The 71140-nt window shown below is 45.9% G+C and overlaps 5 protein-coding genes across 13 annotated transcripts in view; 2 read left to right on the forward strand and 3 right to left on the reverse strand.

Moving 5' to 3' along the window:
• LOC109909603 (abl interactor 1) overlaps nt 1-10281 on the forward strand; it is a 115581-nt gene extending 105300 nt beyond the window's left edge. The window contains 3 exon segments of the mRNA XM_031796873.1: nt 143-220; nt 7240-7425; nt 7659-10281. Of these exon segments, the coding sequence (XP_031652733.1) occupies nt 143-220; nt 7240-7425; nt 7659-7825 (431 nt within the window). The 3' untranslated portion in view covers nt 7826-10281.
• Nucleotides 10282-10332: 51 nt separating this feature from the next.
• On the reverse strand, nt 10333-17556 carry LOC109909760 (decaprenyl-diphosphate synthase subunit 1). 2 transcript variants are annotated; one of them, XM_020508778.2, is made up of 11 exons: nt 16952-17556; nt 16315-16370; nt 16080-16212; nt 15795-15925; nt 14488-14629; nt 14106-14217; nt 13136-13245; nt 12956-13036; nt 12721-12834; nt 11565-11645; nt 10333-11297 (listed from the first exon to the last, which is right to left on the reverse strand). In XM_020508778.2, the coding sequence occupies exons 1-11, from the start codon at nt 17093-17095 to the stop codon at nt 11157-11159; spliced, it is 1245 nt and encodes a 414-aa protein (XP_020364367.1). In that variant the 5' UTR covers nt 17096-17556; the 3' UTR covers nt 10333-11156. The 2 variants fall into 2 exon arrangements, with proteins under 2 accessions (XP_020364367.1, XP_020364368.1); XM_020508779.2 differs by lacking the exon at nt 11565-11645 and having other exon boundaries at nt 16952-17201.
• Nucleotides 17557-18162: 606 nt separating this feature from the next.
• On the reverse strand, nt 18163-34668 carry LOC109908845 (uncharacterized). 6 transcript variants are annotated; one of them, XM_031796877.1, is made up of 9 exons: nt 34088-34668; nt 23312-23491; nt 21472-21659; nt 21079-21355; nt 20525-21006; nt 19638-20367; nt 19439-19540; nt 18877-18979; nt 18163-18477 (listed from the first exon to the last, which is right to left on the reverse strand). In XM_031796877.1, exons 2-9 carry the CDS (start codon nt 23466-23468, stop codon nt 18432-18434), a joined length of 2085 nt encoding a protein of 694 aa, XP_031652737.1. In that variant the 5' UTR covers nt 23469-23491; nt 34088-34668; the 3' UTR covers nt 18163-18431. The 6 variants fall into 6 exon arrangements, with proteins under 6 accessions (XP_031652737.1, XP_031652735.1, XP_031652738.1 ...); XM_031796875.1 differs by having other exon boundaries at nt 20525-21256; nt 21290-21355; nt 34088-34634; XM_031796878.1 differs by having other exon boundaries at nt 34082-34632.
• Nucleotides 34669-35032: 364 nt separating this feature from the next.
• On the forward strand, nt 35033-49273 carry LOC109908900 (kelch repeat and BTB domain-containing protein 2-like). 3 transcript variants are annotated; one of them, XM_020507681.2, is made up of 5 exons: nt 35033-35208; nt 39373-40082; nt 44461-44626; nt 47479-47712; nt 47880-49273. In XM_020507681.2, the coding sequence occupies exons 2-5, from the start codon at nt 39910-39912 to the stop codon at nt 49206-49208; spliced, it is 1902 nt and encodes a 633-aa protein (XP_020363270.1). In that variant the 5' UTR covers nt 35033-35208; nt 39373-39909; the 3' UTR covers nt 49209-49273. The 3 variants fall into 3 exon arrangements, with proteins under 3 accessions (XP_020363270.1, XP_020363269.1, XP_020363271.1); XM_020507680.2 differs by lacking the exon at nt 35033-35208 and adding an exon at nt 35240-35545; XM_020507682.2 differs by lacking the exon at nt 35033-35208 and adding an exon at nt 35240-35472.
• A 21562-nt stretch (nt 49274-70835) lies between these two features.
• LOC109909304 (late secretory pathway protein AVL9 homolog) overlaps nt 70836-71140 on the reverse strand; it is a 48801-nt gene continuing 48496 nt past the window's right edge. Inside the window, exon 17 of the mRNA XM_031796879.1 lies at nt 70836-71140. This exon is cut by the window's right edge and continues 163 nt beyond it. The gene's annotated coding sequence lies outside the window, so the exon portion shown is untranslated.

Consider the following 71140-nt stretch of genomic DNA (forward strand, 5'->3'; position numbering starts at 1 on the left):
TGGGTCGGGATAATATTTTCATCTATTGTTGGTGACTGATATCTGTTTCTCTCGTCCTTCTCTCTGTCCTCTCTGTCTACTTTATATCCTTGATTTCTCTCTTTTCGTTTGGTATGTGTGGGGGGGCTTCCCGTGGCTATAGCTGCCCCTCCTCCCCCCATGCCCCAGCTGACTCCACAGATACCTCTGACAGGCTTTGTGGCCAGGGTGCAGGAGAACAGTAAGTCCACACACTCTCTCTGTTCCCCAGATCACTCTCTCTGTTCCCCAGATCACTCTCTCTGTTTCCCAGATCACTCTCTCTGTTTCCCAGATCACTCTCTCTGTTCCCCAGATCACTCTCCCTGTTCCCCAGATCGATCACTCACCCTTTTCCCATAAATCTGAGTAGAACAACCCCCATCTGTCAATCACACACAGCATGCTTTGTGCCTGTTCACTCAACTGTCCTGCCTGTCTGTCTGTCCTGCCCATCTGTCTGTCCTGTGCAGTAGACAGCTCTTATCTATTGTCTGTGTTAATAGATAGTATTCTCAGACAGATGCTTATTGCCATTGACACCCATTGCTTTCTCTGCTATGCAGATACTGAGGACAAATAGTGTAAAAAGTGGCTCCATTCCAAGATTATTCAGGAGAATGTATACAATACCCCATAATGACATCACAATACCCCATAATGACATCACAATACCCCATAATGACATCACAACACCCCATAGTGACATCACAACACCCCATAGTGACATCACAACACCCCATAGTGACATCACAATACCCCATAATGACAAAGCAAAAAATTTTTTTTACATGTTTTGCTCATTTATGAAATAAACAAAACCTGAAATATCACATTTACATAAGTATTCAGACCCTTTAATCAGTATATTGTTGAAGTACCTTTTGCAGTGATTACAGCCTCAAGTCTTCTTGGGTATGACGCTACAAGCTTGGCACACCTGTATATGGCACAGCCAGAAGAGGACTGGCCACCCCTCATAGCCTGGTTCCTCTCTAGGTTTCTTCCTAGGTTTTGGCCTTTCTAGGGAGTTTTTCCTAGCCACCGTGCTTCTACAACTGCATTGCTTGCTGTTTGGGGTTTTAGGCTGGGTTTCTGTACAGCACTTTGAGATATCAGCTGATGTACGAAGGGCTATATAAATACATTTGATCTGATTTTTTTGGGGTGTTTCTCCCATTCTTCTCTGCAGATCCTCTCAAGCTTTCTCAGGTTTGTTAAAGCACCTTTGGCAGCGATTACAGCATCGAGTCACTCTGGAGCAGGTTTTCATCAAGGATCTCTCTGTACTTTGCTTCGTTCATCTTTGCCTCGATCCTGACTAGTCTCCCAGTCCCTGCCGCTGAAAAACATCCCCACAGCATGATACTGCCACCACCATGATTCACCGTAGGGATGGTGCCAGGTTTCTTCTAGACGTGACACTTGGCATTCAGGCCAAAGAGTTCAATCTTGGTTTCATCAGACCAGATAATCTTGTTTGTCATGGTCTGAGAGTCCTTTAGGTGCCTTTTGGCAGACTCCAAGCAGCCTGTCATGTGCCTTTTACTAAGGAGTGGCTTCTGTCTGGCCACTCTACCATAAAGGCCTGATTGTTGGAGTGCTGCAGAGATGGTTGTCCTTCTGGAAGGTTCTCCCATCTCCACAGAGGAGCTCTAAAGCTCTGTAAGAGTGACCATTGGGTTCTTGGTCACCTCCCTGACCAAGGCCCTTCTCCCCCGATTGCTCAGTTTGGCCATGCGGCCAGCTCTAGGAAGTGTCTTGGTGGTTCCAAACTTCTTCCATTTAAGAATGATGGAGGCCACTGTGTTCTTGGGGACCTTCAATGCTGCAGAAATTTTTTTTTGTAGCCTTTCCCAGATCTGTGCCTTGACACAATCCTGTCTCGGATCTATATGGACAATTCCTTCGACCTCATGGTTTGGTTTTTGCTCTGACATGCACCGTCAACCGTGGGACCTTATATAGACAGACAGGTGTGTGCCTTTCCAAATCATATCCAATCCATTTAATTTATCACAGTTGGACTCCAATCAAGTTGTAGAAACATCTCTAGGATGATCAACTGAAACAGGATGTACCTGAGCTCAATTTAGAGTCTCATAGCAAAGGGTCTTAATACTTATGTAAATGAGGTATTTCTGTTTTTTATTTTTAATAGATTTGCAAACATTACTCAAAGCAATTTTCACTTTGTCATTATGGGGTTTACATTGCAAAAAAACAAACATGTAATCCATTTTAGAATAAGGCTGTAATGTAACAAAATGTGGAAAAAGTCAAGGGGTCTGAATACTTTCCGCTGTATGTTAAGTATAATTTCACCCACAAAAAAATCACAGAATGAGCGACACATATTGAAGGACTAAACAGGACGAAACATATTGAAGGACTAAACAGGACTAAACATATTGAAGGACTAAACAGGACTAAACATATTGAAGGACTAAACATATTGAAGGACTAAACATATATTGAAGGACGAAACATATTGATGGACTAAACAGGACTAAACATATTGAAGGACTAAACATATTGAAGGACTAAACAGGATGAAACATATTGATGGACTAAACAGGACTAAACATATTGAAGGACTAAACATATTAAAGGACTAAACAGGACTAAACATATTGAAGGACTAAACATATTGAAGGACTAAACAGGACTAAACATATTGAAGGACTAAACAGGACTAAACATATTGAAGGACTAAACATATTGAAGGACTAAACAGGACTAAACATATTGAAGGACTAAACAGGACTAAACATATTGAAGGACTAAACAGGACTAAACATATTGAAGGACTAAACAGGACTAAACTTATTGAAGGACTAAACAGGACTAAACATATTGAAGGACTAAACATATTGAAGGACTAAACAGGACTAAACATATTGAAGGACTAAACAGGACTAAACATATTGAAGGACTAAACAGGACTAAACATATTGAAGGACTAAACATATTGAAGAACTAAACTTATTGAAGGACTAAACAGGACTAAACATATTGATGGACTAAACAGGACTAAACATATTGAAGGACTAAACAGGACTAAACTTATTGAAGGACTAAACAGGACTAAACATATTGAAGGACTAAACATATTGAAGGACTAAACATATATTGAAGGACTAAACATATTGAAGGACTAAACATATTGAAGGACTAAACATATTGAAGGACTAAACTTATTGAAGGACTAAACAGGACTAAACATATTGAAGGACTAAACATATTGAAGGACTAAACATGGAAGGACTAAACATATTGAAGGACTAAACTTATTGAAGGACTAAACATATTGAAGGACTAAACATATTGAAGGACTAAACATATATTGAAGGACTAAACATATTGAAGGACTAAACAGGACTAAACATATGGAAGGTCTAAACATATTGAAGGACTAAACATATGGAAGGACTAAACGGGACTAAACAGGTCTAAACATATTGAAGGACTAAACAGGTCTAAACATATGGAAGGACTAAACATATGGAAGGACTAAACATATTGAAGGACTAAATATATGGAAGGACTAAACAGGACTAAACATATGGAAGGTCTAAACATATTGAAGGACTAAACATATGGAAGGACTAAACAGTACTAAACAGGACTAAACAGGTCTAAACATATTGAAGGACTAAACAGGTCTAAACATATGGAAGGACTAAACATATGGAAGGACTAAACATATTGAAGGACTAAATATATGGAAGGACTAAACAGGACTAAACATATGGAAGGACTAAACATATTGAAGGACTAAACAGGACTAAAGATATTGAAGGACTAAACATGGAAGGACTAAACAGGACTAAACATATTGAAGGACTAAACAGGACTAAACATATTGAAGGACTAAACAGGACTAAACATATTGAAGGACTAAACAGGACTAAACATATTGAAGGACTAAACAGGACTAAACATATTGAAGGACTAAACAGGACTAAACATATTGAAGGACTAAACAAGACTAAAGATATTGAAGGACTAAACATGGAAGGACTAAACAGGACTAAACATATTGAAGGACTAAACATGGAAGGACTAAACAGGACTAAACATATTGAAGGACTAAACAGGACTAAACATATTGAAGGACTAAACATGGAAGGACTAAACAGGACTAAACATATTGAAGGACTAAACAGGACTAAAGATATTGAAGGACTAAACATGGAAGGACTAAACAGGACTAAACATATTGAAGGACTAAACAGGACTAAACATATTGAAGGACTAAACTTATTGAAGGACTAAACAGGACTAAACATATTGAAGGACTAAACATATTGAAGGACTAAACATATTGAAGCCCTAAACAGGACGAAACATATTGAAGGACTAAACAGGACTAAACATATTGAAGGACTAAACAGGACTAAACATATTGAAGGACTAAACATATTGAAGGACTAAACATATTGAAGGACTAAACAGGACTAAACATATGGAAGGTCTAAACATATTGAAGGACTAAACATATGGAAGGACTAAACATATTGAAGGACTAAACAGGTCTAAACATATGGAAGGACTAAACAGGTCTAAACATATGGAAGGACTAAACATATGGAAGGACTAAACATATTGAAGGACTAAATATATGGAAGGACTAAACAGGTCTAAACATATTGAAGGTCTAAACAGGACTAAACATATTGAAGGACTAAACAGGACTAAATATATGGAAGGACTAAACATATTGAAGGACTAAACAGGACTAAAGATATTGAAGGACTAAACATGGAAGGACTAAACAGGACTAAACATATTGAAGGACTAAACAGGACTAAACATATTGAAGGACTAAACATATGGAAGGTCTAAACATATTGAAGGACTAAACAGGACTAAACATATTGAAGGACTAAACAGGACTAAACATATTGAAGGACTAAACAGGACTGAACATATTGAAGGTCTAAACAGGACTAAAGATATTGAAGGACTAAACATGGAAGGACTAAACAGGACTAAACATATTGAAGGACTAAACAGGACTAAACATATTGAAGTACTAAACTTAGTCCTTCAATAAACATATTGAAGGACTAAACATATTGAAGGACTAAACATATTGAAGGTCTAAACATATTGAAGTACTAAACAGGACTAAACATATTGAAGGACTAAACATATTGAAGGACTAAACATATTGAAGGACTAAACAGGACTAAACATATTGTATGTCTAAACAGGACTAAACGTATTGAAGGACTAAACAGGACTAAACATATTGAAGGACTAAACATATTGAAGCCCTAAACAGGACAAAACATATTGATGGACTAAACAGGACTAAACATATTGAAGGACTAAACATATTGAAGGACTAAACAGGACTAAACATATTGAAGGTCTAAACATATTGAAGTACTAAACAGGACTAAACATATGGAAGGACTAAACAGGACTAAACGTATTGAAGAACTAAACAGGACTAAACATATTGAAGGACTAAACATATTGAAGCCCTAAACAGGACAAAACATATTGATGGACTAAACAGGACTAAACATATTGAAGGACTAAACAGGACTAAAGATATTGAAGGACTAAAGATATTGAAGGACTAAACATGGAAGGACTAAACAGGACTAAACATATTGAAGGTCTAAACATATTGAAGGACTAAACAGGACTAAACATATTGAAGGACTAAACATATGGAAGGACTAAACATATTGAAGGACTAAACAGGATTAAACATATTGAAGGACTAAACATATTGAAGGACTAAACATATGGAAGGACTAAACATATTGAAGTACTAAACAGGACTAAACATATTGAAGGACTAAACATATTGAAGGACTAAACAGGACTAAACATATTGAAGGACTAAACATATTGAAGGACTAAACAGGACTAAACATATTGAAGGACTAAACATATTGAAGGACTAAACATATTGAAGGACTAAACATTTATGTTACTGGCAGAATGAAAGTAACACCATTTTATAGCTGCTTCTTAACGGTACGAAGGCTGTCATTTCCAGTCGAAAGAGTGAAACAGAACCCACTCATCTAGTACCCTGGGTGTTGATGGCATTATGGCATATCATCCTCTGATTAACAACAAACTTGGGAATATCTGAGCTCTTATTCCCCTTCGGTACAATACAGAAATGGTCATGTGTGATTTATGCAGGTAAGCCTCCACGATCACAAATGTAGAGTCTTGATTCAGAGGTCCGTACCGACTATTCAGGCTGCAGTTTATTACGTCGTACTTATTTGTAGGGTTCTTCTTTAATAATTTACAGAAGCAAAGTGTTACGAAATCTTCCCTGAAATTAGTTTTTCCTTGGACTGGGGTCACAAGGTGTCATATAAAATTGGAGCAGGGTTGTTACTTTGGAACATGACTGATAGGAGGACAGGGTTCTCTGCTGCCCTCTACTGAAACTGGTTACAGCTCTGGATGGGCCACTTCCAAATGGTGCTCTCAGCCCTACACCCTGTGCACTTGTGGAGATCTTTAGAAGATTTTACAGGTACAGGCAATCTGGTGGTAGCTCCACCTTGTATTCTGATAGGCTAGGCGGAAGTATCGCCATATTGCTTATTCCAATCAAATCCTCTCATATCTCCACAAGTGCATATGGTTTAAGGGTCGATTTGGGATTGGACCAGTGTGCGTTTATGGTTATAGAGCTGCAATACCCTCTAGGATAGTCACAAGTTCTCTACTGCCGTGCGAACTGTATACTGATACTGTACAATAAACACCAGACGAGAATTCAAATGTAATGGGAAGACAATGGAAATAGAATGTTCAAAACAAGTGCAGCATTACCCAGGTGGCAAAGACACGTGTAACCAAATGACATCTCTTAACAAGTGACTTGAACAAGTGGCCTGGAGGAACAGAATCTCAGGTCAAAATCAAGAAAGGGCAACAACAACAAAAAGCAGCATGCCGACACCTCGCTGTCATGCATTTTATTTGGTCCTTGACCGACTAACCATCGGTGCCTGGCATACAAACACCACTGCATGTTGCTCTTCTCACGATTGCATGGTTTTTGCGTGGTTTTCTCTACTGTTGGGCTTGGTGGCATGCCCTCCCTCCCTCCCTCCCTCCCTTGGCGGCATGCGAAGCCCAACAGTAATGTACTATTGTACAGCTTCCTTTCTCCCAGCGTTCCTAATCTCATTCTTTCTCCCCTTCCTTTACCTCATCGCCATTTGGCAGTTGCGGACACCCCTACTCCGCCTCCCCCTCCTCCGCCCGATGACCTGCCCATGTTTGATGAAGCTCCTCCCCCTCCTCCGCCGCCACCAGTTGACTACGAGGAAGAGGAAGCGGCTGTAGTTCAGTACAGCGACTCGTATGCTGATGGAGACCCCCAGTGGGCGCCCAAGAGCTACATGCAGAAAGGTGTTCCTCAGGGCTCAATACCGACACCACTCTATTTCACTTCTCCTTCCTACCATACAATTCACACAGATTTATTTAAACTAAGCTGAACCAGTCAACTACTTAAGCACATTTTGACACTCAGTAAATTTGTTAAATCTTCAGGCAACTATTTCTTACCCGTTGCATCCTAATCCAGTTTGCGAAGTCTCTCTCTCCCTCTGACGATTTTCCCCCTCCTCTCTCCTCCTCAGTGGTGGCCATCTACGACTACACTGCGGATAAAAACGATGAGCTGAGCTTCATGGAGGGAGCCATCATCTACATCATTAAGAAGAACGATGATGGCTGGTTCGAGGGAATCAGTAGCGGAGTCACGGGCCTATTCCCCGGAAACTACGTAGAGTCCGTCATGCACTAAGCTGACTGGAGGGACCCTACTGCACTCTATTGTGCTTCTACTACAGACGTCTGACCTTACGAAGGATAGGGAAGTGCTTTTGGATATGACAGAATGTTTGGTCTCTTACTAATTGCAAATAAATCTAAATACAAAATATCTATTTACTTTATTTTGTTGGTGGTGTTGTGGGTTGAGGGGCATAAAGTATATAACGAATGAATAGGACAAGGCTGATGATGTACTCACAAGTGCTGTGATGTAGGGATGTTTTCAAAGACCAGGCAGTGGAGGCAGCTGAGGGGAAAGACGGGGCTCATAACAATAGGTGGAACGGAGTAAATGGAATGGCGTCCAAAAACCTGGAAAACCACGTGTTTGATCCCGTTCCACTGATTCCGCTCCAGCCATTACCACAAGCCCATTCTACCCAATTAAGGTGACACCCACCTCCTTTGAGACCAGGGTAACGTTAGCTGAAGGACATCCTGCCTTTACGTGTTCTTCCTGTTTACATATGCACGACATAACATCTGACCCCAACTATTCATCTATTGAACTACACATTTCTTATTTCTTATGAAGTATTAATGTCTTTATGAGTGTATCACGAGAGGTATGCTATACGGAGACGATGTCTGTCAGACGGCATGTAATGCATATGTAAACATGAGGCGATCTTGTGTAGACCTTCAGTGGAAGTGCTACTTTCTGTTAATTGTGTATAATGTGAGCTGTAGCCTGTTGGGTGTCTGTAGTGTAAAATCAGTGAATGTCAATCGCAGTATCTCAAGCAGGCTACTTACCACACAAACACACATGCAAATGTCCTACAGAATATTCTGTTTGATTTCCTTAATTTTTTATTTTATTTAACTTTTTTGACAATACAAAAACAATAGACAACTCGACATTTACATACACACATTTGAACAAACATGAATAACCTCCCCCTTTGCCCCTTGGTCAGACCCACCCCCTTGGTCAGACCCTCCCCCTTGGTCAGACCCTCCCCCTTGGTCAGACCCTCCCCCTTGGTCAGACCCTCCCCCTTGGTCAGACCCACCCCCTTGGTCAGACCCACCCCCTTGGTCAGACCCACCCCCTTGGTCAGACCCACCCCCTTGGTCAGACCCACCCCCTTGGTCAGACCCTCCCCCTTGGTCAGACCCACCCCCTTGGTCAGACCCTCCCCCTTGGTCAGACCCTCCCCCTTGGTCAGACCCACCCCCTCGCCCATCCTGCCAGTCATCCCCTGGACGTCTCCAAAACGTCATGCCATATAGCTTCAAACTGCCCTTTTCTGCATCTCTCTGTTGCCCAAATTGTTCAATATTTAGATAACGCATTTGATTAATTGATTTAAACACTTTATTTTATGATTTGACAATTTTAAAAAAACTACAAAAGTTGTCAGAAGCCTGATCCATTTTGGATATTCAATTTTAAATCTTTTTTGCTTTTTATGAATAAAACCTTTTTATTTCAGTCATTCCTGAAGTCGGAGCATAAAGCAAAATCTAATACAAATGTATAGCCTGTTTAATTATGCTTCCATTTTGTTGTAATACTTTCAATTTAGGCTTATTAAATTGTCTAGACACAAGGCATTCTGGGACGACTTGGTTTTATTTTCAAAATGCTTTTAATTTGTTTTTAAGAATATTCCATTTACATGATAAATTCTTTCATCTGGTAACGCAGTGAAAAGCAACACCATTACGTCGTGACTCCCCAGTTTGTAAATGACACCTTTTCACTATTTCGAGTTCCACGTCTATTTTAAGAAAACGTTGTAGTACACGTCTAATCTGAAATCTGACAAAATGATTTATCTGTAGGTATTTTTTGGGGATCAAAGTATATAATGTGAACAGTATTTATGATCCATTGTTCTTCATGCCATTTTTGTGGGCTTAGTTTTCAAAACCGTTTAGTCATGGTGTTATTGAAAAAAAAAAAAAATTGCCATTTGACTATTCTGTGATAATGGTGATCAACATGACATCTCATAGACCTCAGTCTTCACATAGAAGAAAAAAACAACCTGGATCACATGGCTTTAGAACGGTCATAGTTTTTAACCCATAATGGTTTGAGAACTCAGGTCTGGTTCTTCTTTCATTGTTCCAAATTGACCCCGACCATTTTGTCCATACTCATCTATGGCTGTAGGCTCCTCCCCCTCCATCTCTGAGGAATTACGTTTGACTATCGATCCATCCATGACAATTCAGGTTGGTGTTTTCATTGGTTTAAAAAAAAAAGTTAGTTCCTACATGATACGTCTTTCCTGTCCGTGGAAGTTCACTGCGTTTAATAACCCCTTCAGTATATAGCAGCTAATGCCTTGTTATAGTCAGATACAAGTGTTCCAACTCAATGGGTAGCAATATCTAAGCTCCGCCCTTAATGTGTATATATGTTAATTTGTTTTTGTATGTACAGCCTTTTGTAATAAACCATTCTCCTACATATACAACCTAGTGGTGTGGTGATTGAGAATGAAAACAAAAAGGAGACTTGACTTCAAAAATAAATAAACGTGTTTTAATTTGAGTACAGTGATGGTGGATATTAAGGCCTTGATACAGGAAGCATCTCTACATTGGTACGAGTCACCATGACAATAGTTTGGCATTTGTGCGGTACGGACGGATCTTCGAGCAATGTCTTCACACACACACACAATGATACAACATCTTCGGTCTCATCGTGGAATGAAAATTATTCTGCAGTGGCTATTCCGTCCCAAACCTTGAGAGCAATGTCAACTGCCGTTGATGACCAAATGCAATCTGCCAGTTCAACGTGGGGGGGTGGGGGGGCTGGAGTTACAGTACACAATGAACATTTGATAATTCTGTGATTTTTTATTTTAAATAGTTTTTTTTAAACAATGATCTTGGATGGTCTGTGTCAAATCCTCACTGACATGCCGCTTTGAAGAAAAGGTGGGGGTTGGTTCAGAAACCTTTTTTTTTTTTTTTTCAGGCGGGGAGGGAGGGGGGAGGGAGGGTTCCTGCAGGACCGGCATTGAAAACCCCTGACGTCAATAACATTCTTTGTTCTGTGACCCCTTCAGTGTTTTCCCCAGAGGAAAGGAAGAAGACATAGGTAATGTGAAGCTGTGCATCTCAGAACTCAGTCCTGAAGAACCTGTGTATGCACAGTTTAGTTCCACCTTTATCTTAACAACAAAAACAAACCAAAAAAACTGCATAAACACTGCTCCATCAGGACCCACTGGGAATACCACTGATGAAACAACCACCCATCACCCCCCCTCCTACCCCCCCATGGGGTGGCCTTCCACAGGTACAAGTAGCTGCCTGAAGTGACGAGTGGGGTCTCACTTGTCACGGGTAAGGACCATCTGGGTGAGCCTGATCAGGGCGTCCCGCTCCAGAGAGGGCCTGAGCAAGCTGATCTGCCGGATCGCCTCTTGGCAGTAGTGCTGGGCCAGGTAGTTGGTCTGATCCACACCCTCACTCTGAGGGCAGAACAAACAGGAGGGTGAGTCAGGGTGCTTTCTAAACAGGTCAGTTGTAATTGCTACATGATCATAGGTCCAATAGTATTTCTATACCGTGTTAATGCCCCCGACGCCCCCTCCACCTAGCGACCCCCAACGTCCCTCCACCTAGCGACCCCCCTCCACCTAGCGACCCCCAACGTCCCTCCACCTAGCGACCCCCAACGTTCCTCCACCTAGCGACCCCCAACGTTCCTCCACCTAGCGACCCCCAACGTCCCTTACCTCCTGGACATACTGCCAGGCACGAGCGACATCTCCACTGGAGCTGAACCGCCTCATGATCATACCTTGCAGCTCAGGAAACTAGAGAGAGAAAGCGTTAAGACACACTGTCACAGACTACGCAAATCAGACATTGTGAAGCCAGGACTCCCTGGAAAACAGTAGCAATTGTTACTGAGTGGACTATCCTGGCTTAATAAATAAAATCAATCGACACTGAGGGTATAAAATATTAAGAACGCTCTTTCCATGACAGACTGGCCAGGTGAAATCTCTGATCCCTTATTGGATGTCATTTGTTATATCCAATCAGTGTAGATGAAGGGCAGGAGACAGGTTAAAGAAAGATGTTTAAGCCTCGAGACATTTGAGACAAAAGATTGAAGTGCTTTTGAACAGAGTACGGTAGTAGGTGCCAGGCACACAGAGTTTGTGTCAAGAACTGCAACACTGCTGGGTTTTTCACGCTCAACCGTTTCCTGTGTGTATCAAGAACGGTCCACCCACCCAAAGGACATCCAGTCAACTTGACACAACTGTGGGAAGCATTGGAGTCAACATGGGGCCAGTATCCCTGTGGAACGCTTTCGACACCTTGTAGAGTCCCACGCCTCGACGAATTGAGGCTGTTCTGAGGACAAAAAGGGGGTGCAGCCCAATAGTAGGTGTTCCTAATGTTTTGTACACTCAATGTATATTGAACAGTCACTGTGATTCAACCTAGAAAATTAGACAGTGACCAAGTGAGTCAAACGCCAACATCCCAAATGGCACCCTATGCCCTATATGCTTCTACACCTGCATTGCTTGCTGTTTGGGGTTTTAGGCTGAGTTTCTGTACAGCACTTTGAGATATCATGGGGCGGCAGCATAGCCTAGTGGTTAGAGCATTGGACTAGTAACCGGAAGGTTGCGAGTTCAAACCCCCGAGCTGACAAGGTACAAATCTGTCGTTCTGCCCCTGAACAGGCAGTTAACCCATTGTTCCCAGGCCGTCATTGAAAATAAGAATATGTTCTTAACTGACTTGCCTAGTTAAATAAAAAGGTAAAATAAAAAAATTAAAATAAATTAAAAATCAGCTGATGTACGAAGGGCTATATAAATAAATTTGATTTGATATATAGTGCACTACTTTAGACACACACACACACACCTGTTGGCAGGCAAACAGGACAGGTCCGGTGGCCAGACCCAGCTTGAGGTCTGTAGCTGAAGGCTTTCCTAGTTGGCTGGCACACGCTGTGAAGTCAAGCACATCATCCACCAGCTAGGACACGCACGCACGGACACACACCCCAATAACTTACAGTTAAATACATTCCTCAAAAATGATTAAAAAACGGCACCCATTGATTCAAGAGGAATAACAGTAAATATTAGAAATGTACCTGGAAGGCGATGCCAACGTTCCTCCCATACTGAAAGGCTATTTCATGAACCTCTGGATCTGAGTTCACTAGAATGGATACCTTGAGATGGACAAGAACCCAGTCAACACAAACCAGTAGTGCCCATCGAAGACTTCCTGGAAGTCTGCATTATGTGGTGTGGAGACAGAACGCACATACAGCTTTACAACTGTTGGCGATGAGACTGGCAGTCTTCTTAAACGTCTTGTCGAGGTAGTGTTTGAATCTCTCCTTCTCGTTCTCTTTGGAGCCCAGCTGCATGAATTCACCTGGATCAGCAGCAAATATGTTCATGTGAATAGAAATAGAAAAGAGGAGAGAAAGAGAGAAAGGAGAGAAAGAGAGAAAGAGAGAAAGAGAGAAAAAGAGAGACAGGGAGAGACAGGGAGAGACAGGGAGAGACAGGGAGAGACAGGGAGAGACAGGGAGAGAGACAGAGAAAGAGACAGAGAAAGAGAGAGAGAGAGAGAGAGAGAGACAGAGAGAGAGAGACAGAGAGAGAGAGAGAGAGAAGACCTATACACTTTGGTAATCTTAAACAAACGTGCATTACTCATTTCCCCTTACAGAATCAGAAGCGTTGCGACCTCTAGATACCAAAGGAGCAGTTAATGGTGATTGATAGGTATACAGTAACAGACAGATACAAATCAAAGAGTCTGAAACTGAAATGGACTGCATACAGTGCCTTGCGAAAGTATTCGGCCCCCTTGAACTTTGCGACCTTTTGCCACATTTCAGGCTTCAAACATAAAGATATAAAACTGTATTTTTTTGTGAAGAATCAACAACAAGTGGGACACAATCATGAAGTGGAATGACATTTATTGGATATTTCAAACTTTTTTAACAAATCAAAAACTGAAAAATTGGGCGTGCAAAATTATTCTTTATGTTTGAAGCCTGAAATGTGGCAAAAGGTCGCAAAGTTCAAGGGGGCCGAATACTTTCGCAAGGCACTGTATATTGTGCAATGTGTCACAGGCAGGATCTGAACCAAGGTCTCCCATGGGAGAAACTATAGTTAGGACACCATTACGCCAAGAGGTCATTTAACTCCGAGGTTGACACTGATTTTGAAGTCGCGGGCAGGGCTACCTCATCACGAGACCGTCTCGTGTGTCCTTACCTCGCACCAGATCCTCCGTGACCTGAGACAGGACTGACACCACTGTGTTGTTCCCGATACGAGCCAGAGCCACGGAGGCTGCCGAGAGGATGAAGTCTCCAGCTAAAATGGCCTGGGAATAAGTGACCAGAGAACACAGTCACATGATCTTACTTCTACTAAAGGGTGAACTAGTTTGTCATAACATGCATTACAGAAAAGTGATAATATCGCACCTTCAAGAGAACATGGGGCCATTTTATATGACCTTTCTTCCCTCTCTCAATAACATAATTGCGTATGTTGCAGTTGAGTAGCTTAGTGTCGTGCGTGTATGACAACAGGATTGGCTACTGCTAACAGACAACCAACACCCCCCCCCCGTTCAGAGGACTCGGCTAACCTTTCTCTCGCCCCACACTTCGTTTATAGTGGTCTTCCCCCTGCGCTTGTCCGAGCCGTCGATGACGTCATCGTGGACCAGGCTGGCAGTGTGGATCATCTCAGAGATCATAGCTATGGATCGCTGACCTGGGAGCAGATCTCTAGAGAGAGAGACAGGGATGGGGTAGAGAGAGAGAGAGAGAGAGAGAGAGAGAGAGAGAGAGAGAGAGAGAGAGAGAGAGAGAGAGAGAGAAGAGTTATACCGTTCTCACAGCTTGGTTCACATCATCACTAAGATGGGCAGCCTGGATTAATTAAATGTTTATTGCAGTGATAGTATATGCATGATTCATTTCGACTAATACAGCCATCTTCTGTAACAAAGTCATTAAACAAAAAAAACAGATTTCCCTTTCTAAATCGGTGTATTCTCCCCAGACACGCAAGTTGTTCCTGGTGTGTGTGTGTGTGTGTGTGTGCAAGGGTACTATACGTTTCCTTAGCAGTTTCTCACCCAGGTCTGTATCCTTGTAACCCATTAGTAGCCTCATGAGACCATCCTGATCTCGCAAGCTTCCCTTCTCTTATCCTAGTGAAACTAAACGAGAGCCGCCAGGATGACGGACCAGGCTACACAGCATCAAGTATGCATGTCGGCAGGTAGCCTAGTGGGTAGAGGAGGCAGGGTAGCCTAGTGGGTAGAGGAGGCAGGGTAGCCTAGTGGGTAGAGGAGGCAGGGTAGCCTAGTGGGTAGAGGAGGCAGGGTAGCCTAGTGGGTAGAGGAGGCAGGGTAGCCTAGTGGGTAGAGGAGGCAGGGTAGCCTAGTGGGTAGAGGAGGCAGGGTAGCCTAGTGGGTAGAGGAGGCAGGGTAGCCTAGTGGGTAGAGGAGGCAGGGTAGCCTAGTGGGTAGAGGAGGCAGGGTAGCCTAGTGGGTAGAGGCGGCAGGGTAGCCTAGTGGGTAGAGGCGGCAGGGTAGCCTAGTGGGTAGAGGCGGCAGGGTAGCCTAGTGGGTAGAGTGTAGAGGCGGCAGGGTAGCCTAGTGGGTAGAGTGTAGAGGCGGCAGGGTAGCCTAGTGGGTAGAGCGTTGGACCAATAACCGAAAGGTTGCTGGATCGAATCCCCGAGCTGACAAGGTACAAATCTGTCGTTCTGCCCCTGAACAGGCAGTTAACCCACTGTTCCCAGGCCGTCATTGAAAATAAGAATTTGTTCTTAACTGACTTGCCTAGTTAAATAAAGGGGGGGAAAAAAGGAAAGTTAAATACCTGGTAATGCATACAACCTACCTACCTAGTTGACTAGGCTACACCCAGGATAAGGTCTTACCCGTCTCGGCTGCTGTGACTATTGCAGGCCCGGGCCATTAGCACCACTATCATGGGTCGGAAAGCCTTGCCCTTCCCGTCGAAATAGTAGTCACATATGGACTTCAGCTCTGATTTGGACACAAAAAGTTCCTGTGAAGCCCAGAAAATACAAATATATCACAGTTATGTTATGAAAAAACAAATCACTAAGAATAGTCTGGTAAATAAGAACGCCACTGTAGCCATGCTCTGTCACAATAATACATCTCAACGTGCTAAATGATGACTCATTCAAATGACTTACCTTCTTGATATCGTCGTACAAATGATTCAAGTCTTTTTGGGCTAGAGTGAAGGGGTCCTCCAACTTGGCATCGCTGTGAATCTTTTTGCAGTAACAAGGCTTCGGTGTCGGGTAAAGAAACCTTGATTTGTGCCTACAGGGAAAAACACGTCAATTAAATCACACGTGTAAATTAAAATGTACACAAACACATTAAACAAGCTACAGCATATAACACTTCAAATCTCAGACTCACCTTGTCAGAATAGAGTTTCCTAGTGAGGTTGTGTGTACAGTCCTTGAGGACAGTCCCTGAAAGAAATCAATGTCATAAATTAATAAACCTGAGCGCCACAACATGAGCACATGTAACCTTTAAAATCAGGTGACTGGTGAGAATTTAAAGCTTTTAATCCGGTTTTTGAAGGACAGGTAACTACATCGAGGTCTAGTTGAGAGGACCTTCTAGTTAGGCAGTGAACATCATAATGTTAGACTTGACCAATGCAGGCTACCCACTGAAAGTTCTGTCTAGTGATAACCTAATAGGGTTAACACCTAGTGAGACAAATCAAGTGCAAAACTTAGTATCGTTACATAGCAATCCTGAAGTAACATGCAGTGTCTTGACCTTTAGCTACATAACAAACCAGCTAACGTTACTGTCAGCTAGAAATACAATCTTGTCAAACTAACACATCTTTAGCGAACATTATACCCAGAAAAGCAATGTCATTCATTACAATATTGTTTTAGTTAGCTACTACAACTAGAAATAAACGGGACTAACGCCCAATATAGCTACACTAAACCGTCTGTAACTCATTCAATAAGATCAGTTACTGGTTGACCTTTTGTCGAGGTGACAGCAAACCCGCCCGGTGAAATCTTACCTCATTTCCCGAGCCAGTCGCGGTTCCAGTTCCTCGGAGCAACGAGGTAGCAGAACCTCCATTAAAACAGCATATGGTTTCTAGTAAACTCGTACGGGTCGAGCCTGAAGCCCACCTCCAACAGTGCCTCCACGGTAACGCCATGCTCCTCCAGACACATCCCCTGGAACAGGTTAAAAAACGTGACGCCGGCAGCGGAGGAGCGCAAATTGACGTTCGTTGACGTCATGGCGTTAAAAATGTAAAAAATCATCTAGACGTACAGTACAGAAACCACCAGGGTTGCCGTTCCAAATTCGCCGTTTACCGGATTTATTTTTGTAACTTTGAAAACGACGTTGCGGGTGAAAATGTATTGATCGCGGGTTAAAATGTATTGATCGCGGGTTGTGTGTTTTTGGGCTACTTCTAAATTGCACCGCAGCCGTCATGACATCTTTCTTTAAAAAAAACACATATATACACACTGAACAAAAATAATAACCACAACATGTAAAGTGTTGGTCCCATGTTTCATCGACTGAAATAAAACATCCCAGAAAAGTTCCATACACACAAAAATGTGTCTCTAAAATGTTGTGCACGAATTCGTTTACATCCCTGTTAGTGAGCATTTTGTAATTTGTCAAGATAATCCATCCAGTTGACAGGTGTGGCATATCAAGAAACTAATTAAAACAGCATGCATGTGCACCTTGTGCTGGGGACATTAAGGGGGGGGGGGGGGGGGGCAGGCTGTGGAGTATTTATGTCTGTAATAAAGCCCTATCTGTGGGGAAAAACTCATTCTGATTGGCTCCCCAGTGGGTTGGTCTAGCTCCCAAGTGGGCCGTCCCAGGCCCACCCATAGCTGCGACCCTGCCCAGTTCTGTGAAATCCATAGATTAGGGCCTAATGAATTTGAATTTACTGATTTCCTTATATGAACTGTAACACAGCATAATCTTTTAAATAGTTGGATTTATATTTTAGGCTCCCGAGTGGCACAGCGGTCTAAGGCACTGCATCTCAGTGCTAGAGGCGTCAGTACAGACCCTGTTTCGATCCAGAGCTCTAAAAATATAGTTGCCAACTGACAAAACCCAACATTGCCAAGATGTTTTATTTGCCATTTCATGTTACATTTTAATAATGTGCACAATTAAAATAAATACAGTTTTAAATTATCACTTACATACACACATGTTTAATAAACCAGACAGACTAGTGTGTGTTATGAAATTCATTTTAATAATCCACTGGTCACAAACAGTTCAAATCTGATTTTCAAAGCCACCAAACCCTGTGCTGACCGAGGGGACATTTTACCAACATACAGTACAGTGCTAGCCAACTGACAGTGTTTATGGACATCCTGGAAGTGCTTGATCTCCTTGGTTTTATTGATCACAAAAAAAAAAAAAATGGTGTCCATCCGAAAACATTTTCTGTTATGCATTTTACTAAGTGCTCTTTGTTTGTGACATTTTCTTTGATTTCATCAAGGATGTGATATCAAAACCTTGTGTTTCTTCTCTTGGTGGAACCTGGAGAAGAAAAAAAACCATAGAGAAGTGGATTTAGAAGTGGATTCATAGACCAACATCTCAAAATTACACGTGTCCCACCAAACGGCAACCTAGTCTCCTTTTATGGTGCACTTTCGACAAACGTAGTGCACTATAGAGGGAATAGGGCACATAGGGCTCTGGTCAAACGTAGTGCACTACAAAGGGAATAGGGTCCATAGGGCTCTGGTCAAATGTAGTGCACTATGAAGGGAATAGGGTCCATAGGGCTCTGGTCAAATGTAGTGCACTATAGAGGGAATAGGGCCCATAGGGCTCTGGTCAAAAGTAGTGCACTATAAAGGGAATAGGGTCCCATTTGGGACAAATCCTAATATAGTGAATAGTTGAAATGAAACGATAGCAGATAAAGGAAACCTTCTCCTCTGAAGTCGTTGTGGCACCTCGTCGTCATTTTCCTCATCTCTGACTCTCTGGTATACCAGCGGCTTACACAGAGCTTTCCTCAGTGCTGGTCTCTCTGAAAACAAAATCGGGCCAGAACCATCAGACACTCACTCATAGAAAACACATTTGATCCATGCAACAGGGTTGGTATTCATACTGCGTGTGAGATTACGAGTCCCAGCAGTCCATTTCATTAGGATCTATTTATTTTACCTTTATTTAACCAGGCAAGTCAGTTAAGAACAAATTCTTATTTTCAATGACAGCCTAGGAACAGTGGGTTAACTGCCTGTTCAGGGGCAGAATGACAGATTTGTACGTTATCAGCTCGGGGGTTTGAACTTGCAACCTTCCGGTTACTAGTCCAACGCTCTAACCACTAGGCTACGCTGCCGATCTATAAAGCTAAACTAAACTAAACCTACATTAGCATTCATACTCTAGTACGCTTTATAAATACGAGCACGGATATTTAGGAAGACCGAAAGGATATTATCAATTAAATATATTGACGAGGGTTGTGTTATGGTACCTGGTCGTGGCAGTGAGCTGTGTGGTTTCTGTCTAGGCTTGGCACCTCCACTCTCCCATGTGCCCGGATCTGAAGTATTAACGCCGTCTCGGCACAGTCCATCTACAGCGGAGAGAAGATAGAGCAAATGTATGGTTAAGTGTGTCGGTAAGGAAATAGGGCGCCATTTTGGAAGCAAAGCAATGAAAATGTCCTTTACATGTCCTGTGTTGTTTATCCCCAGTTCTGTGTCCACTCTCCCCCTCCACCACATGGCCTTCATAATACTTCAGCTCTGATCCCACCAACACTGTCTCTGGTTCCTGCTCCTCGGGCCCAATAGCCTCTCTCCACTGGCCTCTCTTACAGCTGTGTTTGGGAGCATGTCGGATGTGTAGAGGGAGAGGCTGGTGTTTCTTGTGGACAGGGTGCTTCTTCACAACCACCCTACTGGGGTGCGTTCTCTCACAAGTCCTTACAGATCCGCGTTGTTCCTGCTCGACCACCTCGTCAGAGTCCCCGGCGGCGTAAACCCCGGGGCTGTGATGAACTTTAACCCTGCTGCTCACCCCTCCTCCTTTCAACAGGCTCGATCCACAGCAGACACACATGAGCTTCTTGGACTGGGGACAGACTTCCTTGACCTCTGCCTCTCCGAGGTCTGCAGAGAACCTCCCCCTTGCGTAGACGGAACATCCGGGAAACGCATCCACATCCTCCAGATCGGTGGAGAACATCTCGTCCCGGGACGAGAGCTCGTCCAGGGATGAACACAGGACACTGAGCCTCTCGTGAGCCGTCTGTGGCTGGCAGTAGTAGTGGTGGTGACGGACTGGGGTGGTGGAGGAAGTAGCGAGAGAAGAGGACAGAGAGGCCTGGAGGTCTTCACACCGCAGAGCAACGCTGGAGCTGGTAGAGACGTCCTTCTGCAGAGCGCTTGCTGTAAACACCTTGTCAATTTAAAATCAAAAAAAGTTTATTTGACAATACAGATACATAATAAAATTCTTAACTTACAAGCTCTCCTCTCAAACAATTCAGCTATAAAAACCTATTCCATAGAAGGTATTGTAAAAATACATAAAATAAATAAAAAAAAAGAGTGACCTTATCAAAGGGCAGACAGAGGATCTGGTAGGACAGGTCAACATCCAGTTCACACAGACTCCCATCTGGAACATCAAACGTTTCTCCTCCATGTTTCATGTGCTCTAAGGCTTTCCAGTCAGAGGCTAAGGGTGATGGTAGTGACTGGGGAGAGAGCAGGTTGGAGCAGTGACTCCGAGGCCTCAGAAGTGCCTCAGTGGAACTAGTACTGTCTGGATTGGCACTCCCCTCCTCTGCCTGGTTGTCTGGGTCTTCGGGTCTGGGGCTGTCGTCGGACTGCGAGATGGCAGACAGGAGGCAAAGATTCTCAGAAGAATGGCTATGAAGAGACTCATCCGCTGCGTGATGCCGCGTGTCCTGGATATCCTCCTCCTGAACAGATGAGCTGTCCAATGGGGGCTCCTCGTCAGAGTCTACAGCCCAGCCCTCCTGAAGCCCCAGGTCTCCAAGGCTCCGACTCGAATCGCCGTCGTAGACCGCCGCTGTGGAGTCACTGATGCTGAACAACCTGGCCAGTGGAGACGACGATTGCGAACGGCTGCTTTCCAACTTACCATACGAGGCTCCACGACTACTGTGTCTGTCTCCCCCCACCTCACGTTTCCGTTCCTTATTCTCTGACGAGAAGATTCCGGAAGCTTGGGAAACAACTCCGGAATCAAGCTCTTTCTCAGAGCCCTGCTTCTCGTTGGTCTGGAGCTTGTTCAGAGCATCACTGGACTGGGTCTGAGCCTCCGAGCAGGCCACCTCTCTCTGGGCCTGAGCCTCCGAGCAGGCCACCTCTCTCTGGGCCTGAGCCTCCGAGCAGGCCACCTCTCTCTGGGCCTGAGCCTGGTGATGGTAAATGAACAAATTAAATAATGAATTCATTAATAATCTAATGAATTGCATATATAACATTTAAAATACATAAATTGTCTTATACATCTGAACACAATAATACATACACTATAGTGTTGTTGTTGTTGCTGGTGGCGGAACATGGGGTCATGCAACGGAGGTGGGTGGAAACGAGGTGGGTCGTACATGCATCTGTAATCAACTGGATGGATGTGTGGAACAATGTATTGACCAGGATACTGCATGTATGGGTATGGGGACATGTATGAACTAGGACGTCCAAAAGGATAACTTCCTGTAGAGAACATATGGTTTTATCAAGACAATATGACCATGCAGTAATACACTATATATACAAAAAGTATTTAGAAACCTTTTCAAGTTAGTGGATTTGGTTATTTCAGACCACATCAGTTGCTGACAGGTGTATAAAATTGAGCAAAAAGCCATGCAATCTCCATAGACAAACATTGTCAGTAGAATGGCCTTACTGAAGAGCTCAGTGACTTTTCAACGTGGCACAGTCATAGGATGCCACCTTTCCAACAAGTCAGTTCGTCAAATTTCTGCCCGACTAGAGCTGCCCCGGGTCAACTGTAAGTGCTGTTACACAGAAGTGAAAACATCTAGGAGCAACAACGGCTCAGCCGCGAAGTGGTAAGCCACACAAGCTCACAGAACGGGACCGCCGACTGCTGAAGCAACACTCACTACAGAGTTCCAAACGGTCCCTGGAAGCAACGTCACCACAAGAACTGTTCATCTGGAGCGTCGTGAAATGGGTTTCCATGGCCGAGTAGTCGCACACAAGCCCATGCGCTACACTAACCGTCTGGCTGGAGTGGTATAAAGCTCACCGCCATTGAACTCTGGAGCAGTGGAAACGTGTTCTTTGGAGTGATGAATCACGCTTCCATTCTGGCAGTCCGACAGACTGATCTGGGTTTGGTGGATGCCAGGAGACTGTATAGTTTGGTAGAGGAGGAATAATGGTCTGGGGCTGTTTTTGATGGTTCGGGCCCCTTCGTTCCAGTGAAGGGAAATCTTAACGCTTCAGCATACAATAACATTCTAGACGATTCTGTGCTTCCAACTTTGTGGTAACCATTTGGGGAAGGCCCTTTCCTGTTTCAGCATGACAATGCTCCCGTGTACAAAGTGAAGTCCATACAGAAATGTTTTGTCAAGATCGGTGTGGAAGAACTTGACTGGCCTACAGAGCCCTCAACCCCATCGAACACCTTTGGGATGGATTGGAACGCCGACTGCGATCCAGGCCTAATCACCCAACATCAGTACCCGACCTCACTAATGCTTTTGTGGCTGAATGGAAGTAAGTCCCCACAGCAATGTTCCAACATCTAGTGGAAAGCCTTCCCAGAAGAGTGGAGGCTGTTATGGCAGCAATGTACCAACATCTAGTGGAAAGCCTTCCCAGAAGAGTGGAGGCTGTTATAGCAGCAACGTTCCAACATCTAGTGGAAGGCCTTCCCAGAAGAGTAGAGGCTGTTATAGCAGCAAAGGGGGGACCAACTCCATATTAATGCCCATGATTCTGGAATGAGATGTTGGACGAGCCGGTGTCCACATACTTTTGGTCACGTCGTATATTTGCATCAATGAAAATCATCCACTGTAAACTAATACTCCATAATTCTGGTTTGAGAAATAAAGTGTATGACTCAAATGGCACCCTAATATAGTGAACTATCTGGCCCATAGGGCCCTGGTATAAAGTAGTGCACTACATATGGAATAGGGTTCCATAGGGCCCTGGTATAAAGTAGTGCACTACATATGGAATAGGGTTCCATAGGGCTCTGGTCTAAAATAGTGCACTATATAGGCAATAGGGTTCCATAGGGACCTGGTATAAAGTAGTGCACTACATAGGGAATAGGGTTCCATTTGGGACACATTCATTAAAAACATGAAAAGTAGACCTACCGGAACCAGGTAAGGTATAGTGGTTATATGGGTTGTTCATATTTTGCCACTGATTATGATGATGATACATGTTGTAGTAAGGTTGAGAAGCCGGCTGAACATAGAAGAAGGGCCTTTGGTGATTGACCTGCCGTTGGTTGTGTTGATCGTTCTCCATCGACTGTGGCTGTTTGCTTCCTTCTATAAAAATTTTTAAAAATAATAAATTAGATTCAAAAATCTCTTTTACAAGACAGCCCTGTATACATTACAATAACAGAACAAAACATACGCCTGTATAAAACAATACAATTCAGCACACAATAACAAAACAAACATATTTAATAAAATAAATCACATTCAACTACCGTTATGAATAATCAGTGTGAACGCTCATTCAGAGCGTTCAGACTCAGGCTACAGGAGGAGGCAACAGACCTGGGACCAGGCTACAGGAGGAGGCAACAGACCTGGGGCCAGGCTACAGGAGGAGGCAACAGACCTGGGGCCAGGCTACAGGAGGAGGCAACAGACCTGGGGCCAGGCTACAGGAGGAGGCAACAGACCTGGGGCCAGGCTACAGGAGGAGGCAACAGACCTGGGGCCAGGCTACAGGAGGAGGCAACAGACCTGGGGCCAGGCTACAGGAGGAGGCAACAGACCTGGGGCCAGGCTACAGGAGGAGGCAACAGACCTGGGACCAGGCTACAGGAGGAGGCAACAGACCTGGGACCAGGCAACAGGAGGAGGCAACAGACCTGGGACCAGGCAACAGGAGGAGGCAACAGACCTGGGACCAGGCAACAGATCTGGGACCAGGCAACAGGAGGACACAATAGACCTGGGACCAGGCTACAGGAGGCGGCAACAGACCTGGGACCAGGCTACAGGAGGAGGCAACAGACCTGGGACCAGGCTACAGGAGGAGGCAACAGACCTGGGACCAGGCAACAGGAGGACACAATAGACCTGGGACCAGGCTACAGGAGGCGGCAACAGACCTGGGACCAGGCTACAGGAGGAGGCAACAGGAGGAGACAACAGACCTGGGACCAGGCTACAGGAGGAGGCAACAGGAGGAGACAACAGATCTGGGACCAGGCAACAGATCTGGGACCAGGCTACATGAGGAGAAAACAGATCTGGGACCAGGCTATAGTGAAAGTAGCCCTGGTTTTCAGTGGTTAGCGTCGCCCACGGTTGGTTTTTGAGTGAACTACAATTCCGACGAGGTGTTTTAACTGTTTTGGAAACATGCTGATATACACCTTATCTGTCAGTAGGACATTTTTCAAATAAGTGACAGTCCGACATTTACTGGAACGGAGCAAAACAGGGGAGGGTTGTTGAACTTGTATTTTTTTCGGCACAGGAGAGGGTAGTGCATTTTTTCCCCCCCGGTTTACATTTGCTCTTTTGCAGGATTCACTATGTCATTTCTTCCATCCTAGTCATATTCACTATGTCATTTCTTCCATCCTAGTCATATTCACCATGTCATTTCTTCCATCCTAGTCATATTCACCATGTCATTTCTTCCATCCTAGTCATATTCACCATGTCATTTCTTCCATCCTAGTCATATTCACCATGTAATTTCTTCCATCCTAGCCACATTTACTATGTCATTTCTTCCATCCTAGTCATATTCACTATGTCATTTCTTCCATCCTAGTCATATTCACTATGTCATTTCTTCCATCCTAGTCATATTCACCATGTCATTTCTTCCATCCTAGTCATATTCACCATGTAATTTCTTCCATCCTAGCCACATTTACTATGTCATTTCTTCCATCCTAGTCATATTCACTATGTCATTTCTTCCATCCTAGTCATATTCACTATGTCATTTCTTCCATCCTAGTCATATTCACCATGTCATTTCTTCCATCCTAGTCATATTCCCCATGTCATTTCTTCCATCCTAGCCATATTTACTCATCGGTTTGCCTCCGCCTCCCCCATATGTGGTACTTGTATGATGGACTGCGCTTTTTCGCACGCTAACTTTTACTATACCACAGTCACAATATATAGTCTACCAGTCTGTCTATCCTGCCCTCTATCCACCATTCATAGTGACAATATAGTCTACCAGTCTATCCACCATTCATAGCGACAATATAGTCTACCAGTCTAACCTAACCCTCTATCCACCATTCATAGTGACAATATAGTCTACCAGGCTAACCTAACCCTCTATCCACCATTCATAGTGACAATATAGTCTACCAGTCTAACCTAACCCTCTATCCACCATTCATAGTGACAATATAGTCTACCAGGCTAACGGTCTATCCACCATTCATAGTGACAATAGTGCTAGGTGGAAAAGTTTGTCCAGATCTGCAATACGCTAACTAGCAAGCATGCATGCATTCAAAGCTGCATCAATGTTCAATATGAATCCACAAGAACCAATATGAATAGCTGATGGGCAGAGGAGAGGCCAGGTGGATCATTACGCATGAAAGAACAGTGAGGACATGAGACACCCGACTCAAAAAAATGTCCCCCTATTGATCTTGTTTAGGAACAATGCAATTATCCGACCTAGACTAGCATTTAAAACGCCACAACACAATAAATAAATGCCTTATTGTTTAAGTCTACTTCAGGCTGCAGTGAAAACGTCCAATCCAAGCCCCTGTTTCCTTACGCACCAAGAACCGAACACTTCAATATATCCGAAATATTTAATCATTTAACTTTCTAAATGTATTACCTTTTGTGTGGCATAAACACAACCAGTCACAATGTTGTAACCTGATTAGGCCACCTCGAAAAGTATTCTGTAGACTTGCACACGTTTGTCCCAAAATATAATTCCATTGTTGGCTATCAACAACAAGGCAACTCCTATGATTAATTGGGAATGGGACGCAAGCGTAGGTTTGATCACCCTGTCGCTGGCCGCCTTTGAGGAGGGTGTATAGTGTGAAAGGCCGAAACACCCTAGGAACCAAAAAGGTACACTACTGACGATGCGCTCCCCAAATTTCACCACGCTCACTGTTCATTAACTCTTGGAAGTGCTTGCACAAAGGATAGTAACATGTTCTTGGAATCCAGCATCCTCAAAATTGGCTCGACATTAACCAGGATTACAGCCAACTTTTTTAGTTTTTTTGCTAAGTACACGTCGGATAAAAAAACAACAACGTCACGACATCATGGGAAAGGATGTCGTTTACTAAGCTAGACGAAATAGGTTATGAACTTCAAAACGGTGGTGAAAGAGCACGGTGATGAGCTTGATGCTCCTTTCCAATAAATATCCAGGGTCTTATCCAGGGTCTTATGCTGGTCTTATCCAGGGTCTTATTCTGGTCTTATCCAGGGTCTTATCCAGGGTCTTATCCAGGGTCTTATCCAGGGTCTTATCCAGGGTCTTATGCTGGTGACATTATGAGCGATACAATTGGCTGCCATTTGACAAATAATCTTGCACTTCTGTCCAAAATAATCTCATCATGCGGGCTATACCTTATCTGCAAGCTGTAGAGCGCATGTACCAATAGCAGAGGGGGAACATTCGCAAAATTTTTTGGGTGACAAAACCATCAGTAGCCTAGAGTTGAAAATGAGATTGGAAACCCATTTAAATGGGATTTCAACTGCAAAACTTATTTTTATGTGCACTACGTATATACACACACACACATCAATTTGATGGAAAGAACTGATGGGGGGGGGATTATGCAGATTTTAGAATATTGCCATGACAATCTGTCACCAATTGGATGAAAACCTAGCTATAGACACCCTAAAGAAGCGTTTCCCAAGCTCGGTCCTCGGAACCCCAAGGGATGCACGTTTTGGTTTGTTGCCATAGCACTACACAGCTGATTCAAATAAATCAACTAATCATCAAGCTTTGACCATTTGAGTCAGCTGTACTAGGGCAAAAAAACTAAACATACCTCCCTTGAGATCCCCAGGACAGAGTTTGGGGAGCGCTGCCCGGTGCACTAGTCCAGTGTGTCCGATTATACCTGCACATCATGGTTCACCAGCAGCCCCAAACATCTATTTTATTTAACTAGGCAAGTCAGTTAAGAACAAATTATTATTTACAATGACGGCCTACCGGGGAAAAGTGGGTTAATTGCCTTGATCAGGGGCAGAACGACAGATTTTATACCTGTCAGCTCGGGGATTCGATTCAGAACCCACCAGGCTACCTGCCGCCCCGACACTCTAACCCACCAGGCTACCTGCCGCCCCGACACTCTAACCCACCAGGCTACCTGCCGCCCCGACACGCTAACCACTAGGCTACCCTGCCTCCCCTACACGCTAACCACTAGGCTACCCTGCCTCCCCTACACGCTAACCACTAGGCTACCCTGCCTCCCCTACACGCTAACCACTAGGCTACCCTGCCTCCCCTACACGCTAACCACTAGGCTACCCTGCCTCCCCTACACGCTAACCACTAGGCTACCCTGCCTCCCCTACACTCTAACCACTAGGCTACCTGCCGTCCCCAAACATCTAATGCCGGGGTACTGAAGTACGATTTGAAAAGGTACAGTCTCAAAAGGTCCGGATGGATATTATGATTTATTGGTGTAGTAACAAACCACCTCACAACCCATGTGACCCCAAACTGTTCACACCCCTGTTGTTGGGTGAGACCCAGAGACTAATAATTCCTGTTAAGAGTCAATCTGGTAAGAACACATTTTTAATATACCGATGCAGTTGGATGACATAGACAACCAAAGCAACTTAAAGCCATACCAACCATAACTTTCAAACATTTAACTGACAAATACATTTTAAAAAATCTATCCAAACTGTGCAGCGACCATTTGATGAATGGAAAGAGAGATCTGTTACAAAATAACAAAAAGTATAATGACATTCAGAGATTGTCAAGCCAAGCCTTCCACACTGGGTAGGGAGGAATGCCAAGCCAAGCCTTCCACACTGGGTAGGGAGGAATGCCAAGCCAAGCCTTCCACACTGGGTAGGGAGGAATGCCAAGCCAAGCCTTCCACACTGGGTAGGGAGGAATGCCAAGCCTTCCACACTGGGTAGGGAGGAATGCCAAGCCTTCCACACTGGGTAGGGAGGAATGCCAAGCCTTCCACACTGGGTAGGGAGGAATGCCAAGCCTTCCACACTGGGTAGGGAGGAATGCCAAGCCTTCCACACTGGGTAGGGAGGAATGCCAAGCCTTCCACACTGGGTAGGGAGGAATGCCAAGCCTTCCACACTGGGTAGGGAGGAATGCCAAGCCTTCCACACTGGGTAGGGAGGAATGCCAAGCCTTCCACACTGGGTAGGGAGGAATGCCAAGCCTTCCACACTGGGTAGGGAGGAATGCCAAGCCTTCCACACTGGGTAGGGAGGAATGCCAAGCCTTCCACACTGGGTAGGGAGGAATGCCAAGCCTTCCACACTGGGTAGGGAGGAATGCCAAGCCTTCCACACTGGGTAGGGAGGAATGCCAAGCCTTCCACACTGGGTAGGGAGGAATGCCAAGCCTTCCACACTGGGTAGGGAGGAATGCCAAGCCTTCCACACTGGGTAGGGAGGAATGCCAAGCCTTCCACACTGGGTAGGGAGGAATGCCAAGCCTTCCACACTGGGTAGGGAGGAATGCCAAGCCTTCCACACTGGGTAGGGAGGAATGCCAAGCCTTCCACACTGGGTAGGGAGGAATGCCAAGCCTTCCACACTGGGTAGGGAGGAATGCCAAGCCTTCCACACTGGGTAGGGAGGAATGCCAAGCCTTCCACACTGGGTAGGGAGGAATGCCAAGCCTTCCACACTGGGTAGGGAGGAATGCCAAGCCTTCCACACTGGGTAGGGAGGAATGCCAAGCCTTCCACACTGGGTAGGGAGGAATGCCTAGCCTTCCACACTGGGTAGGGAGGCATGCCAAGCCTTCCACACTGGGTAGGGAGGCATGCCAAGCCTTCCACACTGGGTAGGGAGGAATGCCTAGCCTTCCACACTGGGTAGGGAGGAATGCCTAGCCTTCCACACTGGGTAGGGAGGAATGCCAAGCCTTCCACACTGGGTAGGGAGGAATGCCAAGCCTTCCACACTGGGTAGGGAGGAATGCCTAGCCTTCCACACTGGGTAGGGAGGAATGCCTAGCCTTCCATACTGGGTAGGGAGGAATGCCTAGCCTTCCATACTGGGTAGGGAGGAATGCCTAGCCTTCCATACTGGGTAGGGAGGAATGCCTAGCCTTCCATACTGGGTAGGGAGGAATGCCTAGCCTTCCATACTGGGTAGGGAGGAATGCCTAGCCTTCCATACTGGGTAGGGAGGAATGCCTAGCCTTCCATACTGGGTAGGGAGGAATGCCTAGCCTTCCATACTGGGTAGGGAGGAATGCCTAGCCTTCCATACTGGGTAGGGAGGAATGCCTAGCCTTCCATACTGGGTAGGGAGGAATGCCTAGCCTTCCATACTGGGTAGGGAGGAATGCCTAGCCTTCCATACTGGGTAGGGAGGAATGCCTAGCCTTCCATACTGGGTAGGGAGGAATGCCTAGCCTTCCATACTGGGTAGGGAGGAATGCCTAGCCTTCCATACTGGGTAGGGAGGAATGCCTAGCCTTCCATACTGGGTAGGGAGGAATGCCTAGCCTTCCATACTGGGTAGGGAGGAATGCCTAGCCTTCCATACTGGGTAGGGAGGAAGGCCTAGCCTTCCATACTGGGTAGGGAGGAATGCCTAGCCTTCCATACTGGGTAGGGAGGAATGCCTAGCCTTCCATACTGGGTAGGGAGGAATGCCTAGCCTTCCATACTGGGTAGGGAGGAATGCCAAGCCTTCCATACTGGGTAGGGAGGAATGCCTAGCCTTCCATACTGGGTAGGGAGGAATGCCTAGCCTTCCATACTGGGTAGGGAGGAATGCCAAGCCTTCCACACTGGGTAGGGAGGAATGCCAAGCCTTCCACACTGGGTAGGGAGGAATGCCAAGCCTTCCATACTGGGTAGGGAGGAATGCCAAGCCTTCCATACTGGGTAGGGAGGAATGCCAAGCCTTCCACACTGGGTAGGGAGGAATGTCTAGCCTTCCATACTGGGTAGGGAGGAATGCCTAGCCTTCCATACTGGGTAGGGAGGAATGCCTAGCCTTCCACACTGGGTAGGGAGGAATGCCTAGCCTTCCACACTGGGTAGGGAGGAATGCCTAGCCTTCCACACTGGGTAGGGAAGAATGTATTTTCTGTTTGTCAAGAATTGACATCGTCAATTTGTGGTGTTCAAGATATTGAACTGCCCGAAGTTGATATGTTTTGTTTATTGGTTGTGTGGTATTGGCACAGAAACATTTGAGGAAATATGATTGATCTGAATTCCAAACATAGCATCAAAATATAGCAAATCTGATTTCCCCCTAGCTGACGATTGTCTGCAGACGGCTCTGATCCTACTGGAATGGAACCGGCACGGAGAAGTGACGTCGTACGTGGTGGTCTGCAAACCCTCAACATCCTGGCCTGTAGCCCCGCACGGCATTTACTGTGCCAAATAAAAACATGCTTTAGCATGGTGTGTCTATAAACACAGGGTTGCTCCAGTGATGGTTATTTGTAGTCATAAACATTATTTTCGGTTAATGCTAAGCATGGCTTTTTTTTCTCTCTTTTTTTACCAGTACAAGCGGAGGGCGATTTTTTTTTTTTTAGGACACCTTTAGTTGGACTAGTCCCACCCCCCCTCCAATAAAATGTCAAACTGTCCCTAAAAAAAGGCATTTTTGCACAGATCCGTACACTTCCTCCCCACTTATGCTAACACAAAAGGTGTTTGGAGTACCCTAGATAACTGGTTAGCACAGGTGGCCGCCTAGATCTGCTGTAAATAAGCGCAGTAACATGAAGTTATGCCCATGTAGGGAACTCGAATCATAACACTTTAACACGTTTTAAAAATATTTTTAAACAGGTTCAATTATTTTGTAGTGTTGTGATTCGTGTTCCCACATGGGCATAACTTCATGTTACATCGCTTATTTACATTAGTTTGGCATTTTATGTAAGATACAAACTTTCTGAACGACAGTAAGGTCTCAACATAATTCCCCCGGCCAGATGTAACCGAACGTGCATGGTCTCTAGATCAGCACAATCTAGGCTTGATGTTGTGCATTCCCGGTAAAAACACTCGTACTCCCAGTAGACCGGATAGTAAGCATCATCCATTCAGCATCATTTCTATCCTTAACTAGCTTTAAACCATTCACTGATCCACACTCACACACATATACCCACGTGGGTGATTGAAAGATGAACTGAGGTTCACACTCCAGTCCAGTTGGTGGCGGTAATGCAACTTAAAGTTGGTTGCCATCCGCCATAAAAATTCCCCAGAAATAAGAAACAGATGAGTGTCGGTTTAATCTGTAAAAATGATTGAACGGTCAGGGCGTTTATCCGTGGCTCAATCTATTGAAGATGAGTGCATTGTTTTATTTAGTATAGTTTTTTTTAAAGTTTAAAACAACCAAGTTTGCCAAGCAAAATTGCTTAGTAAGAACCTAGTTTGAATGACAGTAGAAAAGTGTTTCCAATTTGACATGGAGATGTAAAAATGTGGCTAATCTAATTTTCAGCTCTCTCATTTTGATAGTCATTGGATACGTCAGAAAATGGACGGTAGGCCCACTAACCACATTTCCCCTGGCCCAGTCTATTTAACTGTCAAGTGTTGTGAACGTTTTAAAATGTGTATAAGTCTCACTGTAACTACCTTTAGCGCCTATCTTCTAGCATAGTGCATGGGAGCTAGATCTGCACACCTGGCATGATGTGCATTCCTGGTAATAGGACAACACGTCCCCTTGTGCTGTTGGACTGGCTCGTGCGTAAACCATCCTCCATTCGGGCTGCATCATTGTCTTCAACAAGCTTTAAAATGAGAGAAGTAAGGAAAAATTCGTACTTTTTTTTTCTTCAGGAAACTGTTTTCCAAAGTTGTCCGAAAATACTAAAATGGTGTGCAATGGTTTCATAAAGAAAGTAGGCACATTTTCCATTAACGCCTTTTGCCATTAACTCCTACCCAATATTCTCGTCTCCCTAAGGAAACGAAAATACACTATTCTAAATACTACATCCCCTGAAGATTTCCCCCAGCAGTTCACTTAATATTGGCTCTTCAACCCTATTACTACTCCTCAAATCTAATAGCAATCGCTCCCTTTCCCTCACATATTTATGGAACTGAAATAATGTGCGTTCCTCTGTCTGTCTCCTCTTGACAATGATTCACCAGGGAACTGCGCTACTCTTTCTGCCCCCTGTACCCATAGGAAACACCTGCCATGCTGGTTCTGCCCCCTGTACCCATAGGAAACACCTCCATGCTGGTTCTGCCCCCTATACCCATAGGAAACACCTGCCATGCTGGTTCTGCCCCCTGTACCCATAGGAAACACCTCCATGCTGGTTCTGCCCCCTATACCCATAGGAAACACCTGCCATGCTGGTTCTGCCCCCTGTACCCATAGGAAACACCTGCCTTACTCGTTCTGCCCCCTGTACCCATAGAAAACACCTGCCTTGAGGCACCTACTATTGCTGTTCTTACTCCATCATTCAAAGTTTCTATATCTGCATTGAGATAAACCTGAGACACATGCTGTTCACTCAACTCCTGAAACTGACCCCATTCCACTTTCCCAAATATCCTACTCCTCAATCCATTGCCTACTAAATCTTCCACCATCCTACGGTACACAGGATAGGATAGGTGACAACTACCCCATGTGGATTCCTCCTAAACCGACCACCTACATCTGCCTGCCACTGAAGTGTAGATCAGATCAAGACCCAGACATGTAGATTCCTCCTAAACCGACCACCTACATCTGCCTGCCATTGAAGTGTAGATCAGATCAAGACCCAGAGCAGATTAATATCCACTTACTGGGTCAAACCCAGTTCCCCGGCCATCATTAAGACTCACAAGCCTTTTCTCATCCAGTGGTTCCTCCAACACTTACCCATTTACAACAGTCCATAACCCTCTCCCCAGAAAGCATACTATGAGCATTAAAATCCCAACACCATATTACACGTCTCCCATCTTGACCTTCTACATTCTTAAGGACTATCAACCCCTCGTCTCTTACACAGGTTGTAAAAGTTCACTATTAACATATCCCCCCCCAACCACACTTCTTCTAGAACTACATACTCCTGTTCAACCCCCTTTCCCACACGCCTACATGGGATCCCCCTCATTTATTTGTTTGTTCTTTCACCCCTTTTTTACATTTCACCAACATTTTCTTCCAAAAGAGGGCACCATTTCCCATAAAGAGACAGTGGAAGATGGACCGAAGGGGATTTGATTAAGATGCCCCTGGTTGAACCGGGCTATATCCCGTCAATGTGACGGTGAGAGAGGCGCACCCTGCTCAACTTTAATGGTAATCTACAACGCTTGGTCATATCGTCAACAAGGCAGCATGGTGCATCGTTCAGAAACAAACATCTCCTTTCCCTAACATATATGATAGAACTTTTTAACTCGTTTTCATTGCGAAGGCAGATAAAGCGTTAATCACAAGCATAACTTCTGCATGTGAAAACACTGAATTATTGGACTATAAGGAGCCTAAAATTACTCCTTAGTCCATGAAGTCCAAAGAATTTACATGTTATGTTCAAAGTGAGAATTGGCTTTGGAAGACCAACATTCTCCCATCTAAACGTGAATCTATTCCCAAATACGGTATGGTTTCTAAAAACATAAACCCATCTACATTCATATCACATCAAAATAATTCCACAAATGTAAAACATACACTTACTGTACACTGTTTTAAAATGTTCTGACACAGTTGCAGCCAACAGTATTTCCCGTGATAAGTTTGTGGCTTTTGTCTTCCGTTTACATACAGGTGTTCAGAGACGCCGACAGCTAATTAGCACAGATAGTCCACCCTGTCTTCAGTAAACAAGCCTTGTAACATGGAAATATGGCCGTGTGGAAACTCTAACCCTATTAAAAGGTGTATATATTTATCCTTTAAAAAAAGAAAGTTGTAATTATTTCTCACAGATATGAAAAAGGTCCGTATGCTTCCAAACCCACGCAAGTGATGCGTGATAAATGTTCAGACTCTTAACAAAGCTCCCCGCTACAGAGCATCTTATGGCTCTTATTTGTAATGTCATAGAACAGAGAGTCATGATCAATGGCAACTCATTGTATGCACGCATGACTGTAAGTAGCTTTGGGATAGAATGATCTGCTAAATGGCATAAATATATTATTATTACTCCCTACCCCACGTGTTTAGCCTACATAACTTGTTGTTAACCGACTTTGTTCTCGGCCAGAACAGTGGCAAGGGGTTCCGGGAGGCAGCCCTGTTTCAAATCGAACGCAATTAACGCTACTCCGGAGCATTTATAAAATCCCCTCCCTGAGAGTCTTTGTGCGCATGCTCAGTATCCTCATTTAGCCCCTGGTGTCTTTGCACTGCGCCTGCGGTCGTCACTAGTTACCACAGCCACAAAGTTATAAACTTCGCCTATTTCTACCATTTAAATACATTTTTTTTTAAATCAGATTTTAAACCTAACCATACTGCTAACCTGATGCCTAACCCTACATTAAGACAACAAAAAAATCAAATAGATGTTTCCATGAATTTTAACGGCGTAATCCATTTAGACTTTGTGGCTGTGGTAATTAGTGGACATCGGCGCCAGCGTTTTGTATAAAGGTGTAAAATCGGCTTCCGGATCTAGTTTACTGTCTTTGCGTAGCTTGCCACTTTCTGTAATAGCAAGAGAAGACCGATCAGCATCGAATATGCTGGAATAACGCTTAAATCGTATTTACCTTGTTATTTACCTGTTATGCTTAGCTACATCTATGAGCCTGATGGAAACCGATATGGACCTAACCTTAGATTTCAAATTCGTAATATGATATTATATTTTTTTTGTTCATCACTGTAGCTAACTGAATGATTTGGTTGTTATGATCTCTCTCTGTGTGTGTGTGTGTGTGTGTGTGTGTGTGTGTTGGGGGGTGTAAGTCCGGGGCAAGAAGGACCCGGAAGGGAAGAGCAGCTGCCGCTTTTATTTGGGGGGGCGAGAACTAACCAACATTATAACTAAAAGAAAAGCTACAGTCTTCTTTAAAAACGTTAACAGCAGCAACGATTAGACTGCGTGGGACCTGGTAATCAAGCTTTTTTTTGTTAATATATATATATATACGGAATAAATGTTTCGAGAGAAAAATAAAATAAAAGGTGAGTAGCTAGTCAAGTCATCTTCCACATCCACTGAAGGCCTGGCTTTCTTATCCATGTTTTGGAGAAGTAGTAACAATAATAACCCAGGTAGCTAGCTGACATTATCTGACTAACCTAGTTAGGTAACGAACGTGATAACCAGGTAATTTAACTAACTAACTAACCACATGTATACACGTCGATTTAGAATTATCACCGTGAAATGAGTTACCAAGTTATTATCCAAACAACTTCATTTACCAGTTATTTTTTTACATAGTGACCGTGAATGTGGCCTATCAGTAAGGATGTAAATGCATAACTAACGTTATGTTAATGCTCTAAATTCAATACAACACAGATTTTAGCTGGCTATGTTAACGTTAGGCAGCTGGCTACCTACAATAAGGTTTCAGACAGTAAAGTACACAGGCTAAAGTTGGTCATATATTTATGTTAGCCAGAGTCATGTCCCATGTTGTGGGGAGGAGGGTATAAACACGAATCACGACATTGGTAAGTGAAATGAGATGGCCAACGTGATTATCCTAACTAGTAGTACACCGTGTTTTGGTGCATGGCCGCTATCAAATGTTGCTAGGTACGGCTGTCCCCCGAATAAATAAAATCTCGGTCGACCGAGTCTGTTTCTTTTAAAACGTATTTCTTCCACATATAGACCTATTGAGCTTGTTTGACGCTTTAAATACTGCGATTAAAACACAAACTACCAAAGAGGGAGCCAGAGATCAATATAGCCTAACCAGAATGGCGCTTATTAAACGACACAGATTCTGCCATTAAGATCCTAAAGTTATCGGTAATATGCTACACCAGCGGTCGGTAACCTTTACCATGTGGAGTGCCAAGTTATCCTACTAATCTGTGTACCAGTTATGATTTTCATATGCAAATTTTTGTGGAACAGCTTCATTTATAATATTTATTTAACCAGGCAAGTCAGTTAAGAACTAAATATTATTTGCAATAACAGCCTACCGGGGAACAGTGGGTTAACTGCCTTGTTCAGGGGCAGAACGAAACATTTTTACCTTGTTGGGGATTCGATCTTGTAACCTTTCGGTTACTAGGTCCAATGCTCGAACCACTAGGCTATGCTACTGGCCCTTCATACCTCCTCATGTTGTTAATAAAATGATCTAAATGATACTTTTAGATTTATAACTTCTATTGTCAATATGTAGAAGTAGCCTACATAAAGCCAACAAAAAAAACATTGCAGGTAGAAAATATCCAGATTTTTTAAAATTATTATCCTATAAATCACATTGGCTATGTATAGGCTGTCTGCAAGGAACTTGCAACATTGTATTAACTTGGTCCAGCCAGAAGCTGGTGCTAGCAAACTTGCAACATTGTATCAACTATTATTAACTTGGTCCAGCCAGAAGCTGGTGCTAGCAAACTTGCAACATTGTATCAAACATTCTTGGCCTCAGTTTCCAGCTCCAGACACCACTGAAGGCTATTTGCATGTAGGCATATTTTATGACGTTTCCACCAGATCAGAGCATGACTATTTTCGACTTTGCTGAGTGGTTATCGAAAGGGAGAGAGCTGGAAAGATTTTTCAAATGGGCTACATTGAGGAACAATTGTTTTTTTTTCTACATCCATTGAGAATGACAGACTTTGTTTACTTGCTGTTTTGAGGCAAATAATAAATTATTTATAGGCCTACGTTTGACTGCAGGCCAGGTGTATGCATGTGTGTATCTTTCTCTCAGAATTGGGCTGCCTGTGTAAATGCAAACATGGTTAACCTGGAGAAATGTGCCATTTTTGGTCACCAACTGCCTTTAGTTTGGCATTGGTAGGACTGTATAGGGTAGACTGCACCATTTTTTTTTTAAAGTAAAAGGGGTGATAATTGCGTGCCTTGCGTGACAGGGATGGAGGCTGATGTCATCCAGGATATGACTTGGGTTGTGTCCCAAATAGCTCCCTATTCCCTACATAGTGTTACTACTTTTGACCAATGTAAGGATTAGGGTGCCATTTGGGACAACCTATGTGTGGTGTTGGCTTACAAAGCTGTGCTCTCGTTCTGTTATGATTTTTAAAAAAACAATTTTTTAATGGTGCGCTTAGTAGTGTCCCATTAACAACAAGTGAATCTGGGTTTTATCAGTGTGTCGCTCTCCCTGTGTCAGGCTGCCCATTGCTAGACGGGCACGTAACAGTCTGTCTGGCTGTCAGCGAGTGCAATGAGTCTCTCCAAGCGGAGGGAGGGATAGGAGGATGAATGGTGGGAGGTAACCTGCAAGGGTAGACCAGATTGTTGACAGCGCACTTTTCTCATGCAGAAGGGATGTGGGCTGATCTGATAGGCTGAGGGGGGAGAGAGAGTATCTTATCTCTGGGGAAAAATGCTGTGAGTGGTAAGATATACAGGACCAGTCAAAAGTTTGGACACCTACTCATTCAAGGGTTTTTCTGATGAAGACATCAAAACGATTAAATAATTCATAAGGAATAATGTAGTAACCCCAAAAAAGTGTTAAATGAATCAAAATATATTTTAGTGTCTTCAAATGAATCTAGAGGTGAAAGAAACGCCTATTTGGCGAAGTGCTGGCTAGCGGAGTGAAACACTTTAAACAAAATAAAAGAGAGCCGAACGCTCTAGGAGCTCAGATGCAAAAAATATATATTTATGTCCAACGTTTGGACAAGCTGTTTTCTTCATGGTGACAAACACTGCGGGAAGACTCATTTATATCGTGTTAAAAGACACACAGGTTGTCTGTAATCGTGGCTGGGTGTGGCCTGATATCATTGGTTAATTATCATATATTCAAATACTGTACAAAAAAAAACATAAATGGATCGTGTACGATCATAGATTCAATTTGGCTCCATAAGCCTACAAAAATGTATAATAGCAAAATCGCAATCACAAGAATGTCAGAGTCTACGTTAAGACCGAAGGGACTTTAAATTAAAGATCCGGGCAGCCTCTCGTTTTAACAATAAATTGTCGATGTCACCCCCTCTCCTAGCGAGGGTGACATGTTCGATGCCAATATAACGTAGAGACGAAATCGAGTGTTTTTCTTGCAAGAAGTGGGAAGCAACTGGGTCGGTTTTAGGCACCTAATGGTGCTACAATGTGCCGAGACTCGTACTTTTAATTTGTGCTTTGTTTTACCTACACCATTTTTACCACAAGGACAAGTTATAAGATAAATAACTGCCTTAGTGGAGCACGTGATGACACCTTTGATTGGGATCTGTTTCCCTGTTTGGGGTGTTTGAAAGGATCGACATTTATAAATGCCATTGCATTGAGCACAGCCATTACACTTGTTTCCATCCAGTAGGGGCGCAAATACACGTTGTGCGGGGATATCTTGGGGTGGTAAATCAGAGTTTACCAACACCCTGGTCACAACTGATTGGCTCAAAAGCATTAAGAAGGAAAGAAATTCCACAAATGAACTTTTAACAAGGCCCACCTGTTAATTGAAATGCATTCCAGGTGACTAACTCATGAAGCTGGTTGAGAGAATGCCAAGAGTGTAACGCTGTCATCAAGGCGAACGGTGGCTACTTTGAAGAATCTCAAATATAAAATGGATTTTATTTTTTAACTTTTTTTTATTTTGGATATTACATTATTCCGTATGGGTTATGTCATAGTTCTGATGTCTTAACTACTATTATTCAATGTAGAAAATAGTTTTAAAAAATAAACCCAAATCCCTGGAATGAGTCAGTGTCAAAAGTAGTGCACTATATAAACAACAAGGGTTTCTGTATCCTGGACCTGACTTGATTGATGGAAAGTGGTTTGATTGATTCCGATTCTGTTGTGTTTTCAGCCCAGAACTGATGTAGCAGTGTCACCATCCCCACTACCTCCATCCAGTCCCCTGTGGCTGCCCGTCTGTCTCTCTGTATGCCCTGGGAGAGACCTGTCTGTCTGGGCTATACAGAACAAGGAGTGACAACACAGCCGAGACTGACCCACCACAACTGACTGGTCTACTCTGGAGGTTCTAGACACCACCACCAACGCCCTACAGATTGAGAGCCCAGTTGAAAGGATGGGCCCCTGATTGGTCTCCCTGCTGAGAGAGGAAACCAACCTGATTGGTCTCCCTGCCTGCTCTCATCCATCAGGAGGAGGAGTTGTTGTTTTTGTTGTTGTTTTGCTGCAGAAGTACTTTAACCTGGTCCTGGGACACGTCTGTTCTGTCTATCTGATGTCACAAAGCACTGGGGTCTCTCTGGGACTCTGGTAGTTTTCTTTAATTAACAAAAAAAAAACATTCCAGGTTGGTTTTGGAGCCCGGTTCTTTTACCGGCTTTGTTAACTACTGAAACTGGGGGAGGGGGACGATTCATGGGATGCAACGATGTCGGATCTCAATGAGCGTAGGCCAGTCAACACGGACTACGCTGTCTCCCTGCTGGAGCAGCTCAAGCTGTTTTATGAACAGAAGTTACTGACTGACGTGGTGCTGCTGGTGGAAGGCAACGAATTCCCCTGTCACAAGATGGTCCTGGCCACATGCAGCTCCTATTTCAGGTGAGTTCACTCCATGTTCCCTATGTAGTGCGCTACTTTTGACCAGAGGACAGGTCTATGGGACCCCTACGTAGTCCACTGTCTCATACAGCTCCTATTTCAGTTGAGTCACTGTCCTGTTCTGTTTCAGCAGAACGTTCCATACCAGTAGTACAGTACAGCAGCAGGCCTATTGGGGGAAACCATTCATTAAGTGACTCCTGAACTGTGTCCAAAATGGCACCCTATTTCCCTATTAAGTCTCTGGTCAAAAAGTAGTACACTATATACAGTGGGGCAAAATGGTATTTAGTCAGCCACCAATTGTGCAAGTTCTCCCACTTAAAAAGATGAGAGAGGCCTGTAATTTTCATCATAGGTACACTTCAACTATGACAGACAAAATGAGAAAAAAATCCAGAAAATTAGGATTTTGGGATTTTTTAAATTAATTTATTTGCAAATTATGGTTGAAAATAAGTATTTGGTCAATAACAAAAGTTTAGCTCAATACTTTGTTATATACCCTTTGTTGGCAATGACAGAGGTCAAACGTGCAAATTAATAAAAAATCCTACAATGTGATTTTCTGGATTTTTTTGTTCTCATTTTGTCTGTCATAGTTGAAGTGTACCTATGATGAAAATTATAGGCCTCATCTTTTTAAGTTGGAGAACTTGCACAATTGGTGGTTGACTAAATACTTTTTGCCCCACTGTATATATAGGGAATAAGGTTTAATTTGGGACTCCACTTTCCACTTGCGGCACTTTAATCATCTAATGTTGTGCTTCTGAACGAAGCCCCTTGGCCTACCCAGGGATACTTCCTGAACCACCGGTTCAAATCATTTGTTTGGGAGCATTACCAATAACTGATGCCAAGGGAGATGCGAGCTATGCTTTATCTGCTTTGCTTAGTCTTGGCCAGGTCTCAGTTGTAAATAAGAACTTGTTCTCAACTGGCCGACCTGGTTAAATAAAGGTGAAATAAATTAGTGTGAGGACATTCGGGGACAAACAGTAACACACACACACACCTCTATATATTTCTTAGTAAACAGCAACCCCTATTAGACCATTGGATGTGTCCCAAACAGCACCCTAATCCCTATGGGCCCAGGTCAACAGTAGTGCACTATATAGGGAATAGGGTGCAACCTGGACCAAGCTCTACACTGGTTCCCACACACGCCACTCGTTATGCGGTGACAACATGCAAAGCATTTCCCCTCTAGGGTTCAGAGAGGGAAAGGGAAGCCTTGTCACGCACACAGAGCTGGGGGAGGGGGGCTCCAGGCAGGGGGAGGAGACCCGCAGAGCTGGGGGAGGGGGGCGCCAGGCAGGGGGAGGAGACCCGCAGAGCTGGGGGAGGGGGGCGCCAGGCAGGGGGAGGGGACCCGCAGAGCTGGGGGAGGGGGGCACCAGGCAGGGGGAGGAGACCCGCAGAGCTGGGGGAGGGGGGCGCCAGGCAGGGGATGGGGGCGCCAGGCAGGGGGAGGAGACCCGCAGAGCTGGGGGAGGGGGGCGCCAGGCAGGGGGAGGGGGGCACCAGGCAGGGGGAGGAGACCCGCAGAGCTGGGGGAGGGGGGCGCCAGGCAGGGGGAGGGGGGCGCCAGGCAGGGGGAGGGGACCCGCAGAGCTGGGGGAGGGGGGCACCAGGCAGGGGGAGGAGACCCGCAGAGCTGGGGGAGGGGGGCGCCAGGCAGGGGATGGGGGCGCCAGGCAGGGGGAGGAGACCCGCAGAGCTGGGGGAGGGGGGCGCCAGGCAGGGGGAGGGGGGCACCAGGCAGGGGGAGGAGACCCGCAGAGCTGGGGGAGGGGGGCGCCAGGCAGGGGGAGGGGGGCGCCAGGCAGGGGGAGGAGAACCGCAGAGCTGGGGGAGGGGGGCGCCAGGCAGGGGGAGGAGACCCGCAGAGCTGGGGGAGGAGACCCGCAGAGCTGGGGGGGGGCGCCAGGCAGGGGGAGGAGACCCGCAGAGCTGGGGGAGGGGGGCGCCAGGCAGGGGGAGGGGGGCACCAGGCAGGGGGAGGAGACCCGCAGAGCTGGGGGAGGGGGGCGCCAGGCAGGGGGAGGGGGGCACCAGGCAGGGGGAGGAGACCCGCAGAGCTGGGGGAGGGGGGCGCCAGGCAGGGGGAGGGGGGCGCCAGGCAGGGGGAGGGGGGCGCCAGGCAGGGGGAGGGGGGGCCAGGCAGAGGGAGGAGACCCACAGAGCTGGGGGAGGAGACCCGCAGAGCTGGGGGAGGAGACCCGCAGAGCTGGGGGGGGCGCCAGGCAGGGGGAGGGGGGCGCCAGGCAGGGGGAGGGGGGCGCCAGGCAGGGGGAGGAGACCCGCAGAGCTGGGGGAGGGGGGCGCCAGGCAGGGGGAGGAGACCCGCAGAGCTGGGGGAGGGTGACGCCAGGCAGGGGGAGGGGGGCGCCAGGCAGAGGGAGGAGACCCACAGAGCTGGGGGAGGAGACCCGCAGAGCTGGGGGAGGAGACCCGCAGAGCTGGGGGGGCGCCAGGCAGGGGGAGGAGACCCGCAGAGCTGGGGGAGGGGGGCGCCAGGCAGGGGGAGGAGACCCGCAGAGCTGGGGGAGGGTGACGCCAGGCAGGGGGAGGAGACCCGCAGAGCTGGGGGAGGGGGGCGCCAGGCAGGGGGAGGAGACCCGCAGAGCTGGGGGAGGGGGGCGCCAGGCAGGGGGATGCCTGCAGCGTTGTGTAATATCCAGAGCATGTGAGCAGTAGACAAACCACCCCTGGGCTAAAGTAATGCACTTTGAAGGGAATAGGTTGCCATTTGGGATATAGCAGAATTGAGAGCGAGTGTGAGAGAGAGGCACAGCATGGATACACAGAAGGTATGAATGAGTGTTGTTGCTCTGCTGGGGAATGAGGAAGTGGAGAGTGGAGGAGGGGGGGGGCTTCTAGAGGATACGGCTGTGGGGGGATGCTTCTAGAGGATAGGGCTGTGTGGGGGGGGGGGTGCTTCTAGAGGATATGGCTGTGGGGGGGGTGCTTCTAGAGGATACGGCGGTGTTTGTGAGGGGGGTGCTTCTAGAGGATATGGCTGTGGGGGGGGCGCTTCTAGAGGATACGGCTGTGTGGGGGGGGGTGCTTCTAGAGGATGCAGCTGTGTGGGGGGGGGGGGTGCTTCTAGAGGATACGGCTGTGGGGGGGGGACGCTTCTAGAGGATACGGCTGTGTGGGGGGGGGGGACGCTTCTAGAGGATACGGCTGTGTGGGGGGGGGACGCTTCTAGTGGATACGGCTGTGTGGGGGGGGACACGCTTCTAGAGGATACGGCTGTGTGGGGGGGGGACGCTTCTAGTGGATACGGCTGTGTGTGTGGGGGGGGCTTCTAGAGGATACGGCTGTGTGGGGGGGGACGCTTCTAGAGGATACGGCTGTGGAGGGGGTGGGGGACGCTTCTAGAGGATACGGCTGTGGGGGGGGGGTGCTTCTAGAGGATACGGCTAGGTGGGGGGGGGCGCTTCTAGAGGATACGGCTGTGGGGGGGGGTGCTTCTAGAGGATACGGCTGTGTGTGTGGGGGGGGGCTTCTAGAGGATACGGCTGTGTGTGTGGGGGGGGGGACGCTTCTAGAGGATACGGCTAGGTGTGGGGGGGACGCTTCTAGAGGATACGGCTGTGGGGGGAGGGGGGGGGGTGCTTCTAGAGGATACGGCTGTGGGGGGGGGGTGCTTCTAGAGGATACGGCTAGGTGTGGGGGGGACGCTTCTAGAGGATACGGCTGGGGGGGGGGGTGCTTCTAGAGGATACGGCTAGGTGGGGGGGGGGCTTCTAGAGGATACGGCTGTGGGGGGGGGGCTTCTAGAGGATACGGCTAGGTGAGGGGGGGGTCTTCTAGAGGATACGGCTAGGTGAGGGGGGCTTCTAGAGGATACAGCTGTGGGTGTGGGGGGGATGCTTTTATAGGATACGGCTGTGTGTGTGTGGGGGGGGGGCTTCTAGAGGATACAGCTGTGGGGGGTGGTGCTTCTATAGGATACGGCTGTGTGTGTGTGGGGGGGGGGCTTCTAGGGGATACGGCTGTGTGTGGGGGGGGGGGGCTTCTAGAGGATACGGCTGTGTGTGGGGGGGGGCCTTCTAGGGGATACGGCTGTGTGGGGGGGGGGGCTTCTAGAGGATACGGCTGTGGGTGTTGGAAGGGGGGAGGATGCTATGCCTGGCTGGGGTATTGAGCCACAGAGCAGAGGACACATCCAGAGAACATGCTGTGGTGTCGTCTGGTCACTGGTTTTAGTCTCATGCCTGAGAGAGAGTTCAACTGGGGCTGCTGGGATTGACGGTCTACTGCAGCGGCACAAAAAGCATTCTATTCCCTACATTGTGCACTACTTTTGACCAGAGCCTTATTGGTCTGTCTGAGAGTAACTCTGTCCTGTTCTCCTCTTCAGGGCCATGTTTATGAGTGGTCTGTCTGAGAGTAAACAGAGTCATGTTCACCTGAGGAACGTGAACCCAGCCACCCTGCAGATGATCATCACATATGCCTATACAGGCAACCTGGCTGTTAACGACAACACCGTGGAGCCCCTTTATGAGACGGCATGTTTCCTCCAGGTAGGACACGTCACATGACTCTAGTATGTGTACTATGTAGGAACCTAGTCTGAGCCATGAAGGAGACTAGGCATCTACCCCCCACTACCACTATCAGATTAGAGGGGGGGGGGGGGGTATTGCATCTTAGTGGGTTTTGGTGATTTTCAGAACCACAACAAAAAAAACGAACACATTTTTGCTGAAAGTATATTCATATTTTACAAATGAGCTATGACATGACCAATGAACAGACAGTTGAAGTTGGAAGTTTACATACACTTAGGTTGGAGTTATTAAAACTCATTTTTCAACCACTCCACAAATTTCTTGTTAACAAACTATAGTTTTGGCAAGTCGGTTAGGACATCTACTTTGTGCATGACACAAGTAATTTTCCCAACAATTGTTTACAGACAGATTATTTCACTTATAATTCACTGTCACAATTCCAGTGGGTCAGAAGTCAACATACACTAAGTTGACTGCCTTTAAACAGCTTGGAAAATTCCAGAAAATGATGTCATGGCTTTAGAAGCTTCTGATAGGCTAATTGACATCATTTGAGTCAATTGGAGGTGTACCTGTGGATGGATTTCAAGGCCTACCTTCAAACTCGGTGCCTCTTTGCTTGACATCATGGGAAATTCAAAAGAAATCAGCCAAGATCTAAAATATTAGACCTCCACAAGTCTGGTTCATCCTCTGGAGCAATTTCCAAACGCCTGACGGTACCACGTTCATCTGTACAAACAATCGTACGCAAGTATAAACACCATGGGACCACACAGCCGTCATACTGCTCATCTCTGTCTCCTAGAGATGAACGTACTTTGGTGTGAAAAGTGCAGGAAACGGGTACAAAAGTATCTATAGCCACAGTAAAACGAGTCCTATATCAACATAACCTGAAAGGCCGCTCAGCAAGGAAGAAGCCACTGCTCCAAAACCACCATTAAAAAAGCCAGACTACGGTTTGCAACTGCACATGGGGACAAAGATTGTACTTTTTGGAGAAATATCCTCTGGTTCGATGAAACAAAAATAGAACTTTGGCCATAATGACCATCGTTACGTTTGGAGGAAAAAGGGGGAGGCTTGCAAGCTGAAGAACACCATCCCAACCGTGAAGCACGGGGGTGGCAGCATCATGTTGTGGGGGTGCTTTGCTGCAGGAGGAACTGGTGCACTTCACAATATAGATGGCATCATGAGGAAGGAAAATTATGTCGATTATATTGAAGCAAAAGCTCAAGACATCAGTCAGGAAGTTAAATCTTGGTCGCAACTGGGTCTTCCAAATGGACAATGTCCCCAAGCATACTTCCAAAGTTGTGGCAAAAAAAAGTAAATAAATAATTCTCTCTACTATTATTCTGACATTTTACTTTCTTCAAATAAAGTGGTGATCCTAACTGACCTAAGACAGGGAATTTGACCTAGGATTAAATGTCAGGCATTGTGAAACATTTTACACCGTAGCCAAATAAATTATGTAAACCTCCGACTTCAACTGTATCTCACACCACTTTGATTTCACCCAAATCTGAATGTTTAAATTTTTATTCTGGAGTCATCTTCTCCTCTTGCTTTGTCCAGTGTGCCTCAAGTGATTTGTTGTCCTCCAATATGACATTATCAACTTTTACCCTGGATATTTAAACGTGATCATATACACTGAGCTTTTTTATTCCAACAATATGGTGAACCTGAATCCACGGAAATATCTATTTATAAGCCCCGTTCAGCAAGTATAGCCAGATGAGTCTCTAGTCGCTGAACCAGCGACTCATATCATTTGTATTGATTTTCTGACCGACGCATACCACATTTGGATTGGTTTGGGGTCCGCAGACCGACGCATGCCACATTTGGATTGGTTTGGGGTCCGCAGACCGACGCATGCCACATTTGGATTGGTTTGGGGTCCGCAGACCGACGCATGCCACATTTGGATTGGCGCACTTGTATCTGAAACGTTTGAATGACGGACTGATGTTGGGGCCCTAGTACCTTACGCCCCTAGTACCTTACGCGCCTAGTACCTTACGCCCCTAGTCCCTTACGTCCCTAGTCCCCTACACCCCTAGTACCTTACGTCCCTAGTACCTTACGTCCCTAGTACCTTACGTCCCTAGTCCCTTACGCACCTAGTCCCTTACGCACCTAGTCCCTTACGCACCTAGTCCCTTACGCACCTAGTCCCTTACGCACCTAGTCCCTTACGCCCCTAGTACCTTATGCCCCTAGTACCTTACGCCCCTAGTACCTTACGCCCCTAGTACCTTACACCCCTAGTACCTTACACCCCTAGTACCTTACGCCCCTAGTACCTTACGTCCCTTACGCCCCTAGTACCTTACGTCCCTAGTCCCTTACGTCCCTAGTCCCTTACGCACCTAGTCCCTTACGCACCTAGTCCCTTACGCACCTAGTCCCTTACGCACCTAGTCCCTTACGTCCCTAGTACCTTACGCCCCTAGTACCTTACGCCCCTAGTACCTTATGCCCCTAGTACCTTACGTCTCTTACGCCCCTAGTACCTTACGCCCCTAGTACCTTACGCCCCTAGTACCTTACGCCCCTAGTACCTTACTCCCCTAGTACCTTACTCATGACTTAATCACTGACCGTCCGATTTCTGATCAGTGGACTCCGAGCATTAATGAATGAGGATTATGTATAGGAATAATGGACAATGATTGTGATTTATTCTTACTAACATAATCACATGTTGGTGTCCTGGTAGTTTTTCATCTCTAATATTTTTTTATTTAAAAGAATAATCATTTTTTAACAAATGCTCTCATCCAGTGACCTCATTCAACTAAGGTTAGTAATAATCTCCCCCCCCCCCCCCCACACACACACAGGTAGAGGACGTGCTACTGCAGTGCAGGGACTACCTGGTGAAGAAGATCCACGCAGACAACTGTGTCCGGATGCTGAGCATCGGGGACCTGTTCTCCTGTGTGGAGCTGAAGCAGAGTGCCAAGCGCATGGTGGAACACAAGTTCTCCGTGGTCTACCGTCAGGAGGCCTTCCTACAGCTGTCCCACGAGCTGCTGGTCGACGTACTGAGCTCAGACAACCTCAACGTGGAGAAGGTAGATAGTTAACAACCTCTTTCAAACTGCTCTGAAATGCAAAAATGGAATGTATGAGTTCATCTAATCCTAAATCCTAAAGTATCCCTTTCATAGTCCTGCTTTCTGGAATATCCCCAAATTACCGCCCATGGGATGATAAACATTCTCTCCTCTTCTTCTCTCAGGAGGAGACGGTGAGAGAGGCGGCCATGCTGTGGCTGGAGTACAACATGCAGGCCAGGTCCCAGTACCTCTCCTCGGTGCTCAGCCAGATCCGCATCGACGCTCTGTCTGAGGTGACGCAGCGCGCCTGGTTCCAGGGCCTACCTCCTAACGACAAGTCTGTTGTAGTGCAGGGCCTGTACAAGTCCATGCCCAAGTTCTTCAAACCCCGCCTGGGGATGACCAAGGAGGAAATGCTCATCTTCATGGAGGCTACGTCGGAGTCGCCGGCTGACATGGGTCCGGTCATGACGGGCCCCAACCACACGGTAGTGTGTTACAGCCCGCAGGCTGAGAAGGTCTACAAGCTCAGCAACCCACCCGGCGACCTTCAGAAGGTGGGAACGCTCGTCACCCCCGACAACGACATGTTCATCGCCGGCGGGCAGATCCCGCTGAAGAACTCAATCGCCAACCACAGGAAGAGTGGCAGCAAGATGCAGGCGGTGTTCCGATCGGTGGACAGCTTCTTCTGGTTCGACGCCCAGCAGAACACCTGGTTGCCCAGGACGCCCATGATGTGTGCCCGCATCAAGCCCTCTCTGGTCTACTGCGAGGGTTACATCTACGCCATCGGGGGGGACAACGTGGGCGGGGAACTGAATAAACGTACCGTAGAACGCTACGACTGTGAGAAAGACGAGTGGGCCATGACGTCTCCTCTCCCGTGCGCCTGGAACTGGACCACGTCCGTAGCGGCACGCGGCTGTGTCTACGTGATGACCCACGACCTCATGTACTGCTACTTCCCCCGCGCTGACACCTGGGTAGAGATGGCCACGAGGAAGACCAGTCGCTGCTTTGCCTCCGTCGCTGCCTTAGGTGACCTCATCTTCTATATCGGCGGGCTCCACGTGGTCAGCAACTCGGGTGTCCGCATGCCCACCAGCACCATCGACGGCTCCTCCGTCACCGTGGAGATCTACGACGTCAGCAAGAACGAGTGGTGCCTGGCCGCCGACATCCCTGCCAAGCGTTACTCGGACCCGTGCGTGCGGGCTGTGGTCCTCCCGGGTTCTCTCTGCATCTTCATGCGCGAGACTCACGTGAATGAGCGCGCCAAGTACGCCATCTACCAGTACGACCTGGAGCTGGACCGCTGGTTCCTGAGGCAGCCCGTGTCTGAGCGGGTACTGTGGGACCTGGGGAAGGACTTCCACTGCTCTGTGGGGAAGCTGTACCCATCCTGTCTGGAGGAGTCTCCATGGAAACCGCCCACCTACCTGTTCTCCACCGACGGGGCCGAGGAGTTTCAGGTGGACGGGGAGATGGTGTCGCTCCCTCACATATAACTATTGACCTTTCACCTCTGGCCGTGTTGGAGGGGTGGCCCTGAAGGCTTGTGTGGGGGGGGGGGGGGGGGTAGATTACCACAGTACTGAGGCACTAAGTGTGTTGATATCTGGATCAGAGGCATCTGACAATTACTAGACTTGCTGCATTTAAAGTCTGTTCTGCTTGACTGGTTGTTGCTGACAAACAAACAGTACTAAACAGTCAGACATTCAAAATGTAGGAGAGAAACTGAAAAAATAACGATTCCCCTCCAAATACTAGGATTTGAACTTAATTTGTTGTTGTTGTTGCCAGTTCTGACTTTAGTTATCACAAGTCAACTGATATGTGGTGGTAATGTTGCACTTACAGGTGAAAGTCTCCTTGGAATAATGATGGAAACTGTACCAAACCCCCCCCCCCCCCTGATCTCCATCTCTCTTTATCAACACTGTTTTCAATCCACGTGTCTTTCCCAGGGACACCTGGCTTGTGTCCCAAATGACTCCCTATTCCCTGTGTGTAGGGCACTACTTTTTGATGAGAGCTCTATAGGCTTCTTGCCAAAATAAGTGGCTTTTATATAGAATTAGGGTGCCATTTTGGGATGCACCTGGTATTGGAACATCCAGGGGACAGGGTGGAGGTCTGAGGTGTCGCAGTGGGAATGGGGAGGTGTGGGAGAGGGTTCTATAGGTGGTGACTGCAGGTCCTGTCACTGGTCCATCTCTTCACCTCTCGGTCCCAGACACCCACACAAGCACCTGTCTCTCCCCTGGTACACTTACCGCCCCTCTAGCCTGTCTCCTAGGTCGTGCGTCCACAGTGGCTCCCTATTCTCTACAGAGTGCACTACTTTTGACCAGGGCCCATAGGGCAACCGTACGCGTGTTGAGCTCGCCCATAGGGCTCTTGTCAAAAGTAGTGCACTCCTATAGGGAGCCATTGTGGACGCTTCCTTAGTCAATCTTTCTGGACACAGGTCTTCCTCACAGCCAGCTGGAAGTTAACAGAACAGCGCCAACACTAGCTGACCTCCGTCTCAGCACAGTGATTGGAGGATTTATGCTCTCTTGTTTTTTTATGCGGGTCTTCGCAACCACACACCTGCTTCACTCTCTCAGTACTCTCATCAACACACCACCTGCTTCACTCTCTCAGTACTCTCATCAACACACCACCTGCTTCACTCTCTCAGTACTATCATCAACACACCACCTGCTTCACTCTCTCAGTACTATCATCAACACACCACCTGCTTCACTCTCTCAGTACTCTCATCAACACACCACCTGCTTCACTCTCTCAGTACTCTCATCAACACACCACCTGCTTCACTCTCTCAGTACTCTCATCAACACACCACCTGCTTCACTCTCTCAGTACTATCATCAACACACCACCTGCTTCTCTCTCTCTCTCAGTACTCTCATCAACACACCACCTGCTTCACTCTCTCAGTACTCTCCTCAACACACCACCTGCTTCACTCTCTCAGTACTCTCATCAACACACCACCTGCTTCACTCTCTCAGTACTCTCATCAACACACCACCTGCTTCACTCTCTCAGTACTCTCATCAACACATCACCTGCTTCACTCTCTCAGTACTCTCATCAACACACCACCTGCTTCACTCTCTCAGTACTCTCATCAACACACCACCTGCTTCACTCTCTCAGTACTCTCATCAACACACCACCTGCTTCACTCTCTCAGTACTCTCATCAACACACCACCTGCTTCACTCTCTCAGTACTCTCCTCAACACACCACCTGCTTCACTCTCTCAGTACTCTCCTCAACACACCACCTGCTTCACTCTCTCAGTACTCTCATCAACACACCACCTGCTTCACTCTCTCAGTACTCTCATCAACACACCACCTGCTTCACTCTCTCAGTACTCTCATCAACACACCACCTGCTTCACTCTCTCAGTACTCTCATCAACACACCACCTGCATCACTCTCTCAGTACTCTCATCAACACACCACCTGCTTCACTCTCTCAGTACTCTCATCAACACACCACCTGCTTCACTCTCTCAGTACTCTCATCAACACACCACCTGCTTCACTCTCTCAGTACTCTCATCAACACATCACCTGCTTCACTCTCTCAGTACTCTCATCAACACACCACCTGCTTCACTCTCTCAGTACTATCATCAACACACCACCTGCTTCACTCTCTCAGTACTCTCATCAACACACCACCTGCTTCACTCTCTCAGTACTCTCATCAACACACCACCTGCTTCACTCTCTCAGTACTATCATCAACACACCACCTGCTTCACTCTCTCAGTACTCTCAACACACCACCTGCTTCACTCTCTCAGTACTCTCAACACACCACCTGCTTCACTCTCTCAGTACTCTCAACACACCACCTGCTTCACTCTCTCAGTACTATCATCAACACACCACCTGCTTCACTCTCTCAGTACTCTCATCAACACACCACCTGCTTCACTCTCTCAGTACTCTCATCAACACACCACCTGCTTCACTCTCTCAGTACTATCATCAACACACCACCTGCTTCACTCTCTCAGTACTCTCATCAACACATCACCTGCTTCACTCTCTCAGTACTATCATCAACACACCACCTGCTTCACTCTCTCAGTACTATCATCAACACATCACCTGCTTCACTCTCTCAGTATTCTCATCAACACACCACCTGCTTCACTCTCTCAGTACTCTCAACACACCACCTGCTTCACTCTCTCAGTACTCTCAACACACCACCTGCTTCACTCTCTCAGTACTCTCATCAACACATCACCTGCTTCACTCTCAGTACTCTCATCAACACACCACCTGCTTCACTCTCTCAGTACTCTCATCAACACACCACCTGCTTCACTCTCTCAGTATTCTCATCAACACACCACCTGCTTCACTCTCTCAGTACTCTCCTCAACACACCACCTGCTTCACTCTCTCAGTACTCTCAACACACCACCTGCTTCACTCTCTCAGTACTCTCAACACACCACCTGCTTCACTCTCTCAGTACTCTCCTCAACACACCACCTGCTTCACTCTCTCAGTACTCTCATCAACACACCACCTGCTTCTCTCTCAGTACTATCATCAACACACCACCTGCTTCACTCTCTCAGTACTCTCATCAACACATCACCTGCTTCACTCTCTCAGTACTATCATCAACACACCACCTGCTTCACTCTCTCAGTACTATCATCAACACATCACCTGCTTCACTCTCTCAGTACTCTCATCAACACATCACCTGCTTCACTCTCTCAGTACTCTCATCAACACATCACCTGCTTCACTCTCTCAGTACTCTCATCAACACATCACCTGCTTCACTCTCTCAGTACTCTCATCAACACACCACCTGCTTCACTCTCTCAGTATTCTCATCAACACACCACCTGCTTCACTCTCTCAGTATTCTCATCAACACACCACCTGCTTCACTCTCTCAGTACTCTCCTCAACACACCACCTGCTTCACTCTCTCAGTACTCTCAACACACCACCTGCTTCACTCTCTCAGTACTCTCATCAACACACCACCTGCTTCACTCTCTCAGTATTCTCATCAACACACCACCTGCTTCACTCTCTCAGTACTCTCATCAACACACCACCTGCTTCACTCTCTCAGTACTCTCAACACACCACCTGCTTCACTCTCTCAGTACTATCATCAACACACCACCTGCTTCACTCTCTCAGTACTCTCATCAACACATCACCTGCTTCACTCTCTCAGTACTATCATCAACACACCACCTGCTTCACTCTCTCAGTACTCTCATCAACACATCACCTGCTTCACTCTCTCAGTACTATCATCAACACACCACCTGCTTCACTCTCTCAGTACTATCATCAACACATCACCTGCTTCACTCTCTCAGTACTCTCATCAACACATCACCTGCTTCACTCTCTCAGTACTCTCATCAACACATCACCTGCTTCACTCTCTCAGTACTCTCAACACACCACCTGATTCACTCTCTCAGTACTCTCAACACACCACCTGCTTCACTCTCTCAGTACTCTCATCAACACACCACCTGCTTCTCTCTCTCTCTCTCAGTACTCTCATCAACACACCACCTGCTTCACTCTCTCAGTACTCTCATCAACACACCACCTGCTTCACTCTCTCAGTATTCTCATCAACACACCACCTGCTTCACTCTCTCAGTATTCTCATCAACACACCACCTGCTTCACTCTCTCAGTACTCTCATCAACACACCACTTGCTTCTCTCTCTCTCTCAGTACTCTCATCAACACATCACCTGCTTCACTCTCTCAGTACTATCATCAACACATCACCTGCTTCACTCTCAGTACTCTCATCAACACACCACCTGCTTCTCTCTCTCTCTCTCTCTCTCAGTACTCTCATCAACTATAGATTTGTGGGCTCATGCATTATTTCCAAGCTGCTGAAATAAATATACTAAAATATATATTTTTCATATCTTAAAAAAAGACAAACTGTTTTAGTGTGTGGGAAAATAACCAGGTTCTATTTTGTATTAGTGTATTTAATATCAGACATTACTGTAGTGTGATTATGTACAGGTATCCACCCTCCCTTATCTGATTTTACATTTTCTTGTGAGTGAAATATTGAGGACTCTTGCTGCTGATTGGGTCTGAGAAGGAAAGAGGGCTGGCCCAGGGCTGTTGCTATGGGAATTGTCCCAGCAACCACTAGCCGTAGTGGAAACGGAACAAAATGGTGGGTGGTTGGGAAGGAGCGGACGTTGCTGCGTTCTGGTTTCAACTTTAAAACATGAGCGCAGGTGCTTCATGACAAACCTTACTAGCATGTTTGGCTGTATCATGTTTCTTTGGTACTGTATTTTGAATGACCGTTTTAATTTATTGAAATAAACATACCAAAACATTCTCAAACTACTCGTTGTTTTCACATTTATGGAATTAATGTGTTTTTGTTGATTTTCAGTACACTTGATTTGTCACAATGTATTTGTTTCATACTAGTCAACTCACAGTAAAGACTTGTCACCATCTTACCAGCATTAGTTACTGAGCGTGTTGTTGAGTCGACGTTAAGTGTGTGGGTAAAACAGAGTTTGGTTTTATGTTAATATAAAATGTTTTGTTTGATCGAGATGGTGTCGGACAACCTATAGACCTGCTGTCTGACCTTATTTCTTTCCCTTCCCATAATTGTGTCGACTGACACACACACACCACACAATGCCATTCACCAAGGCAGGTCTTGCAGGTTTTTGCTCAAACCCTAATCTAGAGCACCTGATTCTAATTAAAGGTTGACCGATTAATCGGAATGGACGATTAATTAGGGCCGAGTTAAAGTTTTCATAACAATCGGAAATCAGTATTTTTTGGGCGCCGATTTAGCCAATTTTCGTTCTTTTTTTAAACATTTATTTTACATTTTTAAATACCTTTTTTATTTAACCAGGCAAGTCAGTTAAGAACACATTCTTATGTTCAATGACGGCCTAGGAACGGTGGGTTAACTGCCTTGTACAGGGGCAGAACGACAGATTTTCACCTTGTCAGCTCGGGGGATCCAATCTTGCAACCTTACAGTTAACTAGTCCAACGCTCTAACCACCTGCCTCTCGTTGCACTCCACGAGGAGACTGCCTGTTATGCGAACGCAGTAGAAGCTAAGGTAAGTTGCTAGCTAGCATTAAACTTATCTTATAAAAAAACGAATCAATCATAATCACTAGTTATCTACACATGGTTGATGATATTACTAGTTTAGCTAGCGTGTCCTGTGTTGCATATAATCAATGCAACGCTGGGGGATGATTTAACAAAAGCGCATTTGTGAAAAAAGCACAATCATTGGACGACTGTACCTAACCATAAACACCAATGCCTTTCTTAAAATCAATACACAGAGGTATATATGTTTAAACCTGCATATTTAGGTAAAAGAAATCCAGGTTAGCAGGCAATATTAACCAGGTGAAATTGTGTCATTTCTCTTGCGTTCATTGCATGCAGAGTCAGGGTATATGCAACAGTTTGGGCCGCCTGGCTCATTGTGAACTAATTTGCCAGATTTTTACATAATTATGACATAACATGGAAGGTTGTGCGATTGAACAAGAATATTTAGGTTTATGGATGCCACCCGTTAGATAAAATACGGAACGGTTCCGTATTTCACTGAAATAATAAACGTTTTGTTTTCGAAATGATCGTTTCCGGATTCGACCATATTAATGACATATGGCTCGTATTTCTGTGTGTTATTATGTTATTAAGTCTATGATTTGATAGAGCAGTCTGACTGAGCGGTGGTAGGCACCAGCAGGCTCGTAAGCATTCATTCAAACAGCACTTTCGTGCGTTTTGCCAGCAGCTCTTCGCAAGCACAGCTCTGTTTATGACTTCAAGCCTATCAGCCTAATGGCTGGTGTAACCAATGTGAAATGGCTAGCTACTTAGTGGGGGGCGCGCTAATAGCGTTTCAAACGTCACTCGCTCTGAGACTTGGAAGTAGTTGTTCCCCTTGCTCTGCATGGGTAACGATGCTTCGAGTGTGGCTGTTGTCGATGTGTTCCTGGTTCGAGCCCAGGTAGGGGCGAGGAGAAGGACGGAAGCTATACTGTTACACTGGCAATACTAAAGTGCCTATAAGAACATCCAATAGCCAAAGGTATATGAAATACAAATGGTAGAGAGAAATAGTCCTATAAATACAACTTAAAACTTCTTACCTGGGAATATTGAAGACTCATGTTAAAAGGAACCACCAGCTTTCATATGTTCTCATGTTCTGAGCAGGAACTTAAACGCTAGCTTTTTTACATGGCACATATTGCACATTTACTTCTCCAACACTTTGTTTTTGCATTATTTAAACCAAATTGAACATGTTTCATTATTTATTTGAGGCTAAATAGATTTTTATTGATGTATTATATTAAGTTAAAATAAGTGTTCATTCAGTAAATAAATGAATACAAATCGGCCGATTAATTGGTATCAGCTTTTTTGGTCCTTCAATAATCGGTATTAGCGTTGAAAAATCATAATCGGTCGACCTCTAGTTCTAATAATTAGCTAGTTGATAAACTGAATCAGGTTAGTTACAACTGGGGTTGAAAATAACCTACAGGAGGGTAGTTCTCCAGGAACAGGGTTGGAGAGCGTGGGGAAGGGAATAGGGAGGGAATAGGGTGAAGTTTGCCTTCAGTATGTGCATCCCAACTAGAACCCTGTTGCCTTCGCATCCCAACTAGAACCCTGTTGCCTTCGCATCCCAACTAGAATCCCGTTGCCTTCGCATCCCAACTAGAACCCTGTTGCCTTCGCATCCCAACTAGAACCCCGGTGCCTTCGCATCCCAAGTAGAACCCCGTTGCCTTCGCATCCCAACTAGAACCCTGTTGCCTTCGCATCCCAACTAGAACCCTGGTGCCTTCGCATCCCAACTAGAACCCTGGTGCCTTCGCATCCCAACTAGAACCCTGTTGCCTTCGCATCCCAACTAGAACCCTGTTGCCTTCGCATCCCAACTAGAACCCTGTTGCCTACAAAGTGCACTACTTTTGTCCAGAGACCTAAGGGTAGTAGTGCCCTTTCCTTCACATTTCTCAATAGTTGGTATTCAGACAAACTATATATATATTTTTTTTAAAGTGGATAATCCTTCAAATTAGTGGATTCGGCTAATTCAGCCACACACGTGAAGGACAGGTTTATGCAATCGAGCACACCGCCATGCAATCTCTATAGACAAAAATTGGCAGTAGAATGGCCTTACTGAAGAGATCAGTGACTTTCAATGTGGCACCGTCATAGGATGCCACCTTTCCAACATGTCAGTTTGTCCAGTTTCTGCCCTGCTAGAGCTGGCCCCCGGTCAACTGTAAGTGCTACTATTGTGAAGTGGAAACGTCTAGGAGCAACAACGGCTGAGCCGCGAAGTGGTAGGCCACACAGAACGGAAACGCTGAAGCGTGTAGCACATCCCTACTGCCTCTGCTCTGGCGGACTCACTAAACACAAATGATTTGTTTGTAACTTATGTGTGTTGAATTGTGGCCCTGGCTATCCCAAAATTTAAATAACTAAATCCATTGCACAGTGCCAACTAAAGTTTGGTGGAAGAAGAGGGCCCCTTAGCGGCGCAGAAGTCTAAGACACTGCATCTCAGTGCAAGAGGCATCACTGCAGTACCTGGTTCGAATCCAGGCTGCATCACATCCGGCCGTGATTGGGTGTCCCATTGGGTGGCGCACAATTGGCTCAGCATCGTCCGGGGTAGGCCATCATTGTAAATACGAATTTGATCTTAATTGACTTGCTTAGTTAAATTAAGGTTTAGTTCCAGTGAAGGGAAATCTTAACGCTACAGCATACAATGACATTCTAGACGATTCTGTGCTTCCAACTTTGTGTCAACAGTTTGGGGAAGGCCCTTTCCTGTTTCAGCATGACAATGCCCCCGTGCACAAAGCGAGGTCCATACAGAAATGGTTTGTCGAGATCAGTGTGGAAGAACTTGACTGGCATGCACAGAGCCCTGACATCAACCCCATCGAACATGGATTGGAACGCCGACTGCGAGCCAGGCCTAATCTCCCAGCATCAGTGCCCAACCTCACTAATGCTCTCGTGGCTGAATGGAAGCAAGTCCCCGCAGCAATGTTCCAACATCTAGTGGAAAGCCTTCCCAGAAGAGTGGAGGCTGTTATAGCAGCAATGTTCCAACATCTAGTGGAAAGCCTTCCCAGAAGAGTGGAGGCGGTTATAGCAGCAATGTTCCAACATCTAGTGGGAAGCCTTCCCAGAGAGTGGAGGCTGTTATAGCAGCAATGTTCCAACATCTAGTGGAAAGCCTTCCCAGAAGAGTGGAGGCTGTTATAGCAGCAATGTTCCAACATCTAGTGGAAAGCCTTCCCAGAAGAGTGGAGGCGGTTATAGCAGCAATGTTCCAACATCTAGTGGGAAGCCTTCCCAGAGAGTGGAGGCTGTTATAGCAGCAATGTTCCAACATCTAGTGGAAAGCCTTCCCAGAAGAGTGGAGGCGGTTATAGCAGCAATGTTCCAACATCTAGTGGAAAGCCTTCCCAGAGAGTGGAGGCTGTTATAGCAGCAATGTTCCAACATCTAGTGGAAAGCCTTCCCAGAAGAGTGGAGGCTGTTATAGCAGCAATGTTCCAACATCTAGTGGAATGCCTTTCCAGAAGAGTGGAGACTGTTATAGCAGCAAGGGGGGGGGACCAACTCCATATTAATGCCCATGATTTTGGAATGAGATGTTGTACGAGCCGGTGTCCACATACTTTTGACAGGCTCTGCAGGCGTAGTTTCCTTGCTGAAAATGTCATATGTAATGTAAATATGTAATTCCACTGCTGAAAACCCATCAGAAGTTCTTGAACCTCTCTCTCTCTGCCAGGATGTTGACACAATCTAAGCCCTCCAATTATTTACCAGAGAAGAAGAAAACTTTGCGACTCTATAACCCCTCCCACTAGCTGGCTAACAGAGTTTTCAGTACATATATCTAAAGCCATCGTTTTCAATTTGCTGTACCTATTTTTAATTAGAATTTTCATGAGACTCACTAGAATAATATGGAGAGAAGGTTCAGAATATTATGGAGCCATGTGAAGACATTCGCCTTTTCAGCAACAATTTGCAGATTTAAAAATACTCTATTGTATATCATTTAGGGTTAAGAATGTATTTAATAATAAAAACAATGTTAACAGAGCTTTCACGCACAAAATACTGTATGTTGGTGAATCTAAAACAGTGAGTTTGTTCATCCTTTAAGTTGCCGTATTGGGGCGGCAGGGTAGCCTAGTGGTTAGAGCGTTGGACCAGTAACCTGAAAGGTTGCAAGTTCGAATCCCCGAGCTGACAAAATACAAATCTGTCGTTCTGCCCCTGAACAAGGCTGTTCCTAGGCTGTCATTGAAAATAAGAATTTGTTCTTAACTGACAAATGTCAGATAAAAAAGAGAAATAAAAAATATTTGATTGTTCAACTATATTGGAAGAGGAGAGAAGTGTCTCTAAATCTGCCCTGATAATCCTGAACTGTGCCACCAGGTTTATACAGCTACGGCCATAATGATTCAAATAGGCTAATTAGTGCAATGATGCACTATTGGCTACATGTGGCTAATTAGCACAATGGTGCACTATTGGCTGCATGTGGCTAATTAGCACAATGGTGCACTATTGGCTGCATGTGGCTAATTAGCACAATGATGCACTATTGGCTGCATGTGGCTAATTAGCACAATGGTGCACTATTGGCTACATGTGGCTAATTAGCACAATGATGCACTATTGGCTGCATGTGGCTAATTAGCACAATGATGCACTATTGGCTGCATGTGGCTAATTAGCACAATGATGCACTATTGGCTGCATGTGGCTAATTAGCACAATGCTGTATGTGGCTAATTAGAACAATGATGCACTATTGGCTACATGTGGCTAATTAGCACAATGATGCACTATTGGCTACATGTGGCTAATTAGCACAATGGTGCACTATTGGCTACATGTGGCTAATTAGCACAATGGTGCACTATTGGCTGCATGTGGCTAATTAGCACAATGATGCACTATTGGCTGCATGTGGCTAATTAGCACAATGATGCTGCATGTGGCTAATTAGCACAATGATGCTGCATGTGGCTAATTAGCACAATGATGCACTATAGGCTGCATATGGCTAATTAGCACAATGATGCACTATTGGCTGCATGTGGCTAATTAGCACAATGGTGCACTATTGGCTACATGTGGCTAATTAGCACAATTATGCACTATTGGCTGCATGTGGCTAATTAGCACAATGGTGCACTATTGGCTACATGTGGCTAATTAGCACAATTATGCACTATTGGCTGCATGTGGCTAATTAGCACAATGGTGCACTATTGGCTACATGTGGCTAATTAGCACAATGGTGCACTATTGGCTACATGTGGCTAATTAGCACAATGGTGCACTATTGGCTACATGTGGCTAATTAGCACAAAGATGCACTAGTGGCTACATGTGGCTAATTAGCACAATGGTGCACTATTGGCTACATGTGGCTAATTAGCACAGGACAGAGGACAGAAAGGTAAACTAACAAGTGGAATGATGCAAAATGTAAAGAAACTAACCCCAAAAAAAGCATTTCTTAAACTTCACGTGTGAAAGGTTGATATGTTGATATGATTCAGTTCTCTGCCATATGACTGGTTTCACATTTGTCTCCGGCGATCATAAGGTCAAATAGATCTTAAACAATTGTCATTTTCCAATTCCAAAGCGAATTACGAATTTACCTATTTCTTACTTAGCTCTTTATCACAGTGGAGAACGGCGTTATTTCTATACTGAACAAAATATAAAACCGCAACATGTTTGTTGAGCTGAAATAAAAGATCCCAGAATCTTTCAACATGCTCAAAAAGTTAATTTAGCTCAAATTGTCTGCACACATTTGTTAACGTCCCTGTAAGAATGCGGTTCATTGACTACAGCTCAGCGTTCAACACCATAGTACAGTACCCTCCAAGCTCCTCATTAAGCTCTGGGTCCTGGGTCTGAACCCAGCCCTTTGTAACTGGGTCCTGGACCACCCAGGTGGACTACCCACCTGGACCACCAAGGTGGTGGACTACCCACCTGGACCACCCAGGTGGTGGACTACCCACCTGGACCACCCAGGTGGTGGACTACCCACCTGGACCACCAATGTGGTGGACTACCCACCTGGACCACCAAGGTGGTGGACTACCCACCTGGACCACCAAGGTGGTGGACTACCCACCTGGACCACCCAGGTGGTGGACTACCCACCTGGACCACCCAGGTGGTGGACTACCCACCTGGACCACCCAGGTGGTGGACTACCCACCTGGACCACCCAGGTGGTGGACTACCCACCTGGATCACCAAGGTGGTGGACTACCCACCTGGACCACCAAGGTGGTGGACTACCCACCTGGACCACCAAGGTGGTGGACTACCCACCTGGACCAACAAGGTGGTGGACTACCCACCTGGACCACCCAGGTGGTGAAGGTAGGAAACAACACCTCCACTTCACTGATCCTCAACACTGGGGCCCAACAAGGGTGTGTGATCAGCCCCCTCCTGTACTCCCTGTTCACCCATGACTGTGTGGCAACACACGCCTCCAACTCAATCATTAAGTTAGCAGACGACACAACAGTAGTAGGCCTGATTACCAACAATGATGAGACAGCCTACAGCGAGAAGGTGAGGACCCTGGGAGTGTGGTGCCTGGGGAAAAAAACTCTCACTCAACAAAATAAAGGAGATGATCGTGGACTTCAGGAAACAGCAGAGGGTGCACCCTCCTATCTACATCGACGGGACAGCAGTGGAGAAGGTCGAGAGTAGGTAGCCATGTAGGCAGTAGGTAGCCATGTAGGTAGCCATGTAGGCAGTAGGTAGCCATGTAGGCAGTAGGTAGCCATGTCGAGAGTAGGTAGCCATGTAGGCAGTAGGTAGCCATGTCGAGAGTAGGTAGCCATGTCGAGAGTAGGTAGACATGTAGGTAGTCATGTAGGCAGTAGGTAGCCATGTATAGAGTAGTTAGCCATGTAGGCAGTAGGTAGACATGGTGGCAGTAGGTAGCCATGTAGGCAGTAGGTAGCCATGTAGGCCGTAGGTAGCCATGTAGGCAGTAGGTAGCCATGTAGGCAGTATTTAGCCATGTAGGCAGTAGGTAGCCATGTAGGCAGTAGGTAGCCATTTAAGACGTAGGTAGCCATGTAGGTAACCATGTAAGCGGTATGTAGCCATGTAGGTAGCCATGTAAGCAGTAGGTGGCAATGTAAGCAGTAGGCAGCCGTGTAGGTAGCCATGTACGCAGTAGGTAGCCATGTAAGCAGTAGGTGGCCATGTAGGTGGTCATGTAGGCAGCAGGTAGCCATGTGGGCAGCAGGTAGCCATGTAGGCAGTAGGTAGCCATGTAGGCAGTATGTAGCCATGTAGAGAGTAGTTAGCCATGTTGGCAGTAGGTAGCCATGTAGGCAGTAGGTAGCCATGTAGGCAGTAGGTAGCCATGTATAGAGTAGTTAGCCATGTAGGTAGCCAATGTAGGCAGTAGGTAGCCATGTGGGACTCCAAGCCAAACAAACATTCCTCTACCAAAGATGGTTGATAAAATAAGATGTCCCACTCAGGTTGTTTACCACTGAAAGAAATGGTCAGTTCTGGTCTGCTTAATGGGGTGGGTCTCCCATAGCCACCAATGCATTAGCTAGCTGGGTTTGGTCTGCTTAGTTCATTGACTGTATATGAACCAGAACAAATTAGGGAGTGGGATGTCTCGCTTCAGTCTCTGCCTCTCTACTCTATCTCCCCCCCAATCCACAAGGTCTCTGGGTTCATCAGTCTGTGTGTGTGTGTGTGTGTGTGTGTGTGTGTGTACTGTGTGATAGGGTTGGATGTATTGTTGTTGAAACAGGCACGTGGCTGCTGCCTGTTTTTGTATGGACCATGTGCCTGCTACCACGTGTCCTAGCCCCCACCACCCATCCTCTACCCTGGTCCTTTGTTTAGCTAACCCACATATGAATAGACCAGAACATGAATACACCTCCCCACCCCCTTGTGGCAACAGGTCACAAATCTTGCTGCTGTGATGGCACACTGCGGTATTTCACCCAGTAGATATGGGAGTCTATCAATATTGGGTTTGTTTTCAAATTCTTTGTGGATTTGTGTAACCTGAGGGAAATATGTCTCTCTATGGTCAAACATTGGGCAGGAGGTTAGGAAGTGCAGCTCAGTTTCCACCTCATTTTGTGGGCAGTGTGCACATAGCCTGTCTTCTCTTGAGAGCCAGGTCTGCCTATGGCGGCCTTTCTCAATAGCAAAGCTTTGCTCACTGAGTCTGTACATAGTCAAAGCTTTCCTTAAGTTTGGGTCAATCACAGTGGTCAGGTATTCTGCCGCTGTGTACTCTCTGTTTAGGGCCAAATAGCATTCTAGTTTGCTCTGTTTTTTTGTTAATTCTTTCCAATGTGTTAAGTAATTATCTTTTTGTTTTCTCATGATTTGGTTGGATCTAATTCTGCTGCTGTCCTGGGGCTCTGTGGGGTGTGTTTGTGTTTGTGAACAGAGCCCCAGGACCAGCTTGCTTAGGGGACTCTTCTCCAGGTTCATCTCTCTGTAGGTGATGGCTTTGTTATGGAAGGTTTGGGAATCTCTTCCTTTTAGGTGGTTGTAGAATTTAACGGCTCTTTTCTGGATTTTGATCATTAGCGGGTATCGGCCTAATTCTGCTCTGCTTACATTATTTACCCGTTCCCTGACATTTTTGGGAGGAATGGCCCTGGCCCTCACCCTCCGATCCAACAGGTCCCAGACATTTCTGGGAGGAATGGCCCTGGCCCTCCGATCCAACAGGTCCCGGACATTTCTGGGAGGAATGGCCCTGGCCCTCACCCTCCGATCCAACAGGTCCCAGACATTTCTGGGAGGAATGACCCTCTCCCTCACCCTCCGATCCAACAGGCCCCAGATGTGCTCAATGGGATTGAGATCTGGGCTCTTCGCTGGCCATGGCAGAACACTGACATTCCTGTCTTGCAAGAAATCGCACACAGGACAAGCAGTATGGCTGGTGGCATTGTCATGCTGGAGGGTCATGTCAGGATGAGCCCTCAGTAAGAGTACCGCTGGAAAGGTACCACATATGACGGAGGAGGATGTCTTCCCTGTAACGCACAGCGTTGAGATTGGTCTGCAATTCCCTCCACCTCCTAATCGATCCCGCTCCAGAGTACAGGCCTCGGTGTAACGCTCATTCCTTTGACGATAAACGCGAATCTGACCATCATCACTGGTGAGACAAAACTACGACTCGTCAGTGAAGAGCACTTTTTGCCAGTCCTGTCTGGTCCAGCGACGATGGGTTTGTGGCCATAGGTGACGTTGTTGCTGGTGATGTCTGGTGAGGACCATAACTGAAACCTTAAGACACTAACATCTTACAGATGGTAGGCAATTAACGACTGTTCCACAGGTGCATGTTCGTTTATGGTTCAGTGAACAAGCATGGGAAACAGTGTTGAAACCCTTTACAATGAAGATCTGTGAAGTTATTTTAATTTTTACAAATTATCTTTGAAAGACAGGGTCCTGAAAAAGAGACGTTTCTTTTTTTTGACAAGTGTATTATTCAGCTCCTTTGGCTTTGATGCCTCATGATTGAGTATTACTGTTCAAGTAGACTGTGGTTTTGCTGTGATCTGAGCATTCAGTCAGTCCACTGACACCCCTAAGAGACTCTGGGTTGAGGTCAGGGATAAAATAGTCTACAGTACTCCTGCCAAGAGATGAGCGATAGGTGTACCTAGCATAGAAGTCTCCTCGAAGCCTGCCATTACCTTTGCCTTTACCCAGCGTCTGATAAAGCTGCAGGAGTTGTGACCTGTTTTTTTGTTGGTCATGTTGTTGGAGTTGTGGGGGGCTGGAAGGGAATGCTGTCACCTCCAGGTAGGTGTTTGTCCCCATGTGCCGATGTAGCCGGTGCTGTACTGCACCGCTGTAGCTCTGCATTGTGTGGTTGATAGAGACTATAAACGTGGACTTTGGAGATAAGGTAGTTTTAATCAAGCAGAACTGACTCTCTGCATCCTCCATCTGCATCCACAAGGAAATAAAACATTTGTAGAGCCACATTATGTTCTGAGAATCGTTGCCTCTTTCTCTTCTCAGTGCATCAAAATGATTTGAGCACGAGCACGCAGGGCAAAACGTAAGTACACACTCCCCTTCTCCCAGGATGCAGGCATGCATAACAAATCAACACAACATATTGATATATGAACCTGGTGAAATTCACATAGTACTTTAACAACTGTTACACGTGTCAGGTTATTGTCCGGTTCTGGCATTTAAATCGCCACAGACTAGTACATGTCCCTGGGCATGAAATAATTTCCCCCTCTCACATGGAGAAGCTGTCATCAAAGTATGGGGATTCCACTGTTAAGATAAATTACTTATTCATTTCTATACAGATTTCCTGTTTTGACTAATTTAATAGAGTAAGTTACGTCTGCTCTATACAAAATTAGCACATCCCCTGAGTCTCTTCCCTGTTTCACAGGTGGTGGTTCGGTGGATCAAAGGAGACACTGACGTTTTTTAATACTATATCTCTTGACATATTGATGAAAATAGTCATGGCCTATAAACCTTGAAGCTGCATACTGGACCCTGTGCTTGGCACTCCTATGTTGAACATAATAAACAGCTCCCTATCCCACCGGATGTGTACCAAACTCACTAAAAGTGGCAGTAATAAATCCTCTCTTGAAAAAGCCAAACCTTGACCCAGAAAATATTTTAAAAACTAAAGAGATCTTCTGTTGAATCTGACAGTTCATCTTGATGGTTGTACAGTCGTCTCAAATAAAACTGTGAAGGACCTCTGCGTTTCTCTGGACCCTGATCTCTTTTTTCACAAACATATCAAGACTGTTTCAAGGGCAGCTTTTTTCCATTTCCATAACATTGCAAAAATCAGAAACTTTGTCCAAAGATTATGCAGAAAAATGTATCCATGCTTTTTTCATTTCTAGGTTAGACTACTGCAATGCTCTACTTTCCGGCTACCTGGGTAAAGCACTAAATAAACTTCAGTTAGTGCCAAACACAGCTGCTAGAATCTTGACTAGAACCAAACCATTATCATATTACTCCAGTGCTAGCCTCTCTACACTGGCTTCCAATTAAGGCAAGGGCTGATTCCAAGTTTCGCTAACCTACAAAGCATTACCTATCTTTCCGGTTTGGTCTTGCCGTACATACCTACACGTACGCTACGGTCACAAGACGCAGGCCTCCTTACTGTCCCTAGAATTTCTAAGCAAACAGCTGGAGGCAGGGCTTTCTCATTATAGAGCTCCATTTTTATGGTCTGCCTATTCATGTGAGAGACGCAGACTCAGTCTCGACCTTTAAGTCTTTATTGAAGACTCATCTCTTCAGTAGGTCCTATGATTGAGTGTAATCTGGCCCAGGAGTGTGAAGGTGAACGGAAAGCCACTGGAGCAATGAACCGCCCTTGCTGTCTCTGCCTGGCCGGTTCCCCTCTTTCCACTGGGATTCTCTGCCTCTAACCCTATTACAGGTCCTCTTCCATGCCATCCCTAGGAGGGGTGCATCAATTGAGTGGGTTGAGTCACTGATGTGATCTTCCTGTCCATGTTGGCGCCTGTTGCACCCTCTACAACCACTGTGATTATTATTATTTGACCCTGCTGGTCATCTATGAACATTTGAACATCTTGGCCATGTTCTGTTATAATCTCCACCCGGCACAGCCAGAAGATGACTGATCACCCCTCAGAGCCTGGTTCCTCTCTAAGTTTCTTCCTAGGTTCAGGCCTTTGTAGGGAGTTTTAGTAGTGGGGGTTGGGCCTGTTGCTCTGCTCTCTTTCTCCCTCCCTCTCGTAGACACCATAAGCGGTGGGTCTGGTCTACTTCGTTCATTGAACCATACAAATATTTTTATGGTTCAATGAATGAAAAAATAAGTGGGGTGTCTCGCTTCTTCTTCAGTCGCTAACAGTTTACGGGAGTAAAACTACTATTTATTTTCTTATTTTTTTTAGGTACAGAAGCTTTCAGATAACTATAATTTTCGTATTTTTAGGTAAAGAGGAGACTTTCAGTTTCTCTTATTTAATGCAGCAACACAGCATAGCATCAAGTACAACTGTTTTCCTCAACAAAATACTTCCAAAGCATCTTTCAGGAAAATATTTGGTGAATTTCAATTTACAATTTGAATATTTTAAATACACATTGTAAATATATATATATTTTTAAAGAAACCCAAAGTACTTAGAATTAATAATAGAATTCAACAAATGGAGCACACAGTCTAAACACAGTTTGAGTTGAAAAGATTTGAGTTTAAAAGTCATGACGGGAACTTGAGGAGGAATGGACATCCAAAGTTTAGACATCTGACAGAAAGACAGCCATCATTCAGACAGCCGTAATCATCTTAATGTGACAAGTAGAGGCTACTAAGAATGTGCACATAGATACATACTGAACAGAAATATAAACGCAACATGTAAAGTGTTTGTCCTGTCTTTCATGAGCTGAAATAAAACATCCCAGAAATGTTCCATATGCACAGAAAGCTTATCTCAAATGTTGTGCACAAATGTGTTTACATCCCTGTTAGTGAGCACTTCTCCTTTGCCAAGATAATCCATCCACCTGACAGGTGTGGCATATCAAGAAGCTGATTAAACGTCATGATCATTACACAGGTGCACCTTGTGCTGGGGACAATAAAATGCCACTCTAAATATGCAGTTTTGCCACACAACACAATGCCACAGATGTCTCAAGTTTTGAGGGAGCGTACAATTGGCATGCTGACTGCAGGAATGTCCACCAGAGCTGTTGCCAGATAATTGAATGTTAATTTCTCTACATAAGCTGCTTCCAACGTCATTGTAAAGAATTTGGTCCAACTGTACGTCCAACTGGCCTCACAACCACAGAGCACGTGTATGGCGTTGTGTGCGTAAGCGGTTTGCTGATGTCAACGTTGTGAACAGAGTGCTTCATGGTGGTGGTGGGGTAATGGTTTGGGCAGGCTTAAACTACGTACAATATTTTATATTATTGATGGCAATTTGAATGCACAGAAATACCGTAACGATATCCCGAGGCCCGTGAAATACCGTAACGATATCCCGAGGCCCATGAAATACCGTAACGATATCCCGAGGCCCATGAAATACCGTAACGATATCCCGAGGCCCATGAAATACCGTAACGATATCCCGAGGCCCATGAATTACCGTAACGATATCCCGAGGCCCATGAATTACCGTAACGATATCCCGAGGCCCATGAATTACCGTAACGATATCCCGAGGCCCATGAATTACCGTAACGATATCCCGAGGCCCATGAATTACCGTAACGATATCCCGAGGCCCATGAAATACCGTAACGATATCCCGAGGCCCATGAAATACCGTAACGATATCCTGAGGCCCATGAAATACCGTAACGATATCCCGAGGCCCATGAAATACCGTAACGATATACCGAGGCCCATGAATTACGGTAACGATATCCCGAGGCCCATGAATTACCGTAACGATATCCAGAGGCCCATGAATTACCGTAACGATATCCCGAGGCCCATGAATTACCGTAACGATATCCCGAGGCCCATGAATTACCGTAACGATATCCCGAAGCCCATGAATTACCGTAACGATATCCCGCGGCCCATGAAATACCGTAACGATATCCTGAGGCCCATGAAATACCGTAACGATATCCCGAGGCCCATGAATTACCGTAACGATATCCAGAGGCCCATTTTCTTTTAAAGGTATTCTCAGTCGTGAATTTTTTTCAAATGGACTGATTTCCACATATGAAATGTAACTCGGTAAAATCGTTGAACTTATAGTTTTTGGTTCAGTATAAAAATCCTCTTTTACTTTGTACAGACACATACAATTCCCTACGTAGTGCACTACTTTTGACCAAAGCCACTAGTCAAAAGTAGTGCACTTTATAGGGAATAGGGTGCCATGTCAGACAACACCGTAGTTTGGTGTGGTCCATAGATTAGTAGTGATGGTGGTTCCAGTGTTGTCATGACGACGAAGGAAACCATAATGATTATGTGGGAGTCCAACAAACTCGTTTTCGTGGTATTTTATTAGAATCCCCCATTAGCTGTTGCTATGGCAGCAGACACTCTTCCTGGGGTTCCACACAAGAACAGAACGTCAATATAAAAAAATAGTAAATACATCAGTATATTTGTTTATACATTCCTCCAGCCGTCATCTCTCTACAGAGTTCACTAGAACATGTCATCATAAGATAGTATTCTATCATAGATGGATATAACGAGTCCAAACCAGTTTTCTCTTCCTGAAGGAGTGATGAACAGAATGGCACCAACCCAAACTAACCCGCCCACCACCCCCACCCCACCGACCAACCCAACCACCCCACCGACCAACCCAGCCCTAACCATCCCACCGACCACCCCAACCATCCCACCGACCAACCCAACCACCAACCAACCAACCAACCCAATCCAATCCAACCCCCCCCCCAACCCCCACATCCCACCGGCCACCCCAACCATCCCACCGACCAACCCAACCCAACCCCCCCACCAACCCAACCATCCCACCGACCAACCCAACCCCCCCCCAACCAACCACCCCACCCCAACGACCTACCCAACCACCCCACCGACCAACCCAACCCCCCCCCCCCAACCATCCCGCCGACCAACCCAACCCTCCCACCGACCAACCCAACCCAACCCAACCCCCCCACCAACCCAACCCAACCCAATCCAAACCCCCAACCCCTTAGGGATCTGGACAGAAGTAGTGCACTATATATGGGATAGGTTTCCATTTGGGAGTCCACCTGTCCAATGTGAGATCAACTTGCTCTGGCCCCAGTGTCTTGTTGATTTACAGTAACACCATTGTCTTAGGTCAGATAGCGTGTCGATTCTGCCTACAGGGGACGAGAGTCGCGTAGGAGTGGTACCATTCTGATGTAGACAGCGACTCACACTGTCATTAAAGACGGTCAGTATAGACAGTATTGCACCTTGTTGATATACAGCTAGAGAATATAAACATAGAGAAAACACTCAAATCTAAAGTGGCTGAGACTCTGAGCATGGAAATGTCTCCCTGTCTGCCTGTCTGCCTGTCTCCCTGTCTGCCTGCCTGTCTGCCTGCCTGTCTGCCTGCCTGTCTGCCTGCCTGCCTGTCTGTCTGCCTGCCTGCCTGTCTGTCTGTCTGTCTGTCTGTCTGTCTGTCTGTCTGTCTGTCTGTCTGTCTGTCTGTCTGCCTGCCTGCCTGCCTGCCTGCCTGCCTGCCTGCCTGCCTGCCTGCCTGCCTGCCTGCCTGCCTGCCTGCCTGTGGTTAGAGTGTAGAGGTGGCAGGTAGTCTAGTGGTTAGAGTGTAGAGGTGGCAGGTAGTCTAGTGGTTAGAGTGTAGAGGTGGCAGGTAGCCTAGTGGTTAGAGTGTAGAGGCGGCAGGTAGCCTAGTGGTTAGAGTGTAGAGGTGGCAGGTAGCCTAGTGGTTAGAGTGTAGAGGCGGCGGGTAGCCTAGTGGTTAGAGTGTAGAGGCGGCGGGTAGCCTAGTGGTTAGAGTGTAGAGGCGGCGGGTAGCCTCTTGGTTAGAGTTTAGAGGTGGCAGGTAGCCTAGTGGTTAGAGTGTAGAGGTGGCAGGTAGCCTAGTGGTTAGAGTGTAGAGGCGGCAGGTAGCCTAGTGGTTAGAGTGTAGAGGTGGCAGGTAGCCTAGTGGTTAGAGTGTAGAGGCGGCGGGTAGCCTAGTGGTTAGAGTGTAGAGGCGGCGGGTAGCCTAGTGGTTAGAGTGTAGAGGCGGCGGGTAGCCTCTTGGTTAGAGTTTAGAGGTGGCAGGTAGCCTAGTGGTTAGAGTGTAGAGGTGGCAGGTAGCCTAGTGGTTAGAGTGTAGAGGCGGCAGGGTAGCCTAGTGGTTAGAGCGTTGGACTTGTAACCGAAAGGTTGCAAGATCGAATCCCCGAGCTGACAAGGTAAAAATCTGTCATTCTGCCCTTGAACAAGGCAGTTAACCCACTGTTCTCCGGTAGGCCGTCATAGTAAATAATAATTTATTCTTAACTGACTTGCCTAGTTAAATAAAGGTTAAATAAAAAATGTTGTGATCTGAGAGGAGAAGTATCTCCTTGCCTCAATTGGAGGTCACAGTCCAAGATCCCTCCCCCCTCTGACTTTTTTCTCCAATGGGGTTTGAGAATGAGGAGAAAGAGTGCAAGAAATCCAGGGAAGATGAATTGAGAGAGTACTGTTGAGGGGGGGTAGGTTAACCCTAGTCTCTCCCGCTAGACAGCTGCTGTGAGAAGAG

The sequence above is a fragment of the Oncorhynchus kisutch genome, linkage group LG18 (genome assembly GCF_002021735.2).
Source record: "Oncorhynchus kisutch isolate 150728-3 linkage group LG18, Okis_V2, whole genome shotgun sequence".
Taxonomy (NCBI): Eukaryota; Metazoa; Chordata; class Actinopteri; order Salmoniformes; family Salmonidae; genus Oncorhynchus; species Oncorhynchus kisutch.

Bases quoted from the DNA above. Each gene is read 5' to 3' on its own strand.
- LOC109908900 (XM_020507681.2), top strand. From the start codon at position 39,910: ATGTCGGATCTCAATGAGCGTAGGCCAGTCAACACGGACTACGCTGTC. The intron at 40,083-44,460 runs GTGAGTTCACTC...TCTCCTCTTCAG, and splicing joins ACATGCAGCTCCTATTTCAG to GGCCATGTTTATGAGTGGTC. The intron at 47,713-47,879 runs GTAGATAGTTAA...TTCTTCTCTCAG, and splicing joins ACAACCTCAACGTGGAGAAG to GAGGAGACGGTGAGAGAGGC.
- LOC109908845 (XM_020507574.2), bottom strand. From the start codon at position 23,468: ATGGAGAACGATCAACACAACCAACGGCAGGTCAATCACCAAAGGCCC. The intron at 21,660-23,311 runs GTAGGTCTACTT...TGTTCTCTACAG, and splicing joins CTATACCTTACCTGGTTCCG to GAAGTTATCCTTTTGGACGT. The intron at 18,478-18,876 runs GTTTCCTTTATC...TTTCTTCTCCAG, and splicing joins CAACGACTTCAGAGGAGAAG to GTTCCACCAAGAGAAGAAAC.
- LOC109909760 (XM_020508778.2), bottom strand. From the start codon at position 17,095: ATGGCGTTACCGTGGAGGCACTGTTGGAGGTGGGCTTCAGGCTCGACC. The intron at 16,213-16,314 runs GTGAGTCTGAGA...TTTTCCCTGTAG, and splicing joins GGAAACTCTATTCTGACAAG to GCACAAATCAAGGTTTCTTT. The intron at 11,646-12,720 runs GTGTGTGTGTGT...TTCTCTCTCTAG, and splicing joins TCCTGTTTGCCTGCCAACAG to TTTCCTGAGCTGCAAGGTAT.